The sequence below is a fragment of the Lactuca sativa genome, chromosome 2 (genome assembly GCF_002870075.4).
Source record: "Lactuca sativa cultivar Salinas chromosome 2, Lsat_Salinas_v11, whole genome shotgun sequence".
Classification (NCBI taxonomy): Eukaryota; Viridiplantae; Streptophyta; class Magnoliopsida; order Asterales; family Asteraceae; genus Lactuca; species Lactuca sativa.
Window position 1 is genome coordinate 194,410,323 of NC_056624.2, and position 72,089 is coordinate 194,482,411.

Sequence of the window (72,089 nt, forward strand, 5' to 3'; positions counted from 1 at the left end):
ATGGACGACTGTGATTATTCTTGTATTTATGTATAAGTAACCTCTAAGTCTAAGACGATAGATTGATGAGTTTTACTACAGCCTGTTGCAATCATGACTGCAGTTCAAAGAAGGTGTTCAACAATTTGCCCAAGAGAAGATAGCTCCTCATGCAGACAAAATCGACAAGACGGATTCTTTCCCGGAGGTTCTTAGAAAAAAATGATGCATTTTTCTATATATGTTTCATAAATACTTATAATATGTTGAGTATCAATCAGATCCGTTTGATGGTGCGGAATCCCAATCAAACGGATGATGCTAGATCAAAATAGAAGAGAATGAGAAGAAGAAGATGATGAATCTTGTATGTATTTATATGAATGAAAATCCGGATACAAGATTCACACACATTCTTTTTTTTCTCTCTTTAGAACACCTTCAAATGCACTCACTTAAGCTCCTATATTCTATTCTCACGTTCATCTATCTCTCCTTACCCACCTAACATCTATTTATCTGTAAATGGGGATCATGGGCCGTAATGATTTTACGGTCGTAAATGGGTTTACGGCCATAAACACCCACCTAGCCGTAAACACATAAAATATTACATAAAAATACAATTGCACAGAAAATCAAAGTATAAACCATAGTTTTGACCAAATAATATTTCCCTTGTTGGGTATCTGATTGTTTGATTGTATGATACTTTTATGTGTCATGTCTAGTTGGAGTATTGTTAGTGTTGGTTGATTATTGAAAGAATGTCCTAGGGGCTGTATGTAGTTTAATTTATATAACCTTAGAACTCTTAATCCAACCTTATTGTTTATTCTTGTTTGATAAATGCCTTAGGGAAGGAACACATGTTCGACTGACTATCTTATTTTCTAACTACGCATGACTATACATTGGCGATCCTTCAATATTAACAGTAACTTATGTATAATTGTGGGATGAGTGAGAGTCGGTGGTTGTATGATGGCTGAGAGCTGGTGTCTGAGAGATGGTATGGGGTATGATGGAAGGGTGCCAATGATTATATATGTAATGTTGATATGTACGCTTGATAGGGATGATGGTGGATCGACTATAGTGCTGAGAGCCTTGCTTGTATGCATTATATTTATGATAGAATATGTGGTATACTTGAAAACTCACTAAGCATTATGCTTATGTTGTTAAGTTAAATATTTTTAAGGTTGTTCAAGGGAAGAACGCGATGTGATTGTACATTCGCATCGAAGATTTGTTGTTTTTGACTTCCGCTGGTTTAATAAATAAACTATGTTTAAGCTTATATTTCCAAAATAAAAGGATAATATAATATGTTTTTAGGAATATACTTAAACGTTAATCGGATTTTAAATGAAAATTTTGGTTTAAAATTTGAGACGTTGCACTTCTGCTACAACTACAAGCGTTTTTAAAAACCCAACATAAAATTTAAGAAAAATATGTCGATTCTAATTTTAGTTTAATTTTTATTTTTAAAGTAAGTGTTTCTAATGTAATTTTTTTGAAAGAGGTTTCTAATGTAATTTTGAGTTTTAGAGTAAGGTAGTTTTAATTTTATGTATTTATTTTTATTAAGGTAATGTTTATTTGATTATTTACTGAAAAAATTATTTTGCTTAGAATATATTGTGTTTTTTTAAATGTTGTATTAAAATAAATAAAAGATAAAAATATATAAATATATGGAGTGGTGGACTGGTTGTTATTTCATAATTTAGTAAGTTTAGTAGGGATATAATAATGATGTAACGAAGATGATATTGCAATGATATTTTAGAACTTCTTGTTTTTTGAACAATACTCTATAGCCTTATTTCTACAAACATTTTGAAAACATCTATATTCTACAACCTTTTTTTCAAATGCATCTGTTTTTAAATAAGATAAGGTGATTTTATATTAATAGCAAGGGTACCCTTATACTTAATGGCAACATTGAGCGTTGATAACGATGAACAAAATTTAGGTGATCTTCATGCATTAGGAATTTTACACGTTTATTTAGAAAATCCATTTTTAAATGTCGTTGACTTTTGGAAGTTCACTCATCGTATTTATATGTATGGTATGGAGACACAGAAGGGCATGGGTCATTATAATAGCATTAAATAGATATTTTGGAAATCATTCTTTCTCGGATATAGATTAAATTTATCTGATTCGAGAAGTCAAAGCCGATCGATGCAGAGATCACTGAGAGTACTTAGACCAATTGTGGTGCATGGAACGACAGTATCACGACGGAAAATAGCTGCTGCTTCCTTCTCAACCTCTTTGTTATTCGATGAAACACAAATAAGGGTATATATATTATTCTTTCTTTTGTTTGTGAGTTATAAAATGGACGACTGTGATTATTCTTGTATTTATGTATAAGTAACCTCTAAGTCTAAGACGATAGATTGATGAGTTTTACTACAGCCTGTTGCAATCATGACTGCAGTTCAAAGAAGGTGTTCAACAATTTGCCCAAGAGAAGATAGCTCCTCATGCAGACAAAATCGACAAGACGGATTCTTTCCCGGAGGTTCTTAGAAAAAAATGATGCATTTTTCTATATATGTTTCATAAATACTTATAATATGTTGAGTATCAATCAGATCCGTTTGATGGTGCGGAATCCCAATCAAACGGATGATGCTAGATCAAAATAGAAGAGAATGAGAAGAAGAAGATGATGAATCTTGTATGTATTTATATGAATGAAAATCCGGATACAAGATTCACACACATTCTTTTTTTTCTCTCTTTAGAACACCTTCAAATGCACTCACTTAAGCTCCTATATTCTATTCTCACGTTCATCTATCTCTCCTTACCCACCTAACATCTATTTATCTGTAAATGGGGATCATGGGCCGTAATGATTTTACGGTCGTAAATGGGTTTACGGCCATAAACACCCACCTAGCCGTAAACACATAAAATATTACATAAAAATACAATTGCACAGAAAATCAAAGTATAAACCATAGTTTTGACCAAATAATATTTCCCTTGTTGGGTATCTGATTGTTTGATTGTATGATACTTTTATGTGTCATGTCTAGTTGGAGTATTGTTAGTGTTGGTTGATTATTGAAAGAATGTCCTAGGGGCTGTATGTAGTTTAATTTATATAACCTTAGAACTCTTAATCCAACCTTATTGTTTATTCTTGTTTGATAAATGCCTTAGGGAAGGAACACATGTTCGACTGACTATCTTATTTTCTAACTACGCATGACTATACATTGGCGATCCTTCAATATTAACAGTAACTTATGTATAATAGTGGGATGAGTGAGAGTCGGTGGTTGTATGATGGCTGAGAGCTGGTGTCTGAGAGATGGTATGGGGTATGATGGAAGGGTGCCAATGATTATATATGTAATGTTGATATGTACGCTTGATAGGGATGATGGTGGATCGACTATAGTGCTGAGAGCCTTGCTTGTATGCATTATATTTATGATAGAATATGTGGTATACTTGAAAACTCACTAAGCATTATGCTTATGTTGTTAAGTTAAATATTTTTAAGGTTGTTCAAGGGAAGAACGCGATGTGATTGTACATTCGCATCGAAGATTTGTTGTTTTTGACTTCCGCTGGTTTAATAAATAAACTATGTTTAAGCTTATATTTCCAAAATAAAAGGATAATATAATATGTTTTTAGGAATATACTTAAACGTTAATCGGATTTTAAATGAAAATTTTGGTTTAAAATTTGAGACGTTGCACTTCTGCTACAACTACAAGCGTTTTTAAAAACCCAACATAAAATTTAAGAAAAATATGTCGATTCTAATTTTAGTTTAATTTTTATTTTTAAAGTAAGTGTTTCTAATGTAATTTTTTTGAAAGAGGTTTCTAATGTAATTTTGAGTTTTAGAGTAAGGTAGTTTTAATTTTATGTATTTATTTTTATTAAGGTAATGTTTATTTGATTATTTACTGAAAAAATTATTTTGCTTAGAATATATTGTGTTTTTTTAAATGTTGTATTAAAATAAATAAAAGATAAAAATATATAAATATATGGAGTGGTGGACTGGTTGTTATTTCATAATTTAGTAAGTTTAGTAGGGATATAATAATGATGTAACGAAGATGATATTGCAATGATATTTTAGAACTTCTTTTTTTTGAACAATACTCTATAGCCTTATTTCTACAAACATTTTGAAAACATCTATATTCTACAACCTTTTTTTCAAATGCATCTGTTTTTAAATAAGATAAGGTGATTTTATATTAATAGCAAGGGTACCCTTATACTTAATGGCAACATTGAGCGTTGATAACGATGAACAAAATTTAGGTGATCTTCATGCATTAGGAATTTTACACGTTTATTTAGAAAATCCATTTTTAAATGTCGTTGACTTTTGGAAGTTCACTCATCGTATTTATATGTATGGTATGGAGACACAGAAGGGCATGGGTCATTATAATAGCATTAAATAGATATTTTGGAAATCATTCTTTCTCGGATATAGATTAAATTTATCTGATTCGAGAAGTCAAAGCCGATCGATGCAGAGATCACTGAGAGTACTTAGACCAATTGTGGTGCATGGAACGACAGTATCACGACGGAAAATAGCTGCTGCTTCCTTCTCAACCTCTTTGTTATTCGATGAAACACAAATAAGGGTATATATATTATTCTTTCTTTTGTTTGTGAGTTATAAAATGGACGACTGTGATTATTCTTGTATTTATGTATAAGTAACCTCTAAGTCTAAGACGATAGATTGATGAGTTTTACTACAGCCTGTTGCAATCATGACTGCAGTTCAAAGAAGGTGTTCAACAATTTGCCCAAGAGAAGATAGCTCCTCATGCAGACAAAATCGACAAGACGGATTCTTTCCCGGAGGTTCTTAGAAAAAAATGATGCATTTTTCTATATATGTTTCATAAATACTTATAATATGTTGAGTATCAATCAGATCCGTTTGATGGTGCGGAATCCCAATCAAACGGATGATGCTAGATCAAAATAGAAGAGAATGAGAAGAAGAAGATGATGAATCTTGTATGTATTTATATGAATGAAAATCCGGATACAAGATTCACACACATTCTTTTTTTTCTCTCTTTAGAACACCTTCAAATGCACTCACTTAAGCTCCTATATTCTATTCTCACGTTCATCTATCTCTCCTTACCCACCTAACATCTATTTATCTGTAAATGGGGATCATGGGCCGTAATGATTTTACGGTCGTAAATGGGTTTACGGCCATAAACACCCACCTAGCCGTAAACACATAAAATATTACATAAAAATACAATTGCACAGAAAATCAAAGTATAAACCATAGTTTTGACCAAATAATATTTCCCTTGTTGGGTATCTGATTGTTTGATTGTATGATACTTTTATGTGTCATGTCTAGTTGGAGTATTGTTAGTGTTGGTTGATTATTGAAAGAATGTCCTAGGGGCTGTATGTAGTTTAATTTATATAACCTTAGAACTCTTAATCCAACCTTATTGTTTATTCTTGTTTGATAAATGCCTTAGGGAAGGAACACATGTTCGACTGACTATCTTATTTTCTAACTACGCATGACTATACATTGGCGATCCTTCAATATTAACAGTAACTTATGTATAATAGTGGGATGAGTGAGAGTCGGTGGTTGTATGATGGCTGAGAGCTGGTGTCTGAGAGATGGTATGGGGTATGATGGAAGGGTGCCAATGATTATATATGTAATGTTGATATGTACGCTTGATAGGGATGATGGTGGATCGACTATAGTGCTGAGAGCCTTGCTTGTATGCATTATATTTATGATAGAATATGTGGTATACTTGAAAACTCACTAAGCATTATGCTTATGTTGTTAAGTTAAATATTTTTAAGGTTGTTCAAGGGAAGAACGCGATGTGATTGTACATTCGCATCGAAGATTTGTTGTTTTTGACTTCCGCTGGTTTAATAAATAAACTATGTTTAAGCTTATATTTCCAAAATAAAAGGATAATATAATATGTTTTTAGGAATATACTTAAACGTTAATCGGATTTTAAATGAAAATTTTGGTTTAAAATTTGAGACGTTGCACTTCTGCTACAACTACAAGCGTTTTTAAAAACCCAACATAAAATTTAAGAAAAATATGTCGATTCTAATTTTAGTTTAATTTTTATTTTTAAAGTAAGTGTTTCTAATGTAATTTTTTTGAAAGAGGTTTCTAATGTAATTTTGAGTTTTAGAGTAAGGTAGTTTTAATTTTATGTATTTATTTTTATTAAGGTAATGTTTATTTGATTATTTACTGAAAAAATTATTTTGCTTAGAATATATTGTGTTTTTTTAAATGTTGTATTAAAATAAATAAAAGATAAAAATATATAAATATATGGAGTGGTGGACTGGTTGTTATTTCATAATTTAGTAAGTTTAGTAGGGATATAATAATGATGTAACGAAGATGATATTGCAATGATATTTTAGAACTTCTTTTTTTTGAACAATACTCTATAGCCTTATTTCTACAAACATTTTGAAAACATCTATATTCTACAACCTTTTTTTCAAATGCATCTGTTTTTAAATAAGATAAGGTGATTTTATATTAATAGCAAGGGTACCCTTATACTTAATGGCAACATTGAGCGTTGATAACGATGAACAAAATTTAGGTGATCTTCATGCATTAGGAATTTTACACGTTTATTTAGAAAATCCATTTTTAAATGTCGTTGACTTTTGGAAGTTCACTCATCGTATTTATATGTATGGTATGGAGACACAGAAGGGCATGGGTCATTATAATAGCATTAAATAGATATTTTGGAAATCATTCTTTCTCGGATATAGATTAAATTTATCTGATTCGAGAAGTCAAAGCCGATCGATGCAGAGATCACTGAGAGTACTTAGACCAATTGTGGTGCATGGAACGACAGTATCACGACGGAAAATAGCTGCTGCTTCCTTCTCAACCTCTTTGTTATTCGATGAAACACAAATAAGGGTATATATATTATTCTTTCTTTTGTTTGTGAGTTATAAAATGGACGACTGTGATTATTCTTGTATTTATGTATAAGTAACCTCTAAGTCTAAGACGATAGATTGATGAGTTTTACTACAGCCTGTTGCAATCATGACTGCAGTTCAAAGAAGGTGTTCAACAATTTGCCCAAGAGAAGATAGCTCCTCATGCAGACAAAATCGACAAGACGGATTCTTTCCCGGAGGTTCTTAGAAAAAAATGATGCATTTTTCTATATATGTTTCATAAATACTTATAATATGTTGAGTATCAATCAGATCCGTTTGATGGTGCGGAATCCCAATCAAACGGATGATGCTAGATCAAAATAGAAGAGAATGAGAAGAAGAAGATGATGAATCTTGTATGTATTTATATGAATGAAAATCCGGATACAAGATTCACACACATTCTTTTTTTTCTCTCTTTAGAACACCTTCAAATGCACTCACTTAAGCTCCTATATTCTATTCTCACGTTCATCTATCTCTCCTTACCCACCTAACATCTATTTATCTGTAAATGGGGATCATGGGCCGTAATGATTTTACGGTCGTAAATGGGTTTACGGCCATAAACACCCACCTAGCCGTAAACACATAAAATATTACATAAAAATACAATTGCACAGAAAATCAAAGTATAAACCATAGTTTTGACCAAATAATATTTCCCTTGTTGGGTATCTGATTGTTTGATTGTATGATACTTTTATGTGTCATGTCTAGTTGGAGTATTGTTAGTGTTGGTTGATTATTGAAAGAATGTCCTAGGGGCTGTATGTAGTTTAATTTATATAACCTTAGAACTCTTAATCCAACCTTATTGTTTATTCTTGTTTGATAAATGCCTTAGGGAAGGAACACATGTTCGACTGACTATCTTATTTTCTAACTACGCATGACTATACATTGGCGATCCTTCAATATTAACAGTAACTTATGTATAATAGTGGGATGAGTGAGAGTCGGTGGTTGTATGATGGCTGAGAGCTGGTGTCTGAGAGATGGTATGGGGTATGATGGAAGGGTGCCAATGATTATATATGTAATGTTGATATGTACGCTTGATAGGGATGATGGTGGATCGACTATAGTGCTGAGAGCCTTGCTTGTATGCATTATATTTATGATAGAATATGTGGTATACTTGAAAACTCACTAAGCATTATGCTTATGTTGTTAAGTTAAATATTTTTAAGGTTGTTCAAGGGAAGAACGCGATGTGATTGTACATTCGCATCGAAGATTTGTTGTTTTTGACTTCCGCTGGTTTAATAAATAAACTATGTTTAAGCTTATATTTCCAAAATAAAAGGATAATATAATATGTTTTTAGGAATATACTTAAACGTTAATCGGATTTTAAATGAAAATTTTGGTTTAAAATTTGAGACGTTGCACTTCTGCTACAACTACAAGCGTTTTTAAAAACCCAACATAAAATTTAAGAAAAATATGTCGATTCTAATTTTAGTTTAATTTTTATTTTTAAAGTAAGTGTTTCTAATGTAATTTTTTTGAAAGAGGTTTCTAATGTAATTTTGAGTTTTAGAGTAAGGTAGTTTTAATTTTATGTATTTATTTTTATTAAGGTAATGTTTATTTGATTATTTACTGAAAAAATTATTTTGCTTAGAATATATTGTGTTTTTTTAAATGTTGTATTAAAATAAATAAAAGATAAAAATATATAAATATATGGAGTGGTGGACTGGTTGTTATTTCATAATTTAGTAAGTTTAGTAGGGATATAATAATGATGTAACGAAGATGATATTGCAATGATATTTTAGAACTTCTTTTTTTTGAACAATACTCTATAGCCTTATTTCTACAAACATTTTGAAAACATCTATATTCTACAACCTTTTTTTCAAATGCATCTGTTTTTAAATAAGATAAGGTGATTTTATATTAATAGCAAGGGTACCCTTATACTTAATGGCAACATTGAGCGTTGATAACGATGAACAAAATTTAGGTGATCTTCATGCATTAGGAATTTTACACGTTTATTTAGAAAATCCATTTTTAAATGTCGTTGACTTTTGGAAGTTCACTCATCGTATTTATATGTATGGTATGGAGACACAGAAGGGCATGGGTCATTATAATAGCATTAAATAGATATTTTGGAAATCATTCTTTCTCGGATATAGATTAAATTTATCTGATTCGAGAAGTCAAAGCCGATCGATGCAGAGATCACTGAGAGTACTTAGACCAATTGTGGTGCATGGAACGACAGTATCACGACGGAAAATAGCTGCTGCTTCCTTCTCAACCTCTTTGTTATTCGATGAAACACAAATAAGGGTATATATATTATTCTTTCTTTTGTTTGTGAGTTATAAAATGGACGACTGTGATTATTCTTGTATTTATGTATAAGTAACCTCTAAGTCTAAGACGATAGATTGATGAGTTTTACTACAGCCTGTTGCAATCATGACTGCAGTTCAAAGAAGGTGTTCAACAATTTGCCCAAGAGAAGATAGCTCCTCATGCAGACAAAATCGACAAGACGGATTCTTTCCCGGAGGTTCTTAGAAAAAAATGATGCATTTTTCTATATATGTTTCATAAATACTTATAATATGTTGAGTATCAATCAGATCCGTTTGATGGTGCGGAATCCCAATCAAACGGATGATGCTAGATCAAAATAGAAGAGAATGAGAAGAAGAAGATGATGAATCTTGTATGTATTTATATGAATGAAAATCCGGATACAAGATTCACACACATTCTTTTTTTTCTCTCTTTAGAACACCTTCAAATGCACTCACTTAAGCTCCTATATTCTATTCTCACGTTCATCTATCTCTCCTTACCCACCTAACATCTATTTATCTGTAAATGGGGATCATGGGCCGTAATGATTTTACGGTCGTAAATGGGTTTACGGCCATAAACACCCACCTAGCCGTAAACACATAAAATATTACATAAAAATACAATTGCACAGAAAATCAAAGTATAAACCATAGTTTTGACCAAATAATATTTCCCTTGTTGGGTATCTGATTGTTTGATTGTATGATACTTTTATGTGTCATGTCTAGTTGGAGTATTGTTAGTGTTGGTTGATTATTGAAAGAATGTCCTAGGGGCTGTATGTAGTTTAATTTATATAACCTTAGAACTCTTAATCCAACCTTATTGTTTATTCTTGTTTGATAAATGCCTTAGGGAAGGAACACATGTTCGACTGACTATCTTATTTTCTAACTACGCATGACTATACATTGGCGATCCTTCAATATTAACAGTAACTTATGTATAATAGTGGGATGAGTGAGAGTCGGTGGTTGTATGATGGCTGAGAGCTGGTGTCTGAGAGATGGTATGGGGTATGATGGAAGGGTGCCAATGATTATATATGTAATGTTGATATGTACGCTTGATAGGGATGATGGTGGATCGACTATAGTGCTGAGAGCCTTGCTTGTATGCATTATATTTATGATAGAATATGTGGTATACTTGAAAACTCACTAAGCATTATGCTTATGTTGTTAAGTTAAATATTTTTAAGGTTGTTCAAGGGAAGAACGCGATGTGATTGTACATTCGCATCGAAGATTTGTTGTTTTTGACTTCCGCTGGTTTAATAAATAAACTATGTTTAAGCTTATATTTCCAAAATAAAAGGATAATATAATATGTTTTTAGGAATATACTTAAACGTTAATCGGATTTTAAATGAAAATTTTGGTTTAAAATTTGAGACGTTGCACTTCTGCTACAACTACAAGCGTTTTTAAAAACCCAACATAAAATTTAAGAAAAATATGTCGATTCTAATTTTAGTTTAATTTTTATTTTTAAAGTAAGTGTTTCTAATGTAATTTTTTTGAAAGAGGTTTCTAATGTAATTTTGAGTTTTAGAGTAAGGTAGTTTTAATTTTATGTATTTATTTTTATTAAGGTAATGTTTATTTGATTATTTACTGAAAAAATTATTTTGCTTAGAATATATTGTGTTTTTTTAAATGTTGTATTAAAATAAATAAAAGATAAAAATATATAAATATATGGAGTGGTGGACTGGTTGTTATTTCATAATTTAGTAAGTTTAGTAGGGATATAATAATGATGTAACGAAGATGATATTGCAATGATATTTTAGAACTTCTTTTTTTTGAACAATACTCTATAGCCTTATTTCTACAAACATTTTGAAAACATCTATATTCTACAACCTTTTTTTCAAATGCATCTGTTTTTAAATAAGATAAGGTGATTTTATATTAATAGCAAGGGTACCCTTATACTTAATGGCAACATTGAGCGTTGATAACGATGAACAAAATTTAGGTGATCTTCATGCATTAGGAATTTTACACGTTTATTTAGAAAATCCATTTTTAAATGTCGTTGACTTTTGGAAGTTCACTCATCGTATTTATATGTATGGTATGGAGACACAGAAGGGCATGGGTCATTATAATAGCATTAAATAGATATTTTGGAAATCATTCTTTCTCGGATATAGATTAAATTTATCTGATTCGAGAAGTCAAAGCCGATCGATGCAGAGATCACTGAGAGTACTTAGACCAATTGTGGTGCATGGAACGACAGTATCACGACGGAAAATAGCTGCTGCTTCCTTCTCAACCTCTTTGTTATTCGATGAAACACAAATAAGGGTATATATATTATTCTTTCTTTTGTTTGTGAGTTATAAAATGGACGACTGTGATTATTCTTGTATTTATGTATAAGTAACCTCTAAGTCTAAGACGATAGATTGATGAGTTTTACTACAGCCTGTTGCAATCATGACTGCAGTTCAAAGAAGGTGTTCAACAATTTGCCCAAGAGAAGATAGCTCCTCATGCAGACAAAATCGACAAGACGGATTCTTTCCCGGAGGTTCTTAGAAAAAAATGATGCATTTTTCTATATATGTTTCATAAATACTTATAATATGTTGAGTATCAATCAGATCCGTTTGATGGTGCGGAATCCCAATCAAACGGATGATGCTAGATCAAAATAGAAGAGAATGAGAAGAAGAAGATGATGAATCTTGTATGTATTTATATGAATGAAAATCCGGATACAAGATTCACACACATTCTTTTTTTTCTCTCTTTAGAACACCTTCAAATGCACTCACTTAAGCTCCTATATTCTATTCTCACGTTCATCTATCTCTCCTTACCCACCTAACATCTATTTATCTGTAAATGGGGATCATGGGCCGTAATGATTTTACGGTCGTAAATGGGTTTACGGCCATAAACACCCACCTAGCCGTAAACACATAAAATATTACATAAAAATACAATTGCACAGAAAATCAAAGTATAAACCATAGTTTTGACCAAATAATATTTCCCTTGTTGGGTATCTGATTGTTTGATTGTATGATACTTTTATGTGTCATGTCTAGTTGGAGTATTGTTAGTGTTGGTTGATTATTGAAAGAATGTCCTAGGGGCTGTATGTAGTTTAATTTATATAACCTTAGAACTCTTAATCCAACCTTATTGTTTATTCTTGTTTGATAAATGCCTTAGGGAAGGAACACATGTTCGACTGACTATCTTATTTTCTAACTACGCATGACTATACATTGGCGATCCTTCAATATTAACAGTAACTTATGTATAATAGTGGGATGAGTGAGAGTCGGTGGTTGTATGATGGCTGAGAGCTGGTGTCTGAGAGATGGTATGGGGTATGATGGAAGGGTGCCAATGATTATATATGTAATGTTGATATGTACGCTTGATAGGGATGATGGTGGATCGACTATAGTGCTGAGAGCCTTGCTTGTATGCATTATATTTATGATAGAATATGTGGTATACTTGAAAACTCACTAAGCATTATGCTTATGTTGTTAAGTTAAATATTTTTAAGGTTGTTCAAGGGAAGAACGCGATGTGATTGTACATTCGCATCGAAGATTTGTTGTTTTTGACTTCCGCTGGTTTAATAAATAAACTATGTTTAAGCTTATATTTCCAAAATAAAAGGATAATATAATATGTTTTTAGGAATATACTTAAACGTTAATCGGATTTTAAATGAAAATTTTGGTTTAAAATTTGAGACGTTGCACTTCTGCTACAACTACAAGCGTTTTTAAAAACCCAACATAAAATTTAAGAAAAATATGTCGATTCTAATTTTAGTTTAATTTTTATTTTTAAAGTAAGTGTTTCTAATGTAATTTTTTTGAAAGAGGTTTCTAATGTAATTTTGAGTTTTAGAGTAAGGTAGTTTTAATTTTATGTATTTATTTTTATTAAGGTAATGTTTATTTGATTATTTACTGAAAAAATTATTTTGCTTAGAATATATTGTGTTTTTTTAAATGTTGTATTAAAATAAATAAAAGATAAAAATATATAAATATATGGAGTGGTGGACTGGTTGTTATTTCATAATTTAGTAAGTTTAGTAGGGATATAATAATGATGTAACGAAGATGATATTGCAATGATATTTTAGAACTTCTTTTTTTTGAACAATACTCTATAGCCTTATTTCTACAAACATTTTGAAAACATCTATATTCTACAACCTTTTTTTCAAATGCATCTGTTTTTAAATAAGATAAGGTGATTTTATATTAATAGCAAGGGTACCCTTATACTTAATGGCAACATTGAGCGTTGATAACGATGAACAAAATTTAGGTGATCTTCATGCATTAGGAATTTTACACGTTTATTTAGAAAATCCATTTTTAAATGTCGTTGACTTTTGGAAGTTCACTCATCGTATTTATATGTATGGTATGGAGACACAGAAGGGCATGGGTCATTATAATAGCATTAAATAGATATTTTGGAAATCATTCTTTCTCGGATATAGATTAAATTTATCTGATTCGAGAAGTCAAAGCCGATCGATGCAGAGATCACTGAGAGTACTTAGACCAATTGTGGTGCATGGAACGACAGTATCACGACGGAAAATAGCTGCTGCTTCCTTCTCAACCTCTTTGTTATTCGATGAAACACAAATAAGGGTATATATATTATTCTTTCTTTTGTTTGTGAGTTATAAAATGGACGACTGTGATTATTCTTGTATTTATGTATAAGTAACCTCTAAGTCTAAGACGATAGATTGATGAGTTTTACTACAGCCTGTTGCAATCATGACTGCAGTTCAAAGAAGGTGTTCAACAATTTGCCCAAGAGAAGATAGCTCCTCATGCAGACAAAATCGACAAGACGGATTCTTTCCCGGAGGTTCTTAGAAAAAAATGATGCATTTTTCTATATATGTTTCATAAATACTTATAATATGTTGAGTATCAATCAGATCCGTTTGATGGTGCGGAATCCCAATCAAACGGATGATGCTAGATCAAAATAGAAGAGAATGAGAAGAAGAAGATGATGAATCTTGTATGTATTTATATGAATGAAAATCCGGATACAAGATTCACACACATTCTTTTTTTTCTCTCTTTAGAACACCTTCAAATGCACTCACTTAAGCTCCTATATTCTATTCTCACGTTCATCTATCTCTCCTTACCCACCTAACATCTATTTATCTGTAAATGGGGATCATGGGCCGTAATGATTTTACGGTCGTAAATGGGTTTACGGCCATAAACATCCACCTAGCCGTAAACACATAAAATATTACATAAAAATACAATTGCACAGAAAATCAAAGTATAAACCATAGTTTTGACCAAATAATATTTCCCTTGTTGGGTATCTGATTGTTTGATTGTATGATACTTTTATGTGTCATGTCTAGTTGGAGTATTGTTAGTGTTGGTTGATTATTGAAAGAATGTCCTAGGGGCTGTATGTAGTTTAATTTATATAACCTTAGAACTCTTAATCCAACCTTATTGTTTATTCTTGTTTGATAAATGCCTTAGGGAAGGAACACATGTTCGACTGACTATCTTATTTTCTAACTACGCATGACTATACATTGGCGATCCTTCAATATTAACAGTAACTTATGTATAATTGTGGGATGAGTGAGAGTCGGTGGTTGTATGATGGCTGAGAGCTGGTGTCTGAGAGATGGTATGGGGTATGATGGAAGGGTGCCAATGATTATATATGTAATGTTGATATGTACGCTTGATAGGGATGATGGTGGATCGACTATAGTGCTGAGAGCCTTGCTTGTATGCATTATATTTATGATAGAATATGTGGTATACTTGAAAACTCACTAAGCATTATGCTTATGTTGTTAAGTTAAATATTTTTAAGGTTGTTCAAGGGAAGAACGCGATGTGATTGTACATTCGCATCGAAGATTTGTTGTTTTTGACTTCCGCTGGTTTAATAAATAAACTATGTTTAAGCTTATATTTCCAAAATAAAAGGATAATATAATATGTTTTTAGGAATATACTTAAACGTTAATCGGATTTTAAATGAAAATTTTGGTTTAAAATTTGAGACGTTGCACTTCTGCTACAACTACAAGCGTTTTTAAAAACCCAACATAAAATTTAAGAAAAATATGTCGATTCTAATTTTAGTTTAATTTTTATTTTTAAAGTAAGTGTTTCTAATGTAATTTTTTTGAAAGAGGTTTCTAATGTAATTTTGAGTTTTAGAGTAAGGTAGTTTTAATTTTATGTATTTATTTTTATTAAGGTAATGTTTATTTGATTATTTACTGAAAAAATTATTTTGCTTAGAATATATTGTGTTTTTTTAAATGTTGTATTAAAATAAATAAAAGATAAAAATATATAAATATATGGAGTGGTGGACTGGTTGTTATTTCATAATTTAGTAAGTTTAGTAGGGATATAATAATGATGTAACGAAGATGATATTGCAATGATATTTTAGAACTTCTTTTTTTTGAACAATACTCTATAGCCTTATTTCTACAAACATTTTGAAAACATCTATATTCTACAACCTTTTTTTCAAATGCATCTGTTTTTAAATAAGATAAGGTGATTTTATATTAATAGCAAGGGTACCCTTATACTTAATGGCAACATTGAGCGTTGATAACGATGAACAAAATTTAGGTGATCTTCATGCATTAGGAATTTTACACGTTTATTTAGAAAATCCATTTTTAAATGTCGTTGACTTTTGGAAGTTCACTCATCGTATTTATATGTATGGTATGGAGACACAGAAGGGCATGGGTCATTATAATAGCATTAAATAGATATTTTGGAAATCATTCTTTCTCGGATATAGATTAAATTTATCTGATTCGAGAAGTCAAAGCCGATCGATGCAGAGATCACTGAGAGTACTTAGACCAATTGTGGTGCATGGAACGACAGTATCACGACGGAAAATAGCTGCTGCTTCCTTCTCAACCTCTTTGTTATTCGATGAAACACAAATAAGGGTATATATATTATTCTTTCTTTTGTTTGTGAGTTATAAAATGGACGACTGTGATTATTCTTGTATTTATGTATAAGTAACCTCTAAGTCTAAGACGATAGATTGATGAGTTTTACTACAGCCTGTTGCAATCATGACTGCAGTTCAAAGAAGGTGTTCAACAATTTGCCCAAGAGAAGATAGCTCCTCATGCAGACAAAATCGACAAGACGGATTCTTTCCCGGAGGTTCTTAGAAAAAAATGATGCATTTTTCTATATATGTTTCATAAATACTTATAATATGTTGAGTATCAATCAGATCCGTTTGATGGTGCGGAATCCCAATCAAACGGATGATGCTAGATCAAAATAGAAGAGAATGAGAAGAAGAAGATGATGAATCTTGTATGTATTTATATGAATGAAAATCCGGATACAAGATTCACACACATTCTTTTTTCTCTCTTTAGAACACCTTCAAATGCACTCACTTAAGCTCCTATATTCTATTCTCACGTTCATCTATCTCTCCTTACCCACCTAACATTTATTTATCTGTAAATGGGGATCATGGGCCGTAATGATTTTACGGTCGTAAATGGGTTTACGGCCATAAACACCCACCTAGCCGTAAACACATAAAATATTACATAAAACTACAATTGCACAGAAAATCAAAGTATAAACCATAGTTTTGACCAAATAATATCTCCCTTGGTTTATAGCTTTCTTTTCTTCAATGACCCAACAAGCCCCCCCCCCCCCCCCCCCCCCCCTCAAAAAAAAAAAAGTAGCTGACTTTTCTTGTTAATCTTCAGTTGGAGATTGGCTTCAGCGTTTATCTTCGATGACTTCACAGCTTCAAGATGAACTTGATGAATCTTCAATAAATGACTTCATCTTGAGCAGTTGGGCATTTATTCATAATTTGACATTTAACGCACATTGGGTGAGGAGGCTTCTTGTAGAGATTCTTGAAAATTGGTGCTTTCAACTTGAGAATCTTTAGAGAGAACTTCAGAGAGAAATAATCCTCTGGATCACTTCAGCAGGTTCATAGATAGCAGCAGATTGATTGAAGAGGCTTCAATGCAATCTGTCACATAATCTTCAAGTGCAGTTTCACCTTGCTTCTGGGGTTGGAGGATTGATTGTTGAAAGAATAATCTTCGTTTCTTGCTCATTTGAATAAGAATTCTTCGATGCTCACGGATGAAGCTTTGGCTCAGAAAATCTTCGATACAGTCTCCATGAGTCTCATCTACGCCTGGATTCACTTTTCAAAACAAAACAAAACTAAAGAAAAACTTAGCACACAAAAAAATATTTTTGGATTTTTCATGTTTTCCGGAAAAATAAAACGTAAAAAAATATTTTTGGATTTTTGATCTTTTTGAAAAAGAAATAACACTATTTTTGGATTTTAACTTTCTGATTTTTGTTTGATTTTTGAATTTCTTTTTTTTTTTTAATTCTCCCCCTAAATTTTTGCATAGAGAAAAACTATGAACAAATTTAACAAAAAGAAAAATATTTGGGATCAAAGTTGTGAGACAGCCTGAACTTTGTTTATCAGTACCTTCACCTTCATGAATAGATCTGGTCAATTGCTGGTATTGTGGTCCACTTAAACACGAAGGATATTGACAAAATTTTCCAAATATACCATTTAGCTGACAACGACCACGGGCATTGTTGTCCACTTAAATTAAGCAGCGAGATCTACAGGCAACCTTTTAAATGGTTCAATTTTAGTTGCCCTAGAACGTGTTCCCCACTTCCCGATATACCCTGGTTATCAAGAACTTCCAAAGAACTCCTAAAGTCTTTGGTTTTTGCTTCTAATTCAACCTTTAGGGGTTTTTGTCCTTTCTTGAGTTGATATCCTTCATATCTCAGGTCCTCAACTTCTCTTTTTAATAAATCAATTTGTTCACGAAGAAGTTTAATCGTAGATTCACATGATGGAGAGCATGAAACTTCATTGATCGGGATGTTTGCAGAACTCATTGTATTTCCACACTTCAAAGCGTTAAGTTTTTCAATTACAGCAGCAAGACTAAGATGATTGAGATCTTTTGTCTTCTTGATGACAGCCACGTTCATATCCCACGATTTCGGAAGTGAATTCAGTAGCTTTTTGTTTATCTCAGATTTAGTTAAGAAGATCCCATCTATATTCATCTTAGTAGTAAGTGTAGTAAATTGCTGCAACTGAGCTTCTAGGGTTTCTCCAGGGATATAATTGAACATGTTGAAATTTTGTCTTAACATATCCTGACGATTCTCTTTCATGTCTTTATTTCCCTCGTTGACCTTAAAAGCCATTAAAAGCACAACTAGAAGCCAAAATCAACCTTAAAAGTCAAACACTTTGACTATAAACCAGAAAAGTCAACCTTAAAAGTCAAATTAAAAAATTCAAACTCAAAAGTCAAACTTAAAAAGTCAAACTTAAAAAGTCAATCTTCCCTAGCCGTCAAAGCTGTTGCAAACCGCCGACCGTAAACTCCAGCAACCGTAAACTCTGGCAGTAAACTGTTTCCGGCCGTAAACTCTTCTCAGATTACGTGAAAAACAACATTTTTCACCAATTTTTGTTCCAAAAGTCGATCAAAAACCCGTTTTTTATGAAAAATGCGAAGAACAACCCTCCTTATTTTTCAGAGATCTATCTAAAAACGCAAGAATCCTTCAAAAATAAGATCAAATAAGTTCCAGATCTGATAAAATTGACTGATACAATCCTTGCTCTGATACCAATTGTAAGGACCTGAAAACGGATCTTTACCAATGATCAACCAATCACACAATCAAATAGAATAAGAAAGAATATAGAAACCGAATTGAAACAAGATTGCACACGCTTATATTGCATAAAACGTATGGTACAACTTGTTCTCTATGACCATGAACTATTTTGGCATCAACAACCATTAAAGACCTACACAACCCCTATATATACTAGACTTGGGCCAGATACTGGGTTTACGGCCGTAAACTCACTACTTGGCCGTAAACTAACAAACAACCTACCAAAACTGCATAAAGACTCAAAAGAACTTATTACAATGAAAGCCTAGACCAAACCACTAACTAGACCCTTCACTAGTTAAAGACCTTCCTCTAAATTCGTTCTCTCCTCTTTGTGACATATAATGTACAAACATTCTATTAGGACAATTTCTAGCTATATGACCACCAATACCACAATTGAAACAAATCTGTTTGTTATTATTAAAACATGTACTTCCTTTTTCAGATTTATTTTCCATACCGACACCCTTGCTTTTCTCACATGAACATGAACAAGAAGTAGGTTGTGAGATAGGTGAGGGTGTATTAGATGGAGTGACTTGTGGAAATGGTGAGTTTTTATTAATATCGTTACAAACATCAGAATTATCAAACATCTCATCAACCACTTTAAAACCATTCAAACTAGTAGGTGCAGAAAAATCACAAAAAACATAGTCACTTTCAACATCAGGAAAAATAAAGTCTTTATTTAAAACTAAAACTTCAGCTTTAGACTTGGTTTTATTATCAGAAACAGATCCTTCAACTTCGTGCTTTGACTAATTTAAGGATTGATCTGCAAAGGAAGTAGAAACTCTAGTATTTTCAACATTAATAAATCCTCCTGAAACAAAATATGTTGGTTTGCCATAAACCATGAATGGTTCGTTGCAAATCTCCTCTTTAGTCAAAGGGTGATACTGATATGTGTGATTAAAAGGAGGAGGTACATTATCGTATCTCAAACCCTTTTTTTGGTTTTGTTTAAACTGCAGGAAATGGTCAATCATGTTGGCAACTACCTCGCTTGATACATCATATTTTTTAAAATCAAAGTTTGCAGTATCAAATTTATTCTTTAATGTATCAAGCTTAGCAATTAACTCAACATTTTGTCTCTTGATATAATCATAGTTTTCACATTTATTACTGTAGTCTTCTTGGAGTCTCCTAAAGTCCTTTATTTTTGTCTCTAATTGGGCCTTTAAGGGTTTTTGTCCTTTTCTAAGTTGATAGCCCTCATATCTAAGGTCCTTTACTTCTCTACGTAATGATTTTATTTCCTCACGAAGAATTTTAACATAATCAATACAAGCTTGAGAGCAAGAAGGCAAACTTACCTCATTTTTCTTCGGTTCAGAAGTAGAAGATATCATCAACGCAAACTGAAGCTCCATCATCTTTTCTTCAGCTGCAACACTCTCCACGGAAGCTTCATCCTTAACTTGGGTCAAGTGAGCATTTTCAGGTTTTGAAATGTTCAGGGCCTGAATCTGGTCCTCCCAGTCAAATGACTGAGCAACCATAGCCTGCTCACGTTGACCTAGGCACCTCCCCAATTGTTTCCCACTACAACCATTGTTCGGTCATTGTTTAATCTTCTATCCGGCTTCGGGCACTCACGAGCAAAATGACCCGGCTCGTGACAGTTGAAACAACGCAACTTCCCTTTGCTGAACCCTACCTTTTTATCAGCATTCATGCCCTAATTGTTCTTCCCAGTCTTCTTGGCAAACTGCTTAGCCCTGAATACAACCATGGCTATTTTCCATGTGATGTCCATCTCTTCCACATATTCTGGATGAATCTGATCCAGATTAGCAAATGACAACTGAGGTGGAAGTTCTCTAGCAAGAAAGACATTGTAGTAGTTCAAAAGTCTTGCAACAAAGGCAAGATTTTCATCACACTCCTTTGTGTTTGAGGAAGAGGCCACAACTGGCACACTAGAGGAGGGAGCAGCTTGAGGAGTGGCATGCAGTTGGCTTTGCGAATGAGGCGTGGATGACGCATCAACAATTGTTTGGATCTGAGGCTGCTAAGCAGCAAATGCTTGACCTGAGGAAGGAATAACTGATGAAAGAGCATTGTGAGAGGAAATCCCAAGGTTTTCAGTCGAATACGAATTCACATGATTTATCTCTCGCTGTTTATCATCAATATCACAAGCCTTGATGATCACCATTATTTCAGCAAGAGTGAGACAATTTAGATCTTTGGTCTTCTTAATGACAGCTACATTCATGTCCCATGATTTTGGAAAAGCATTCAGTAGCTTTTTATTTATTTCTGACTTGGTCAATAAGATCCCAACTATAGTCATCTCAGTGGTGAGAGTTGTGAATCGCTGCAGTTGTGCCTCCAGGGTTTCTCCAGGAATGTAGTTGAACATGTTAAACCTTTGACGCAGCATATCCTGGTGGATTTCCTTCATGTCCTCATTACCTTAATGTACCTCAATCAAAGCTTCCCACAAAGATTTTGTTGAAGTATACTCTCTGAAACCTTGAGTTATATCAGGAGATAAAGCCATTGTCAGAGTGGCCAAAGCCCTTTCCTGTTCTTTTACTTTCTCAAAATCTTCATCTGTGTAGTTTTCAACAACTTTGTCAACCACTTGCCCTACAACAGTGGTGGTAATTCTGACAGGTTTCTTGATGATGCTTCTCCAAATCTTGAAGTCCTTCATTTTAATGTACTTTTCAATCCGGTATTTCCATTCTGGAAAACCATCTGCAGACATCAATCTTAGAATGCGTGTAGTGGTGCCCATAACATAATCCAACTCATGATGATGGGTTTGACTTTGAGAATCTATTTATTCTGATTTTAAAACTTAAAAATTAAAAAAATAAAAATTGTCAAAATTGAGTTTACGGTTAGCAGTTTACAGTCAGCAGTTTACGGCCGTAAACTATGTTTACGATCGGGTGTTTACGGTTGGGGTGTTTACGGTTAATTAAGATGCATTGATTACGGTTCAAGAACACAATTTACGGCTCTTTAATATGCTTGAGTTTACGGCCTTAAACAGGGTTTAGGGTCGTAATCTTTTGGCAATAAACTCCCAAAAGTCTCAGTAAACGCAAGTTTGATGCAGATTTGACCCCTTTTATGATGAAAACACCAAACCCTAATGAAGAATATAAGTTTAAACGGCTGAAAACTCGATTGAATGATGCTTTGACACCGGTCTTGGTCTAATACCAATTGTAAGTCCCTAATCTGCTTGTGTATCAATCAGATCCGTTTGTTGGTGCGGAATCCCAATCAAACGGATGATGCCAGATCAAAATAGAAGAGAAGGAGAAGAAGAAGATGATGAATCTTGTATGTATTAATATGAATGAAGATCCGGATACAAGATTCACACACACTAACACACACTCTCTTTTTTCTCTCTCCAGAACACCTTCAAATGCACACACTCAAGCTCATCTATTCTATTCTCACGTTCATCTATCTCTCCTTACCCACCTAACATTTATTTATATGTAAATGGGGAACATGGGTCGTAAATCGGTTTACAATCGTAAATGGGTTTACGGCCGTAAACCCGTTTACGGTCGTAAACACCCACCTAGCCGTAAACACATAAAATATTACATAAAAATACAATTGCCCAGAAAAGCAAAGTATATACCATATTGTTGACCCAACAAAAACTTATGTTGCAGGATGTTGACTTATGGAAAGCTATGGGAGACTTTGATCTTCATGGACTTACTGCTCCAGGTACGTATATCTAGTGGCGTAGTCAGACTTTAAGGTAACATGGTCCATTTTATTAATTAATGTAATAAAAATTAAAAAAATTAAAATTTAACTAACCCTTTAAACTAACCCATTAAACTGTTGATATTCATGGCAAAGAAAGAAGGGTGAAAGAGCTCTAACTAAAAAATATAAAATTTCACAAATGGTCATTTTGCTTTTCAATTTTCTTTAAAATAGTCTTTGTGAAACATTTTTTTCCCTGGATAGTCCCTACAGAACAAACCTTACACATGAAAAGTGTTTATAACTAACTTTGTTAACATATTCTGTTAAATATTTTTAAAATGACAAAAACACATTTTATTTTTTGCACATAAATAGTCTCTCTCACACACATACATATACAAACATCAAACCAAAACCAACATCAAAACTGTATCAAAAGGTTTATGAAACATTCACAAGATGTCAAAATAAAATCCTATTCATAATTGAAACAAACTGAATCTCCATTTTTGTGTTCCCCAACCTTGTGATGCAAATCCTTTCCGGCGGGGATGTCGCTACAGTTGCAAATGAACCCAAACTCCAAAAATCATTAGGCAAATTAGTGATCTGATTATTGCTTAGATCCAAAGATTAAAGCTTTTTTGAGTTTGTCGAATGTGTTATCGGTGATCGAACCAGAATACCCAAATTAGGAGCATCTAGACCTATAGCATGTTCTTGATTGGCATCACAGAAAACAACTTACCATGAAAAAATGGGAGAAGAAAAATTGTAAACATGATAAATCGAAGAATTTAAAATACTAATTTTTTTGAAAGAAACCAGAGATGAAGAACTCATATGTATTGGGAATGGGTGTGGGACTGGGATGTTCTTGTTATTGACCAAAGTTTGACCTGAAGAACAAAGTTAGAGCAAAACCCATGTTTGGAAAATGAGTTTTCAAGACTCCAAGAAAGCGCTTCAATTTATCATCAAGATTGTCTGTGAACTGAAATTTTGGGAGCTATTATCCATTGTAGCACATAAGCAAGAAAACCCCCAGTATTACGTACTAAATCCTTGTTCTGAATACCCCAACAGTTCTGATTAATTTATGGACACAACTAGTGGTTAGATGGTATAGCAGTGGTCGGTGATGGTTGTGAGAGAAGAGGTCTCCCAGTCGCCCTATTTTGGTCCACGTCGCCTTATAACTTTTGACACATCAAGATGATTTGCAAGAAAGTGTTTGAGTAAGAAACTGAGAGATACAGAAGCTGATTTTGATGTTCGATTGACAACTGATCGGGAGGAGACGAAAAAGTGCGCATCTGATTTCCATCTTGCAATTCGTAATTGTGACATCCCCAAAATCACGGCCAGAAAAGACCGATTTTTGTTTATGCTTTATAAAAATCAGAGTACTTCATTTTATAAAAATGTTGCGGAATTTGTTCCCAGAAAAACACGATAAATACGTTATTAAAACATTTTCGAAGAAACGTATTTATTTCATTTTAAAACGTTTGGGATGTCATTGTTAATACAGAAACATAAGCATAAACAGAACTTACAATTATTTACACTAGTGATCTACATCTCTTTTAAATCTCTCAGTGTAATGTCACTTCACTTCGTCACCTGTGATATACATAAACTGAGTGGGTCAGGTTGGGAAACCTGGTGAGTACATAGGGTTTTCAACCCACAATAATATAATTATTATGTTCAAACAATCAAACAATCAACCCAATTACCCATCCCCATTATCTTCTTTTAGTCTTCCCTAAAGATATTATCTCAAGGGTCATCTCCTATATCATATTTACTTCTCATCTCCTTACATCGTATTTCCTTATATGATTGTTCCTACGAACTTTATCTAAGGATCATCGCCTACATTGCATAGACAATACTAATCCGGGGATTACTCCCTCAATATGTGTCTAGCAAGTGTTAGGGTATCATCGCATGATTACGTAGTCACAACATCACCTGGACTTGTAAATCATGATAAGGGTTGGTCTATCATCGCATGAATACGTAGCCGCAACATCGCCTGGACTCGTACATCATAATAAGGGTTAGACTATCATCGCATGAATACGTAGTTGCAACATCGCCTGAACTCGTAATTCATCACCTACAGGTTACTAGCCTGCTGGTGTTTCCACGGGGTTGTCTATAATTGTCCGTGGTCGCCATCTATAGTCTGGTAGATGACTACATCTCCACATTGTCGGACGAGGTCGTAGTATCCTACATCACCGATTCATAATCACCTATCTATCCTCACCTAATTATCATCACCTTCCTATCATCACCTATCTCTCATAATTTTATTTCATCACTCACAAACTACTTCATCTACCCATGTTTTATCCCAACATATTTGTAGATATAAAATAACTATACAGTTTAAATCATTTAAAACATGTATAAATCATTCATCCAGCATAGACAACAAGTATTCAAACAATATGCACACATAGCACGTAATTTATATTAAAATACTTCATATCTATGTGTAAGATGAAAGGGACCATGCACTCACCTGAGTAGGTGGTGACTCAGTACTCGGACAGCGCTTCGATACTCTCAAAACGATATTCCTTCGATAAAACCTAGTATCGATACCACTAGGGTTTAGTTTAACGATAACCGCGACAAATTAATTAGTCCGAGTATTATTAAGTGTTAATAATACTCGATATAACTCATTTTAATAGCCCAAATAATTATTTTAAGGACCTAATAACATTCCTATAATTATATGAAAGCTATATTAAAAATTGCGTAAGCGTAGCACACTTACAACGAATTTTATCGAAAACCGGAACTTAATTGGAGCAGCGTTTCGAAACCGAAAAACTCCTTTTTCTCGGGACTCCGGGAGCCTCGGGGCTTCCCTAGGGTGCTAAGGGTTTAACTAGGGCTTAGGGGATGTTTACAACACTTAGAGAGAGAAAGAAGTTAGAGAGAGAGTGAAGAAAGGTGTGAAAAATGAAGGAAAATCGGGCCCTTTTTATAGCCCTGCGAGGCCTCGGTACGCTGGGCGTACCTCGGACCTACGCGGGGCGTAGTCATCAGATAAGAATGCCAGACCGACTCCAGCTGTTAGCCTCTTCGGATCGGATAAGACCGAGGTTACGCGGGGCGTTCCGGATCTCGTACGCGGGGCGTAGGGCGAGGCTTCGTGGCATGATCCGAAGCGAGATCTGAGACTTCATCGGACGGCCCACAACGCGCCACGTCACCAGTCTCGTATCAGATTTCGCAATTTGCACCCTCAACTCTAAAAATTCGTAACTTTCGCGTACGACCTCCGTTTTTGACGTTCTTTATATCCACGCGAAGGTGGGAACGTACTCTACAACTTTCGTTTAGACTACGTCGGCTAATTTTGGCTCGATTTTAAATTTTATATTATTAACGGGCCGGGACACGATTGGTCCGTTAAATCCTCATAACTTCTTCATCCGACATCCGTTTTCGCCCATCTTTTTCTCGTTACGCTACTTTCAACGAGATCTTCGATTCTCGTTTAGGTCGTGTCGGCTAAAAACCGCTCGATCAAATATTCGAATTTCGGGCTGTACACTGCTAGTCCGAAACTTCGAAAAATCATAACTTCTTCATACGAAGTCAGATTTGGACGTTCTTTTTATCGATGTTCTTAGTTTAACATATTCTACGACTTTCGTTTAGATCGCTAAGGCTAAATCTCGCTCTAACGTAAATTCACTATTTACGCTTCCCGGTGTCGTGCCGGTTTTGCCGTAAAACTTCGACGGGCCATAACTTCTTTGTTATAACTCGGATTTCGGCGTTCTTTATATGTACGGAAACCTCGTGACATATACTACAACTTGGTTAAGATTATTTATTATAAATAATCTTTTGTCGAAAAGTCGTTTTCGACCCCTATTGCCGCTAAATTGACTAGCCCGGATTTGCGGGCGTTACAATTATCTCCCCCTTAGGATGATTACGTCCCGGAATCATCAACGAAACATGGTCGTATAATGACTCCATACGTCATCTCTTCATCCTAGGTAATAATTGTAACTTCTTTATTCCTTCAAGTCTATCTCTTAGACTTATTGATTGTAAGCAGTACTTAATCGTGCACCTGCTCTCTACCTCAGGTTAGACTCCAAATTATGACCTTCAAGTCACAATCTCGATCTTTACTGGATACGAACTTGAGATGACTTCTTTTATTACTACTATGGATCGATGTGTCATATTCTAATGACCTATCATCGTATGTTGCAACACTTAGACTTAGGTCTCTTAGAGTTAAATTCTAAAACAGACTATGCCTTCCTTCATGTTCTAATGTGATATAATCACACTTTAACATTAGGCATTTCTAGCTACCAACTTCTTTAACAACGAGTGCGATACTTCTATTGATCGTTTTAATTTCAACCGTTTGGTTTAATGTCGGACGCTACATCAAAATTGGTTCTCTGAACCACACAACATACTCATCGTAGTCGGACTCGATTTGATATGACCACTAGGGTCGGAATATCAACAATCTTCTTAGTCATTACCGAAACGATGGTAACAACACACTTGAATAAAACGAAATCAATTACTAGCTTCTTGGTAACCTTGTGACTTTCCCTGATCCAAGTGTGAGTCCTGTGCTTCCGGTAGTATAGGCCTCTACTACCATTCACACCTACTCATACTCGTCCCAAGTATTGTCTCGCAGTTTCCCAAGTCACCATGCAGCGAATCAACTTAACACATCAGATAACAAAACAAAGGTTTTATATTATTTCTTGAAACAATTACATAGGTGTTCAAGTTCACCCTAGACTATGCCTCTACTAGGCTACATCATACGAAACTATGGCTACTGCATAATTTGATCTTCGGGTAAGAAGTCCTCATTCTTGATTCCTCTCATGGTTCTCTGCTTCGTCAAGGATCATGTGAAATGCCCTTGGTTTCGGCGGTGCATTTGGTCTTGCAGCTTCGTTTTTCTTTGGACAGTTCTTTGAAATATGCCCATCATTTCCACATTCGTAGCACTTCTTGTTGTCGAATGTACAATCTCTGGAATAGTGACCGGTCCTACCACACTTATAGCACGTCACTTCACCATCGCATCTTCCGAAGTGCTTCTTCTTGCACTTCTCACACCACTTGGCTTCATTCCTTCGGTCGTCCAGGTTAGACTTCGAGAACTTTCCCTTATTATCAGGTCTTGAGGATCCTTCCGACTTCCTCTTCTCACCAACTTCAACTTTCTCCAGACCCTTTTCCCTTATTTGGGTCTCAACATTCTTGGCTGCCCAGATGGCGGCTTTCAAAGTGGTTGCTTGTTTGACCATTGGACCAAAGTCTGCTGGTAATCCATGGGCAAACTTATTGACCTTGGAGAGTTCAGTTGGAACTAGATAAGGAACAAGCTTCATTTTCTCCGTAAAACTTGCAGCATACTCGATGACACTCATCTTTCCCTTCTTTAGATTCTGAAACTCGTTGTTGATTTCCAGAAGATCCTGTTCAGAGCAGTACTGTATTTTTAGCTGCACCAGAAAATCCTCCCATGACATCTTGTTCGCTTCTCCTTTGGGCATCGAATCAGCTAGTAGCTTCCACCAGCTTAGTACTCCAGATTTCAACAGAGGAACCGCGAGAGCGGTCTTTTGCCTGTTGCTACACTCACAACTCTCAAACATCGTCTCCATCTCGGAGATCCAGTTTATGACTTCCACCGGCGTCGGGCTTCCAGATAGACTCGGTGGTTTGGACGCCATGAAATCCTTGTATTTGCATCCACGTCCATCATTTCCTCCATCCTGGTGGTTTTGCTTAACCATTGGTGGGTTGGCTTGACCAACAGTCCCACTGTAGTTTCCCTCCTCAGTCTGCCCCTCGTTCAACTCGGGCCGTTCGATCTGAATGGTCGCTTCCTCTCGATTTTGCTGGAGCAAACGCCTGGTTTCCTCCATTTGACGATCCAACATCGCTTGGATCATCGCTTGCACTCCGGCCATTGTGACTAGCTCAGCAGTGGCTTCCATCACCGGTATTTGCTCAATCACTGGGGGCTGATCTCGGTTCCCATTTGCATTCACGTTTCCGCTACGTGTTCTTACCATCTTGATCTATACACCTAATGAGGTGAATCTAGACCTTTACTTAGGATTGATGTTTAAATCATCCTTATCACTCCGAAACGTTTACATGCTAGTTCTAATATCGTAGTCGTACGTTTAGAATCCTAAACACATAAGGTTTCCAGATCCGGTCGGCAACAGACCATAGATCCGATCAAACTATAGCATAACAAATCATTTAGCACATAAAAGCAATTTAGGCATCATTCCTAAAATAAGCTAGTGCTCACACCTCACAATCATCGCTTAGCATTCTAAGTTTAAGTCTAGAGATAAATCCATATTCCTAGTTCGCTTAAACTAATGCTCTGATACCAACTGTGACATCCCCAAAATCACGGCCAGAAAAGACCGATTTTTGTTTATGCTTTATAAAAATCAGAGTACTTCATTTTATAAAAATGTTGCGGAATTTGTTCCCAGAAAAACACGATAAATACGTTATTAAAACATTTTCGAAGAAACGTATTTATTTCATTTTAAAACGTTTGGGATGTCATTGTTAATACAGAAACATAAGCATAAACAGAACTTACAATTATTTACACTAGTGATCTACATCTCTTTTAAATCTCTCAGTGTAATGTCACTTCACTTCGTCACCTGTGATATACATAAACTGAGTGGGTCAGGTTGGGAAACCTGGTGAGTACATAGGGTTTTCAACCCACAATAATATAATTATTATGTTCAAACAATCAAACAATCAACCCAATTACCCATCCCCATTATCTTCTTTTAGTCTTCCCTAAAGATATTATCTCAAGGGTCATCTCCTATATCATATTTACTTCTCATCTCCTTACATCGTATTTCCTTATATGATTGTTCCTACGAACTTTATCTAAGGATCATCGCCTACATTGCATAGACAATACTAATCCGGGGATTACTCCCTCAATATGTGTCTAGCAAGTGTTAGGGTATCATCGCATGATTACGTAGTCACAACATCACCTGGACTTGTAAATCATGATAAGGGTTGGTCTATCATCGCATGAATACGTAGCCGCAACATCGCCTGGACTCGTACATCATAATAAGGGTTAGACTATCATCGCATGAATACGTAGTTGCAACATCGCCTGAACTCGTAATTCATCACCTACAGGTTACTAGCCTGCTGGTGTTTCCACGGGGTTGTCTATAATAGTCCGTGGTCGCCATCTATAGTCTAGTAGATGACTACATCTCCACATTGTCGGACGAGGTCGTAGTATCCTACATCACCGATTCATAATCACCTATCTATCCTCACCTAATTATCATCACCTTCCTATCATCACCTATCTCTCATAATTTTATTTCATCACTCACAAACTACTTCATCTACCCATGTTTTATCCCAACATATTTGTAGATATAAAATAACTATACAGTTTAAATCATTTAAAACATGTATAAATCATTCATCCAGCATAGACAACAAGTATTCAAACAATATGCACACATAGCACGTAATTTATATTAAAATACTTCATATCTATGTGTAAGATGAAAGGGACCATGCACTCACCTGAGTAGGTGGTGACTCAGTACTCGGACAGCGCTTCGATACTCTCAAAACGATATTCCTTCGATAAAACCTAGTATCGATACCACTAGGGTTTAGTTTAACGATAACCGCGACAAATTAATTAGTCCGAGTATTATTAAGTGTTAATAATACTCGATATAACTCATTTTAATAGCCCAAATAATTATTTTAAGGACCTAATAACATTCCTATAATTATATGAAAGCTATATTAAAAATTACGTAAGCGTAGCACACTTACAGCGAATTTTATCGAAAACCGGAACTTAATTGGAGCAGCGTTTCGAAACCGAAAAACTCCTTTTTCTCGGGACTCCGGGAGCCTCGGGGCTTCCCTAGGGTGCTAAGGGTTTAACTAGGGCTTAGGGGATGTTTACAACACTTAGAGAGAGAAAGAAGTTAGAGAGAGAGTGAAGAAAGGTGTGAAAAATGAAGGAAAATCGGGCCCTTTTTATAGCCCTGCGAGGCCTCGGTACGCTGGGCGTACCTCGGACCTACGCGGGGCGTAGTCATCAGATAAGAATGCCAGACCGACTCCAGCTGTTAGCCTCTTCGGATCGGATAAGACCGAGGTTACGCGGGGCGTTCCGGATCTCGTACGCGGGGCGTAGGGCGAGGCTTCGTGGCATGATCCGAAGCGAGATCTGAGACTTCATCGGACGGCCCACAACGCGCCACGTCACCAGTCTCGTATCAGATTTCGCAATTTGCACCCTCAACTCTAAAAATTCGTAACTTTCGCGTACGACCTCCGTTTTTGACGTTCTTTATATCCACGCGAAGGTGGGAACGTACTCTACAACTTTCGTTTAGACTACGTCGGCTAATTTTGGCTCGATTTTAAATTTTATATTATTAACGGGCCGGGACACGATTGGTCCGTTAAATCCTCATAACTTCTTCATCCGACATCCGTTTTCGCCCATCTTTTTCTCGTTACGCTACTTTCAACGAGATCTTCGATTCTCGTTTAGGTCGTGTCGGCTAAAAACCGCTCGATCAAATATTCGAATTTCGGGCTGTACACTGCTAGTCCGAAACTTCGAAAAATCATAACTTCTTCATACGAAGTCAGATTTGGACGTTCTTTTTATCGATGTTCTTAGTTTAACATATTCTACGACTTTCGTTTAGATCGCTAAGGCTAAATCTCGCTCTAACGTAAATTCACTATTTACGCTTCCCGGTGTCGTGCCGGTTTTGCCGTAAAACTTCGACGGGCCATAACTTCTTTGTTATAACTCGGATTTCGGCGTTCTTTATATGTACGGAAACCTCGTGACATATACTACAACTTGGTTAAGATTATTTATTATAAATAATCTTTTGTCGAAAAGTCGTTTTCGACCCCTATTGCCGCTAAATTGACTAGCCCGGATTTGCGGACGTTACAGTAATTATCGGCCATGTAACTCCTTGTTTCGACATCCCCTTCTCAACTTCTCTCCCCCTACTTTATGTGTTTTACCCTCTTTGAACTTAGATTAATGCCTCTCCTATAAGAAAATGCAATTAGAGATTGGTACCACACTTGAAATTGAACAATGATAGCGATCCTAGGCTTCTTACAGAATCAATAAACCATTCACGATTTCGACGAGCAACGATTATTATTTTACAATCTTCGTCTGTAATTTACAGTCTCCATCTTGTTCTTCAGTGTAAGACCTTGTTCCCAAATAAAGAGAGAGAGAGAGAGAGAGAGAGAGAGAGAGAGAGACTATTTATGTGCAAAAAAACTAAGACATTTTCATCATTTCTCATGCTAACATAATTTGTTAACAAAATTAGTCATAAAAGACCTTCCAATTTGCTCTAAAGGGACTATCCATACAAAAAATATTTCATAAGAAAAAGTTGAAAAGCAAAAAAGCAAAAGAACCATTTGTAAAAAAATAGTGTATGTATCACTCTAAGTATACACTATCTCCGCCATTACGTACATCTGCTACCTTCACAATATATTATTTATTTTTTTTATCTATTGATCAGGGTGTCGGGTCAAATGTAAAACCAATCTTTCTTTTTAATGCATGCAGCGGAATATGGAGGACTCGACGTAGGTTATTTGTATCATTGTTTGGCCACGGAGGAGATTAGCCGTGCATCAGCGTCAGTTGGGTTTTCGTATGTTTGTCATTCTAACGTTTGCATTAATCAATTGGTAATTAAAACTATAACTTGATAGTTATGGAATATTATGGTGCTATATTCGCATACTAGGAGTAAGACCAATGTATTACATGTGTTTATTTTAAAGAAGAAAAATATGCAATTCTAAACATTTGAGAAATTCGAATTTATGAGAAAAAATAAAAAAATATTAAATTATTAAAATTAAATTGTTTGTTTTTCTTTTAAGTTAAACAAATAATTTAGATAAATAAATAAAGGAAACTAATGAAACTTTAATTTATAAATTTGAAAGAAGTCAATTAATGAAAATTGATATACATTTATTATTATATTTATTTAATTATTACATTTAAATATTATGTGAAAATTAATAAAATGAAAAAAAACCATAAAATGTCATGTGAAAAAAAATGTATTTAAAATAATCACAAAATGACATGTGACCAAATCAATAAGAATATGACATGTGGTAAAAAATTCTTTATTTATTAGGGAGGTTATATATATATATATATATATATATATATATATATATATATATATATATATATATATATATATATATATATATATATATATATATATATATATATATATATATATATATATATATATATATGCCCTAATTAAGGTTGCAACTTCCAATAACAATATTCATAAACAAAAAGTCGAAAACTTACTTTATTGCTTCTACAAACACAAGGATTTAAAATGATCCGCTCACTTTTCCTTCTTATTAATCTACATTTAACAAAAGGTCTTCTAGCTGGTATCGGGTGGTTTACTCTTTCCTTAAAGTCGATGGTTCAAGTCTCATAGTGGACATAGATGGAATTAGGTGTGCGTTTAGCAGTAAATTATAATATTTGTATTCGCAGGTTAAATAAAAGTTAACCTACATTTTCCGCATTAAACATTCCAAGTTAATTAATACAATTATTAACATTATTGTTAAGATAGTTACATTTAGAAGATACGAATATTTTCCAACAATTAACGACTTCGTTATTGTGTTCTTGTTCTTGAAGGTGAGGCATGGAAATGTTGCCCAGAAGGAAAGATATTTGCCCAAGGTATATATACTTGGTTTAATTTTGACATCGTACATATTTATAGCTCGCTAGATTCTAATTTTTCAATTAATTTTGTTGTAAAGCTAATTAGCGGGGAGCATGTAGGAGCTCTTTCTATGAGTGAACCAAATGGTACATACATACATATATATGTATTTTGCGGGTCTTAAGATTTCAGATTATGTTAATGCTTCTACAATTAACGATGGATGTGTTTATGCATATATGCATGGTATCAGCTGGCTCAGATCCTGTTGGGATGAAATGTAAAGCTGAACGTGTTGATGGTGGTTATGTTTTAAATGGGAACAAGATGTGGTGCAGCAATGGCGGAATTGCCGACACCCTGGTAAGAGTATATCTTAATACTTTTATATAGTTTCCTACTCCTACTTAATTAATTCGTCAAAGTCCAAAACTGATAGAGTTTATTTGATTAGGTGGTTTACGCAAAAACAGATGTCTCTGCTGGGTCAAAAGGGATAACAGCGTTTATCGTTGAAAAAGGAACGCCTGGGTATGTTGGTTCATGCATGCAGCTCTAAGGGTAGAAAACGTTATATTTTCTTGATCTCTCACTAATCTTCTGCTTGTTGTGTAATTTACATTCGATATACAGATTCATTGCTGCCCAAAAATTAGATAAACTTGGAATGCGTGGAAGTCCTACGTATGTATTCATTATTTCCGGCTACTTTCAATGTCTCTCTTCTAAGATAAATTTAACAATCTTTATCTCATCTTCCGGATCTCAGATACGAGCTTGTTTTTGAAAATTGCTTTGTTCCTACAGAGAATATACTTGGTGAAATAGGAAAAGGTATCATTGCATGCATGCAAAGATAATTTCATCATCTTGCATGTTTTTCTGATTTTCTCTCATGAAGCAAAAATCAATAAAAAGAAACATCTCGTTGATTCTCTTTTGGTTTTCAATTATGCATTCCAGGAGTTTACATCATGATGTCCGGATTAGATTTAGAGAGAATCGTATTCGCAGCTGGACCTATCGGGATCATGCAAGCATGTCTTGATATTGTTCTTCCATATGTCCGCCAACGTGAACAATTCGGACGCCCCATTGGGCAGTTTCAACTTATGGAGGTTCATTAATTCCTGCATTTTCAGTCGCATTTTTATTATTTAAAAAAACAACACCAAAAGTTGTTGTTTTAATTTTTGTTTTTTTTTAATCTTGTGCTAAAACAGGGGAAGATTGCGGACATGTATGTTGCTTTGCAGTCTTCAAGGTAAAAATGAACAGTTTTTCAACTTCAGAGGTCTTATAGCCTCATGGTCATTGTTATTGATATATAGTTTCAATCGTGTTATAGATCATATGTATATTCTGTTGCAACGGATTGTGACAATGGAAAAATCATTACAAAGGTGAAATTTGTAGCTAGCTATGATTAAAATGCATAAATTCAAGCAAAATCATTGTCCATCGATGCATGGGTTTGTAATTAATTCTTGTAGGATTGTGCTGGGGCGATACTTGTTGCTGCTGAAAGAGCCACGCAAGTTGCTTTACAGGTTTGAAATTAAATTTCCGATTTGTGAATTCAATGAATCCCGATCTCCAATGAATGAATATTTTGGTTATAAAATTGAAATATATATATATATATATATATATATATATATATATATATATATATATATATATATATATATATATATATATATATATATATATATATATATATATATATATATATATATATATATATATATATATATATATATATATATTGTCAGGCGATTCAATGTCTGGGTGGGAATGGGTATATGAATGAGTACCCTACCGGCCGATTTCTTCGTGATGCCAAATTATATGAGATTGCTGCCGGAACTAGTGAGATCAGAAGAATGCTTATAGGCCGCCAACTCTTTAGAGAACAATGATATTTTCATAAATATCATCACTGAATATTAAATTCAAACACTTTACATTTTAATAAAAACTATTTGGGTTTTACAAGTTTTGTAATTTCATAATTTGGTTGATATAAACATGGCCGAATTCCATTATAATTTTTACGATATACACTGTTGGGTGTGGTCAACAGGGTTATGTTGCCAAATATTGCAACCTCACATTTTCTTACAGTTTGAAGTCGGGGGTGTTGTTCCTATGTTATAACATGATGTTAATAGGAGAGAGAAATAATGAAAAAGAGAAGGAAATAATGTGATTGGGTGTTGCCTCTCTTGCTTGTTACAACATTACTAGAGGTGGGGGCGGTGTTCCTTCCGTGGTAACGTCGTTAAGTTTGTGCCACGTAGACAATAACGAGCCTTAACGGCCACGTACCGAACAGTCTTAATAAATCACCGAAAGAATATATTTCTAGATTAAATTTTAAAAGACTTTTTTTTTTCTTTAAAAAAGAACGATTGTAACTACTAAGTTATATATAAGGGTTTTTGGGTAACTATAATATTGTACGAAACCATTTTGAAAAAGAAATCAATCTAACCATTGGGAGATCTTTTCTTATAATTTTACTTAGAAAAAACTTTTACATCCTCTCTAATAAATAAATGTTTTTTTATCACTTGTTACACTCATCCAATTTGTCAAATGTCATCTTTTAGTTATTTAATTTTTTTTCCACATGTCATTCTATGAGTTTTTTCTATTTTATTAAATCTCACATAATATCATCTCTAATAAATAAATGTTTTTTTGCCACTTGTCACACTCTCATTCAATTTGTCAAATGTCATTTTGTAGCTATTTTGACTTCATTTTTTTTCTACATGTCATTTTGTGAGTTTTTTCTATTTTATTAAATTCTACATAATATTTTAATATAATAATTGCAATGATAGCCAGGGTGGAGAGAGAGAGAGAGAGAGAGAGAGAGATTGATATAGAGTACATCCGGAAGAGGAAGGCGGAGACTGGGCAGGTAACCACGGTTTCGGGGAAGAAGCCCAAGGGATCCGACTCTAGGTCGAAGGGCCAGCAGGGCTGGAGCCGCTGTGGGAAATGCGACAAGACACATTAGGGAGTTTGTAGATTAGGGTCATCGGTCTGCTATAAGTGCGGCAAGCTTGGGCATTTTGGCAGGGATTGTACTGCCCCTACCCTTACCCTTCATACATCAGACCTGATTTGTTTTTACTGCAATCCGAAGGGCCATAAAAGGCTAACTGCCCGAGATTGACATCAGGAGCGCCAGCTCCAACGACCCTGCAGATCACGGATGGCCGACAGGGCAAGATAGATGATCCAGTGGTGAGGAGCCGACAGCTGACTGCCGAAGAGGCGCGTGCCGCACTGGATGTGGTGACGGGTATGTTTTCTTCTCCCTAACTCTTATTACATGTCGGTTATGATATTTATGTTATGTGTTTTGTTTAGGATCGTTCCATGTGAACGTTATCCTAGTATAGGTGTTATTCGAATCGGTGGCTACCCGACCATTCATCTGTCTTGCTCTTAGCAAGAGGTTTTCTGAGTCTTCGGGCATGTTGGATTGTCCTTTAGAGGTCGAGATTGCTGACAACCGATATGTACGGGCATTGGAGGTCGACAGAGATTGTGTTTTAAGGATGTATGACGAGTGTTACCTCGTGGATTTGGTTCTCATTTCTTTGCGTGGAAACAAGGTCATCATAGGCATGGATTGGTTGAGCCCTAATGGGGGCGGTTATCGACTGTATGCAGTAGTTGGTACGTGTTAGGACCCCAAGTGGGGAAGATTTGATGATTCAGGGCGAGAGGCTGCAGCGTGGACCAGCGTTGTGCTCAGCAGCGAGGGCTAGGCGCTACCTTCAACAAGGTTGCGCAGGATATGTCACCTACGTCATGGATACCCTAGAGGCGGGTAAGGCGACCGTGAGTGATGTGCCAATGGTGTGAGAGTACCCGGATGTATTTCTAGAGGAGTTGCCTGGGATACCTCCGGAGAGACAAGTAGAGTTCAAGATCGACCTAGTCCCGGGTGCGGCTCCAATAACCAAGGCACCATATCGGTTGGCTCTTCCTGAGATGCAAGAGTTGTCTACCCAGCTGCAGGAGATGTTAGACAAGAGATTCATTAGGCCGAGCAGTTCGCCTCAAGGATCCCCGATCCTGTTTGTGAAGAAGAAAGATGGGTCACATCATATGTATATAGACTAACTGGAGCTGAACAAGGTAACGACGAAGAACCGTTACCCACTCCCGAGGATTGATGATCTCTTCAACCAGCTATAGGGGGCATCTTGGTTTCCAAGATAGATTTGCATTTGGGCTACCACCAGATGTGATTCAGAGATGAGGATGTATAGAAGACAGCTTTCTGGACTCGCTATGGCCACTACAAGTTTGTGGTGATGCCCTTGCCGCGTTCATGGACCTCATGAACCGTGTATGTAGACCGATGTTGGATCGGTCTGTGATAGTCTTTATTGATGACATCTTGGTTTACTCCAAGACGCAGGAGCAGCACGACGAGCACTTTCGGGAGGTGTTGGATACCCTAAGGAGGGAGAGCTTGTACACCAAGTTCTCCAAGTGTAAGTTCTAGTTGCACGGGGTGCAGTTTCTGGGGCACCTTGTCAACCAGAACGGTGTTTTGGTTGGCCCAGCCAAAGTGGATGCCGTGATGAGATGGGAGGTTCCAAAGTCTCCATCTTAGATTTAAAGTTTCCTCGGGTTAGTAGGCTTTTACCGGAGATTCATACAGGAGTTCTCCAAGATAGCAGTACCCTTGACCCGACTGACGAAGAAGGTCGTTGTATTTCGCTGGGGGCTTAAGCAGCAAGCAACGTCTGAGAATTTGATGCAGAGGTTGTGTGAGGTGCCGATTTTAGCCCTGCCAGAGGGCATTTAGGATTTTGTAGTATACTGCAATGCATCCATTTCGGGTTTGGGCGCAGTGTTAATGCAGAGAGGGCACGTCATCGCCTACGCCTCGAGGCATCTGAAGCCTCACGAGGCGAACTACCTGACGCACAACTTGGAGTTGGGGGCGGTTGTTTTCGCCCTCAAGATTTGACAACACTACCTCTATGGGGTCCATTGTACCATTTACACGGACCACAAGTGCTTGGGGTACCTCATGGATCAACTGAATCTGAACATGAGGCAGCACGGATGGTTAGATGTGGTAAAGGATTATGACTGTGAGATCCTTTACCACCCGAGGAAGGCAAATATAGTGGCCGATGCACTTAGCCGCAAGGTATTCATAGCCTTGATCAGAGACATCTGTCTGAGGATGACAGTAGTGACTCCGCTTCTGGAGAAGAGCTGGGAGGCCCAATAGGAGGCTATGAAGGAGGAACACTGGAAGAGTGAGCGTATCTTGGGCCAAATTTCCTCCTTCAACTATGATATCCACAAGTTGTTGATACTTCACCGTAGAGTGTGGGTTCCGTACGCAAGAGGTGTGTGCCAAATCCTGGTGGACGAGGCGCACAAGTGCATATTTTCTATCCATCTCGGGGTGACGAAGATATATAGAGATATTCGTCCTGATTACTGGTGGCCCTGCATGAAGTGGGATGTAGCCTGGTACGTTGAGAGGTGCTTGACCTATAGGAAGGTCAAGGCCGAACACTAGAGGCTTCACGACAAGACGTAGCCGTTGGACATCCCTGTGTGGAAATGGGAGGATATTACTATGGATTTCATCACAAAACTTCCAAGGACCGTACGGGGAGTGGATTCGATTTGGGTCATCGTGGATCGGTTGACCAAGAGCGCCCATTTCATCCCGATCCAGGAGAGCATTTCGGCAGAAAAGCTTGCCGACATCTACATCAGAGAGGTAGTAGCTCGACACGGAGTGCCAGTTTCCGTGATTTCTGACCGAGATGTACGGTTTACTTCCAAATTTTGGAAGAAATTTCATGAAGAGTTGGGTACTCGTCTGCATTTTAGCACGAGTACATTCTTGTAACAGGGTTCAACCCTAATAGCCACTTTGTGTACCTCGTTCTCTTAGTGAAAACCATCTCTGTAATAATCGTATTGTTCATACTTGTTTGTATCCTATCATTGAACCTACTGATCAGATGCGTTTTCTCACTATATTGCATATGACACTGCATATCCTTTGTATCAGGGAACAAGTATGCTATTTAAATAAGATAGTATTTGTTGGGTATGTGATTGTTTGATTGTATGATACTTTTATGAGTAATGTCTAGTTGGAGTATTGTTAGTGTTGGTTGATTAGTGAATGAATGTCCTAAGGGTTGTATGTAGTTTAATTCAGATAGCCTTAGAACTCTTGATCCGACCTTATTGTTTGTTCTTGTCTAATAAATGCCTTAGGGAAGGAACACATGTTCGACTGACTATCTTATTTTCTGACTACGCATGACTATACATTGGTGATCCTCCAATATTAATAGTAGCTTATGTATGATTGTCGGACGACTGAGAGTCGGTGGTTGTATGATGGCTGAGAGCTGGTGTCTGAGAGCTGGTAGGGGTATGATGACAGGGTGCTAATGATTGTATATGTAATGTTAATATGTACGCTTGATAGGGATGACGGTGGATCGACTATAGTGCTGAGAGCCTTGCTTGTATGCATTATACTTATGATATAATATGTGGTATACTTGAGAACTCACTAAGCTTTATGCTTATGTTGTTAAGTTAAATGTTTTTAAGGTTGTTCGAGGGAAGGACGCGACGTGACTGTACATTCGTATCGAAGATTTATAGTTTGTGACTTCCGCTGGTTTAATAAATATACTATGTTTAAGCTTACGTTTCCAAAACGAAAGGATAATATAATATGTTTTTAGGAATATACTTAAACGTTAATCAGATTTTAAATGAAATTTTAGTTTAAAATTTGAGACGTTGCACTTCTGCTACAGCTATAAGCATTTTTAAAAACCCAACAGAACATTCAAGAAAAATATGACGATTTCTAATTTTAGTTTAATTTTTATTTGTAAAGTAAGCGTTTCTAATGTAATTTTTTTAAAGAGGTTTCTACTGTAATTTTGATTTTTAGAGTAAGGTAGCTTTAATTTTATGTATTTATTTTTATTTTTATTAAGGTAATGTTTATTTGATAATTTACTGAAAAATTTATTTTGCTTAGAATATATTGTGTTTTTTTTAATGTTGTATTAAAATAAATAAAAGATAAAAAGATATAAATATATGGAGTGGTGGACTGGTTGTTATTTCATAGTTTAGTTAGTTTAGTAGGGATATAATAACGATGTAATGAAGATGATGTAGCAAGGATATTTCAGAACTTTTGTTTTTAAACAATACTCTATAGCGTTATTTCTACAAACATTTTCAAAACATCTATATTCTACAACCTTTTTTTCAAACGCATCTGTTTTTAAATAAGATAATATTTTATATTAATAGCAACATTGAGTGTTGATAACGATGAACAAAATTTAGGTGATCTTCATGCATTAGGAATTTTACACGTGTATTTAGAAAATCCATTTTTAAATGTCGTTGACTTTTGGAAGTTTACTCATCGTATTTATATGTATGGTATGGAGACACAGAAGGGCATGGGTCATTATAATAGCATTAAATAGATATTTTGGAAATCATTCTTTCTCGGATATATATTAAATTTATCTGATTCGAGAAGTCAAAGCCGATCGATGCAGAGATTACTAAGAGTACTTAGACCAATTGTGGTGCATGGAACGATAGTATCACGACGGAAAATAGTTGTTGCTTCCTTCTCAACCTCTTTGTTATTCGATGAAACACAAATAAGGGTATATATATTATTCTTTCTTTTGTTCGTGAGTTATAAAATGGACGACTGTGATTATTCTTTTATTTATGTATAAGTAACCTCTAAGTCTAAGACGACAGATTGATGAGTTTTACTACAGCCTGTTGCAATCATGATTGCAGTTCAAAGAAGGTGTTCAACAATTTGCCCAAGAGAAGATAGCTCCTCATGCAGACAAAATCGACAAGACGGATTCTTTCCCGGAGGTTCTAAGAAAAAAAATGATGCATTTTTCTATATATGTTTCATAAATACTTATAATATGTTGAATAACTAACCGCTGAATTAAAACTATAAGTTCTCAATCTGCTTGTGTATCAATTGTATCAATCGGATTCGTTTGATGGTGCGGAATCCCAATCAAACGGATGATGTCAGATCAAAATAGAAGAGAAAGAGAATAAGAAGATGATGAATCTTGTATGTATTGATATAAATGAAGATCCGGATATAAGATTCACACACACTAACACACACTCTCTTTTTTCTCTCTCTAGAACACCTTCAAATGCACACACTTAAGCTCTTCTATTCTATTCTCACGTTCATCTATCTCTCCTTACCCAAGTAACATCTATTTATATGTAAATGGGGAACATGGGCCGTAAATGGGTTTATTGCCGTAAACCCGTTTACGGCCGTAAACACCCACCTAGCCATAAACACATAAAATATTACATAAAAATACAATTGTCCAGAAAAACAAAGAATAAACCATATTTTTGACACAACAATCTCCCCATTGGTTTATAGTTTTCTTTTCTTAATTGACCCAACAAACTCCCCCTAAAAAGTAGTTGACTTTTCTTGTTAATCTTCAGTTGGAGATTGACTTCAACGTTTATCTTCGATGACTTCACAGCTTCAAGATGAACTTGATGAATCTTCAATAAATGACTTCATCTTGAGCAGTTGGGCATTTCTTCAGAATGTGAGATTTAACGCACATTGGGTGAGGAGGCTTCTTGTAGAGATTTTTGAAAATTGGTGCTTTCAGCTTGAGAATCTTCAGAGAGAACTTCAAAGAGAAATAATCATTTGGATCACTTCAGCAGGTTCATAGATAACAACATATTGATTGAGGAGGCTTCAATGCAATTCGTCACATAATCTTCAAGTGCAGCTTCACCTTGCTTCTAGGGTTGAAGGATTGAATGTTGAAAGAATAATCTTCATTTCTCCCTCCTTTGAATGAGAATTCTTCGATGCTCATGGATGAAGCCTTGGCTCAGAAAATCTTCGATACAGTCTTCATGAGTCTCATCTACACCTGGATTCACTTTTCAAGACAAAACAAAACTAAAGAAAAACTTAGCACACAAAAAAAATATTTTTGGATTTTTCATATTTTCTGGAAAAATAAAATGTAAAAAAATATTTTTGTATTTTTGATTTTTCTGAAAAAGAAATAAAACAGAAATAACACTATTTTTGGATTTTAACTTTCTGATTTTTGTTTGATTTTTGAATTTTCTGATTTTTGTTTGATTTTTGAATTTTTTTTTTTTTTTTTTAATTCACCCCTAAATTGGTGCATAGAGGAAAACTATGAACAAATTTAACAAAAAGAAAAATATTTGGGATCAAAGTTGTGAGACAGCCTGAACTTGTTTATCAGTACATTCATCTTCATGAATAGATCTGGTCAATTGTCAGTATTGTGGTCCACTTAAACACGAAGGATATTGACAAAATTTTCCAAATATACCATTTAGCTGACAACGACCACGGGTATTGCTGTCCACTTAAATTAAGTAGCGAGATCTACAAGCAACCTCTTAAATGGTTCAATTTTAGTTACACTAGAACGTGTTCCCCACTTCCCGATATACCCTGGTTATCAAGAACTTCCAAAGAACTCCTAAAGTCTTTGGTTTTTGCTTCTAATTTAGCCTTTAGGGGTTTCTGTCCTTTCCTGAGTTGATATCCTTCATATCTTATGTCCTCAACTTCTCTTTTTAATAAATCAATTTGTTCACGAAGAAGTTTAATCGTAGATTCACATGATGGAGAGCATGAAACTTCATTCATCGGGATGTTTGCAGAACTCATTGTATTTCCACACTTCAAAGCGTCAAGTTCTTCAATTACAGCAGCAAGACTAAGATGATTGAGATCTTTTGTCTTCTTGATGACAGCCACATTCATATCCCACGATTTCAGAAGTGAATTCAGTAGCTTTTTGTTTATCGCAGATTTAGTTATATTCATCTCAATAGTAAGTGTAGTAAATCGTTGCAACTGAGCTTCCAGGGTTTCTCCATTGATATAATTGAACATGTTGAAATTTTGTCTTAACATATCCTGACGATTCTCTTTCATGTCTTTATTTCCCTCGTTGACCTTAAAAGCCATTAAAAGCACAACTAGAAGCCAAAATCAAACTTAAAAGTCAAACCCTTTGACTATAAACCAGAAAAGTCAAATTTAAAAAGTCAAACCAAAAAGCTAAATTTGAAAATTTAAAAGTTAATCGAGAAAGTCAAAGTTTAAGGTCAAACTTTAAAAGTCAATGTCAAAATTATAAGTAAAAAGTCAAAAATAAAAGTCAAAATTTAAAAACTATTTTTTTTGGGTGAAAAAGGAATTTAAAACTAAAAGAAATTGAATTTTGGGCTGAAAGTGACAATTGTGTGAAACTGGGTTCGAAAATGAGAGTTTTTCAATTAAGAACGGAAGGAATGAAACAAGGTGCTTGGTAGATCAACTGGTAAGTCGTGTGTTGGTTTGGGAGGAGACCCGGGTTCGATCCCCGGCACCCCTAAAATTGATCCCCCTTTTTTTAATGAAGCGTGGCTACTGAGCTGTAAGCCACCAAGGAATCTTCCCTAGCCGTCCAAGCCGTATACGGCGACCGTAAACTCCGGCCGTAAACTTTTCGCAGATTACGTGAAAACAACGTTTTTCACCCCCTTTTGCTCCAAAACTCGATCAAAAACCTGTTTTTCACCCCACCTAGCCGTAAACACATAAAATATTACATAAAAATACACTTGCCCAGAAAAGCAAAGTATAAACCATATTTTTGACCCAATAAAAACTTATGTTGCAGGATGTTGACTTATGGAAATCTATGGGAGACTTTGATCTTCATGGACTTACCGCTCCAGGTACGTATATCTAGTGGCGTAGTCAGACTTTAAGGTAACATGGTCCATTTTATTAATTAATATAATAAAAATTAAAAAAATTAAAATTTAACTAACCCTTTAAACTAACCCATTAAACTGTTGATATTCATGGCAAAGAAAGAAGGGTGAAAGAGCAATGCCAAATGAAGAACTCTAACTAAAAAAATACAAAATTTTACAAATGGTCATTTTGCTTTTTAATTTCCTTTAAAATAGTCTTTGTGAAACATTTTTTCCATAGATAGTCCTTGCAGAACAAACCTTACACATACATAGTGTTTATAACTAACTTTGTTAACATATTCTGTTAAATGTATTTAAAATGACGAAAACACATTTTGTTTTTTGCACATAAATAGTCTCTCTCACACACATACATATACAAACATCAAACCAAAACCAACATCAAAACTGTATCAAAAGGTTTATGAAACGTTCACCAGATGTCAAAATAAAATCTTATTCACAATTGAAACAAACTGAATCTCCATTTTTGTGTTCCCCAACCTTGTGATGCAAACCCTTTCCGGCGGGGATGTCGCTACAGTTGCAAGTGAACCCAAACTCCAAAGATCGTTAGGCAAATTAGTGATCTGAGTATTGCTTAGATCCAAAGATTAAAGCTTTTTTGAGTTTGTCGATTGTGTTATCGGTGATCGAACCAGAAACACCCAAATTAGGAGCATCTAGACCTATGGCATGTTCTTGATTGGCATCACAAAAAACAACTTACCATGAACAAATGGGTGAAGAAAAATTGTAAACATGAGAAATCGAAGAATTTAAAATACTAATTTTTTTGAAAGAAATCAGAGATGAAGAACTCATATGTATTGGGAATGGGTGTGGGACTGGGATGCTCTTTTTATTGACCAAAGTTTGACCTGAAGAACAAAGTTAGAGCAAAACTCATGTTTGGAAAATGAGTTTTCAAGACTCCATGAAAGCGCTTCAATTTATCATCAAGATTGTCTGTGAACTGAAATTTTGGGAGTTATTATCCATTGTAGCACATAAGCAAGAAAACCCCCAATATTACGTACTAAATACTTGTTGTGAATACCCCAACAAATCTAATTAATTTATGGACACAACTAGTGGTTAGATGGTATAGCGTCGGTGATGGTTGGTAGAGAAGAGGTCTCCCAGTCGCCCTATTTTGGTCCAAGTCGCCTTATAACTTTTGACACATCAGGTGATTTGCAAGAAAATGTTTGAGTAAGAAACTGAGAGATACAGAAGGTGATTTTGATGTTCGATTGACAACTGATCGGGAGGAGACGAAAGAGTGTGCATCTGATTTCCATCTTGCAAGTCGTAATTATCGGCCATGTAACTCCTTGTTTCGACATCCCCTTCTCAGTTTCTCTCCCCCTACTTTATGTGTTTTACCGCCTTTGAACTTATATTAACGCCTCTCCTATAAGAATTGCAATTAGAGATTGGTACCGCACTTGAAATTGAACAATGATAACGATCCTAGGCTTCTTACAGAATCGATAAACCATTCACGATTTCGACGAGCAACGATTATTATTTTACAATCTTCGTCTGTAATTTACAGTCTCCATCTTGTTCTTCAGTGTAAGACCTTGTTCCCAAATAAAGAGAGAGAGAGAGAGAGAGAGAGAGAGAGAGACTATTTATGTGCAAAAAAACAAACACATTTTCATCATTTCTCATGCTTAACATAATCTGTTAACAAAATTAGTCATAAAAACCATCCAATTTGCTCCAAAGGAACTATCCATACAAAAAATATTTCATAAGAAAAAGTTGAAAAGCAAAAAAGCAAAAGAACCATTTGTAAAAAAAAAAATAGTGTACGTATCCCTCTAAGTATACACTATCTCTGCCATTGCGTACATCTGCTACCTTCACTATATATTATTTATTTATTTTTATCTGTTGATCAGGGTGTCGGGTCAAATGTAAAACCAATCTTTCTTTTTAATGCATGCAGCGGAATATGGAGGACTCGACGTAGGTTATTTGTATCATTGTTTGGCCACGGAGGAGATTAGCCGTGCATCAGCGTCAGTTGGGTTTTCGTATGTTTGTCATTCTAACGTCTGCATTAATCAATTGGTAATTAAAACTATAACTTGATAGTTATGGAATATTCTGGTTCTATATTCGCATACTAGGTGTAAGACCCATGTATTACATGCGTTCATTTTAAAGAAAAAAAATATGCAATTCTAAACATTTGAGAAGTTCAAATTTATAAGAAAAAATAGAAAAATATTGAATTATTAAAATTAAATTGTTTTTTTTTCTTTTAAGTTAAACAAATAATTTAGATAAATAAATAAAGGAAACTAATGAAACTTTAATTTAGAAATTTTGAAATTTGAAAGAAGTCAATTAATGAAAATTGATATGCATTTATTATTACATTTATTGTAATTATCACATTTAAATATTATATGGAAATTAATAAAATGAAAAAAACCATAAAATGTCATGTGGAAAAAAATGAATTAAAAATAATCACAAAATGACATGTGGCTAAATCAATAATAATATAACATGTGGTACAAGTTATTTATTTATTAGGGAGGTTTTATATATATATATATATATATATATATATATATATATATATATATATATATATATATATATATATATATATATATATATATAGATAGATAGATAGATAGATAGATAAAGAGAGAGAGAGAGAGAGATAGGTTAAAGTGTTTTTCATATTTATTGTGTGCTAGAATGCACCAATACGAATTTAGTAAAATTATATTATTATTTAATTAAATAATGATAGATATTAAATGGTTTCCATAATTGTATGTATATTAAATTATATCCATAATTATAATTTACTCTTTATGAAAATTAATTAAATTCGTCATTAATGTCAGCAATAACATTCTTTCATAATGAATTCGTATCTAGGTTTTTATGTTAACAATAACATTATTTCAACACTCACTCACTTAAAATACAATAAAGTTGTATGGAATATGAAGAATAAGGGTGTATTCTAGTAGAATATACTATCTTTCTCCTAGAATACGCTCTTATTATTTTATATATGAATTCATTCTGAAAAAATATTATTATTGACATTAATTACGAATTAAATTAGTTTCCATAAAAAAGAATTATAAATATGGAGATTATTTAATATACATTTAATGTTTACTCAATTCTTATTGGTGTATTTTAACACACAATAGATATGAGAAAACATTTGAAGATACTTTTCTCTCTCTCTCTCTCTCTCTCTCTCTCTCTCTCTCTCTATATATATATATATATATATATATATATATATATATATATATATATATATATATATATATATATATATATATATATATATATATATATATATATATATATATATATATATGCTCTAATTAAGGTTGCAACTTCCAATAACAATATTCATAAACAAAAAGTCGAAAAATTACTTTATTGCTTGTACAAACACAAGGATTTAAAATAATCCACTCACTTTTCCTTCTTATTTACCTACATTTAACAAAGGGCTTCTAGCCTTCAGCGGTATCAGATGGTGCCCTCCTTCCTTGAGGTCGATGGTTCAAGTCTCGTAGTGGACATATACATTTTTCCGCACTAAACATTCCAAGTTAATTAATACAATTATTAACATTATTGTTAAGATAGTTACATTTAGAAGATACGAATATTTTCCAACAATTAACGGCTTCGTTATTGTGTTCTTGTTCTTGAAGGTGAGGCATGGAAATGTTGCCCAGAAGGAAAGATATTTGCCCAAGGTATATATACTTGGTTTAATTTTGACATCGTACATATTTTTAGCTCGCTAGATTCTAATTTGTCGATTAATTTTGTTGTAAAGCTAGGTATATATACTTGGTTTAATTTTGACATCGTACATATTTTTAGCTCGCTAGATTCTAATTTGTCGATTAATTTTGTTGTAAAGCTAATTAGCGGGGAGCATGTAGGAGCTCTTTCTATGAGTGAACCAAATGGTACATACATACATATATATGTATTTTGCGGGTCTTAAGATTTCAGATTATGTTAATGCTTCTACAATTAACGATGGATGTGTTTATGCATATATGCATGGTATCAGCTGGCTCAGATCCTGTTGGGATGAAATGTAAAGCTGAACGTGTTGATGGTGGTTATGTTTTAAATGGGAACAAGATGTGGTGCAGCAATGGCGGAATTGCCGACACCCTGGTAAGAGTATATCTTAATACTTTTATATAGTTTCCTACTCCTACTTAATTAATTCGTCAAAGTCCAAAACTGATAGAGTTTATTTGATTAGGTGGTTTACGCAAAAACAGATGTCTCTGCTGGGTCAAAAGGGATAACAGCGTTTATCGTTGAAAAAGGAACGCCTGGGTATGTTGGTTCATGCATGCAGCTCTAAGGGTAGAAAACGTTATATTTTCTTGATCTCTCACTAATCTTCTGCTTGTTGTGTAATTTACATTCGATATACAGATTCATTGCTGCCCAAAAATTAGATAAACTTGGAATGCGTGGAAGTCCTACGTATGTATTCATTATTTCCGGCTACTTTCAATGTCTCTCTTCTAAGATAAATTTAACAATCTTTATCTCATCTTCCGGATCTCAGATACGAGCTTGTTTTTGAAAATTGCTTTGTTCCTACAGAGAATATACTTGGTGAAATAGGAAAAGGTATCATTGCATGCATGCAAAGATAATTTCATCATCTTGCATGTTTTTCTGATTTTCTCTCATGAAGCAAAAATCAATAAAAAGAAACATCTCGTTGATTCTCTTTTGGTTTTCAATTATGCATTCCAGGAGTTTACATCATGATGTCCGGATTAGATTTAGAGAGAATCGTATTCGCAGCTGGACCTATCGGGATCATGCAAGCATGTCTTGATATTGTTCTTCCATATGTCCGCCAACGTGAACAATTCGGACGCCCCATTGGGCAGTTTCAACTTATGGAGGTTCATTAATTCCTGCATTTTCAGTCGCATTTTTATTATTTAAAAAAACAACACCAAAAGTTGTTGTTTTAATTTTTGTTTTTTTTTAATCTTGTGCTAAAACAGGGGAAGATTGCGGACATGTATGTTGCTTTGCAGTCTTCAAGGTAAAAATGAACAGTTTTTCAACTTCAGAGGTCTTATAGCCTCATGGTCATTGTTATTGATATATAGTTTCAATCGTGTTATAGATCATATGTATATTCTGTTGCAACGGATTGTGACAATGGAAAAATCATTACAAAGGTGAAATTTGTAGCTAGCTATGATTAAAATGCATAAATTCAAGCAAAATCATTGTCCATCGATGCATGGGTTTGTAATTAATTCTTGTAGGATTGTGCTGGGGCGATACTTGTTGCTGCTGAAAGAGCCACGCAAGTTGCTTTACAGGTTTGAAATTAAATTTCCGATTTGTGAATTCAATGAATCCCGATCTCCAATGAATGAATATTTTGGTTATAAAATTGAAATATATATATATATATATATATATATATATATATATATATATATATATATATATATATATATATATATATATATATATATATATATATATATATATATATATATATATTGTCAGGCGATTCAATGTCTGGGTGGGAATGGGTATATGAATGAGTACCCTACCGGCCGATTTCTTCGTGATGCCAAATTATATGAGATTGCTGCCGGAACAAGTGAGATCAGAAGAATGCTTATAGGCCGCCAACTCTTTAGAGAACAATGATATTTTCATAAATATCATCACTGAATATTAAATTCAAACACTTTACATTTTAATAAAAACTATTTGGGTTTTACAAGTATTGTAATTTCATAATTTGGTTGATATAAACATGGCCGAATTCCATTGTAATTTTTACGATTTAATAAATCACCGAAAGAATATGTTTCTAGATTTAACTTTAAAATTAATACGTTTTTTTTCTTTTAAAAAGAACGATTGTAACTACTAAGTTACATATAAAGGTTTTCGGGTAACTATATAATATTGTATGAAACCTGTTTGAAAAAAAAAAAAAATCAATCTTACCATTGGTAGATCTTTTCTTATAATTCTACTTGAAAAAACTTTTACATCCTTTCTAATACACTAGTACATAAATGATTTGTTGATGCGGTTAAAATAGTTATTTGATGCGGTTATTGAACCGCACTAACAAATATCGCATCAAAAAATACCCTCATTTAATAGTGCGGTTAAAACCGTCTCAAAAAATAGTCAAAACCACATCAAAAAATAGTAGAGGAAAAATACAAACTGCACCATAAAATGATGAAAACCGCCCCAAAAAATGCTAACAGCACAAAAAAAAAAAAAAAAAAAAAAAAAAACGATCCCACCGGAAACCACCGTCATCTCTACCGCGTGTTTGTTGCCGAGAAGACAAGATTCACCAAGCCACACCATTTTTATCGTCATTAACCACCGTCGAGCATCTCAACATCGACCTCCTTTACAACCGAGGATAAACCACCACCAGTTGACACCATCGCCATCTGCCCCACCTTTGCCGGAAACCATCATTACAGCCATGAAGAACACCCAACATCCTCGTTACCATCGTTTTTTCCACCTTAAACAAACCAAACGTAAATCAATAAAATAAAAGGAAGAAGAACAAACATTAGTTTATCTGCATACCTGTCATCTTCACCACTAACCACCATCAACACCAACCACAAATGTCATGCCTTTACTAAGAACCATCGAAGCACCACCATCTCCTACATATTTTCGATCAACCAACTTATTTCACCTTAAACAAACCAAACGTTAATCAGAAAAATAAAATAAGGAAGGAAAAAAGAGATATGTTTCTTGTGTTGTCTGTAAAAGGGGAAAAGCACACGCAAGGCACACATACTTTTAGAGGGAAATGAAAATATAGAAGGAAAAACGAAAATATAAGAGGGAAATAAAAATTGGAATGATCAACCAACTTGTAGCTTGGTTGAACATGAAAATTTTAAACGAAATTTGGAGGGATCTCGTAAAGAATGAAATTTTTAGAGAAAAGATTAATGGTGCGGTTGAATGTTTTTTAATGCGAATTATTTTTTGGTGTGGTTCAATGTTTTTTAGTGCAAATTATTTTTTGAGGCGGTTTTCGAATATATTTTTTTGGTGCGCTTTTGGAAAACCGCACTAATAAAGCTATTTTATGGTGCGGTTCTCTTTTTTTTGATGTTGTAGATATTTAATAAGTCAGTTTTTAGAAAGGACCGCATCAAAAAATAAAAACCACTCGCACTATTAAATGACTTGTGTAGTAGTGATAAATAAAAGTTTTTTTTTATCACTTGTCACACTCATTCAATTTGTCAAATGTCATTTTGTAGTTATTTTAAATTATTTTTTTCCACATGCTATTTTATGAGTTTTTTCTATTTTATTAAATCTCACATAATATCCTCTCATATTCTATGTGGATTGTGAGCAGTATGCGTACGCGGGGTGTACCTGCCAGTACGCGACACATACTGGGTCAACTCGATGTACGTTGTGCGTACCAACTAAGTACGCAGGGCGTACTCAGTCTGTTTGGGCCTTCTTGATTTGTTGACCTTTTGACCATTGACCATTGACCATAAGTTTGACCAGACTTGACCAATGGATATTTTGGGCCTGCTAGGATTAGGCCCATGATGGGTTTTAGGCCTAATTTGGATATTAGGCCTTATTGGGCCTTATAGTGCCATTTAAGGGATTTGGGCTTATGATGTTTGGATTGGGCTATGGATATTGGCAAAGTAAGAAATGGGGTAAAATGGACTTTTACCCTGAAAGTTTTGGTCATCAGACTAAAATTCTTGATTGAGTCGAGGATCAATTATTGATGGAATGTTATTTAATGATGTTAGTGCAAGGATTCCAGTAGCAGCGGCTCGAGTGTTCGGTTCTCTTGGATTGAGGTGAGTCCCCTCACTAGGTCGAAGGCACCAATGTCGGGCCATTGGCTTATGTATTATTGGAAGACCAAGGTGTGGCCCTTGGCGTTGTATATAAGACCCGAAGGTGGCTCCTGGAAAATTTGTATGCAAGACCAGGGTTCAGACCCTGGCAGTTAAGTAGATTGTTAGTTCTAGATTGTATGCTTGTTGTCTTTGTGATGCTTGCATGGAAGAACAGGAGGTGGCTCTTGGCACTTTTACGTAAGACCTAGGGTATTGGCCCCCGGCTTGGCAAAGAAAGACCATCATATGGCTCATGGCATAATGACAAGACTATGGCTGGCACATAGCATTCTCTATTGTATGTATGGTATGTGGTATTTTGGGGAACTCACTAAGCTTTGTGCTTATAGTTTATTGTTTATGGTTTTTGGTCCTTCCAGTTCGAAAGGGAAGAGCTCGGGTTGATCGCAACGCATACACCCATGTTTTTTCGCAACTTGTGATTTTGGGGTTGTACTCTGATAACTGTTTTATTATGAAATACTTCGAAATGTTTGAATAAAAGATAAATGGGTGTTTTTATTATATTAAAAATGAAATTTTTACTTTATGATTTCCGGGAAGTTACAGGTTAGACTCAAACGATAGTTGCGCAATATGATCAAATCTGTCACTCTGAGATTATCCATCCTTTGTCATAGGTGACTTGACATATCCACTTAATAACTAACTCACATCACTTAAGAGTTCCACAAAGCACAAAGCAAGCAGCATTTATGGAGTAGCACTCCAATCCATAGAATAACCGAAGAACATTCAAACTTCCATACTACAACTCATGCTAGGAACTTCCATTCTCGCTTCCGGTTGCCTTATGCATGTAAATTATACACAATACAGGATCAAATAGATTGCCGAATAAATGAGTTTATCCTAGGACCACAACCAAATGAGGAATAGGAAATAAGGCCAAATCATTCATTCTAGGGCTATATGATCCTAAACGTATACAATTCTTAAAGCATACACTTAGCAATCCACGATACCAATACATATTTCCCAATCTAGCATCCCATGCTTCCTAGGCTACAAGGTATCACATATCAGGCCAATCTATCATCGAGTTACTGAAAGTATCCATAGCCTTATCCTAGCATGCAAACATTCAAACCATATAACATATCAACATGTATGGGTATTCTGGGAATCACTTACTTGAGCTCGACCAATTACACGCATACCACCCCTTTCTTTTATTAGAAAATCCTTTGATAAAACATTTATGTTATGAAAATTTCACCAAACCCTCAAGTTGAGTTCAGACACACCTGAGAGTATGTTTGAATCCCGCAAACCAAGGCTCTAATACCAACTTGTAACATCCCTAAATTATGAGGTAAAAAATTCATTTTTAATTCCACCAAAACATTAATTATATTTTAAATCGACATTCCACATCCTTTTTCTAAATATTCGAAAGTACTTTATAAGAAAACGATTATCAGAGTAGAATCCCAAAATCATCATAATGCGGAAACATGGGTGGATGCGCTACGATCAAGCCGAGTTCGTTCCTTTCAAACAGGAAGTACCTGAAACATAAACTGAAAACCGTAAGCATGAAACTTAATGAGTTCCCTAAAATACCACATACCAATCAAACATACCATACAAACATAAATAACCTAGTGCCAAGCATATCTGGGTGTTGGCCTGCCCCTTTGGTCTATTCCAATCGGATACTGCCAAACATATATAGGTGCTAGCCTACCCCTTCTATCTATTTCAACCGGATACTGCCAAGCATATATGGGTGTTGACCTACCCCTTCAATCTATTTCAATCGGACACTGCCAAGCATTTATGGGTGCTGGCCTACCTCTTCGGTCTATTTCAACCGTATATTGGGTCTATTTCACCCCTTACTACTACCACATAAAATCATAACAGTAATCACCGAGTTATCATACAAATACTAACATGACTGAAAATTATCACAAAGACAATCATCATGCTATAACGTAACTAGTTGTCCGACCTTGGTGCCTTTGACCCATGGTTATTGTGAAAGAAGACTCACCCCGAACTGTCGAATATCTCAGTTAAAAGCTCAGACTACTGATCCGAAAAATCCCCGCGTGCTAGCACCAACAAATAATACCAAATTAATAATTGGTCCACAACCCATAGTTAGGATCCAAGTCCGATTGTTCAACCCTCAGGGTAAAAGTCCATTTTACCCTTTCCTCACTTGGTATAAAATCTGAGGCCCACCTATAGCGTCAAGAGCCCATTATGGCCCAACTTTTGAATTGGCCCAAAACCCATCTTGGGCCTAATCGAAGAAGGTCCAAACTCCTAAAAGATACCCACAACTCCAAATGGGCCCAAGCACCAACCCATCCTGGACACTTACATTGATCCAAAATGTGCACAAGATAATGATGATGAAGCCTCCTTGTTGAACCAACACTCTATAACCTCTTATTCTTCTTCTTCTTCTTCTTCTAGCCACCAAAACACTAAAATGGATCCAAAATCACCAAGATATATTAGGTTTGGGTTTTTCTGAGTTAGGGGAAGGTGGAGGCTAAGAAATGAACCAAAAAAACGAGTTAAGGGGGATTAAATACGTGGGAAACCCTAAAACTTTGTGGGCTTGGATTGCAATGACCCTCACGTCATGAGTTCTTATTGCTCATGTTATGAGCTTAGTCTCAGATGGAATCTTCATGCGGCCCTCCTAACGTCGTGAGCCTCCATGCCTCACGTCGTGAGGACCCCTTTTCCTCCAAAATCCAACATTTTGACCCTCTGAAACCCTAATACGAAGCATCGAGGAAAACGGATGTTACACATTAATTTGAGCTAAATATAACATAATCGAGATTCTTTTGTTCAAAAAATAAAAGTTGAGATTAAACCGTAAACTGACCCAAAATATTGGGGTTTTATCGGAGTTTTTCCTTAATTTAAGTATCATAAAACACAAATATAAATTTTAGTTCCTTTTCTTTTTTTTTTTTTTTGTTTCGAAATCTCTTGTAGATGGTATATAATTTTTTTATCCATAAAACCTACTTTTTAGCAACATCACACAAATTGTTCAGGGGCACCTTCGAACCCACTGGTTCTGATTTCAGACTAATTCAGCGGTGTACGTATAATGCAAATCAATATTACTTATTAATTTAACAATATTAGAAACAATACAAGTTCTGTAAAAAGAACATGATTCCCATTTCGGAGTTGTTCTTCGTATTCCGGATGTACCGGAGTAGTTCTTCGTATTCCACACTCGTAAAGCACATTTCAAATTTAGATTGAATATGTAACCTACATTTCTTCACTCTCTATGTACTATTACTACTGGATTTTATGCTACTTATATGGTAACAATGTCTAGAAGCAACAATAACACTACATGCAATATGGTATTCTGAAGATGTTCCTCTAATTTCAAACTAGTTCTATACATTATGGACTACATTAAATCATTTGTATGCTAAAGTGCAAGTACATTAATCAATAAAACTAACATGGTTTTTTGAAACCATGCTAGAAAACACCCAAAATCTTTGATATTTAGGTTACAAGAATTTTGAAATCATCTCTGTCCGAAATGTTTTGTCTGGTATGTCTATGTACGGGCCCTATTTATACATTGAGGGTTTTGGCCCATTTTTCTTACTCGGAAATAGCATTATGGAATGAGTGATTATTATCCACAAAAGAAATGGTTGTTTTTTACAAAATATCTTCAAGAGTCGGTTAGATTCCAAATCAAAATCAATTTGGTTTCACTTGATTGGATCGAATCAAATCGATATATTCAAACGAACACTTCTAAACTTCAACGCCATTAAGTAATTATTCTCAATTTAGGTTTCATTTTTATCACCACTAAGTTCCTTTATTTGTATGGATATTATTTGTCTAAACCAAAGTAATATAAAAACTGATATATTTTTAAAGTGATATAAAAACAGATATATTTTCATAAGTCGTACCATATCAAATTGACCGGAGATGTAGGAGACATCAATTCAATGTGTTAATAAAGTCATTGAGAATTTTCCCTTTTTAACTCTTATATGTTATTGAGATCGGGGACAAGTACAACGTGTTTGAATAAAATATCAACGAAAAAGTCAAATTTGTATCATTGTTCTCTAAAGAGTTGACGACCGATAAGCATTCTTCTAATCTCACTTGTTCCGGCACCGATCTCATATAATTTGGCATCACGAAGAAATCGACCAGTCGGATACTCATTCACATACCCATTCCCACCCAGACATTGAATCGCCTGAACAAATTAAAAATATCACAAATTAATTTATAACCAAAACATTCAGTCATTCAGATCGATAGTTACAAGTAAGACGAATTAATTGTCGAACCTGAAGAGCAACTTGTGTAGCTTTCTCAGCAGCAACAAGTATCGCTCCAGCACAATCCTATAATTAAAGAAACAACGATCAGAGATCATACTTCTTAAATCTCAACACCTGTTGATAGCTGGAAATCTAATTACCTTTGTGACGATGTTTCCATTGTCACAATCCCTTGCAACAGAATATACATATGATCTGTAACAAGATAAACCATGATCAGTTATAAATATGGCGAAGAGGATAACACTTGAGAGTTATGGAGTAATGGAGTCGAGAAACTGTTTGTTTTTGTTTTTACCTTGAAGACTGCAAAGCAACATACATGTCTGCAAGCTTTCCCTATTTTTCGGCAAGGTAAATAAAGAATTTATAAAAAAATAATGAAGGATTCGGTGTTGATTTTAACAAAAAGTTGAGTGCAAATAAAATGACGAACCTCCATTAATTGAAACTCTCCAATGGGGCGTCCGAATTGTTCTCTTTGGCGAACATATGGAAGAACAACATCAAGACATGCCTGCATAATCCCGATAGGTGCAGCTGCAAATACGATTCTTTCTAGATCTAATCCGGACATCATGATATAAACTCCTGGAAATGCATAATCAAAATTAACGAGTTGCTAGTTTTTGCTTCATTAATAAAGGATCATGATATATTTTTGTTATTAATGTTACCTTTTCCTACTTCACCAAGTATATTCTCTGTAGGAACGAAACAATTCTCAAAAACAAGCTCATACGTACCACTTCCACGCATTCCAAGTTTATCTAGTTTCTGGGCAGCGATGAATCTGTATCCAATATTATACAACAGCAAGAAAATTAATAAAGGATCAAGAAAATATAATATAAAACAAAAAACAAGTTTACTTATTTTTATTTCTACCATTAAAGACATACCCAGGTGATCCTTTTTCAACGATAAACGCTGTTATCCCTTTTGACCCAGCTGAAACATCTGTTTTAGCGTAAACTACCTAATCAAGTGGAAATTTCAGCTTTGGACTTTGACCAATTAATTAAGTAGGAGTTGGAAGAAATTAAGATATATATTACCAGGGTGTCGGCAATTCCGCCATTGGTGCACCACATCTTGTTCCCATTAATAACATATCCACCATCAACACGATCGGCTTTACATTTGATGCCAACAGCATCTGACCCAGCTGATCATAACATGAAAAAGAAGATGAAACTCATAGCTGTAGTAGCAATATTTAATCTAAAGATATTAAGATTTAAGAGAGGAACAAAATTAATTCGTACCATTTGGCTCACTGATAGAAAGAGCTCCTACATGATCCCCACTGATTAGCTTTACAACAAATTCGACAGAGATTAGAACTTAATTCCTAATAAGCTATATATGGTTGAAATAAAAATATAAAACCAAGTATTTATGCAAGCAAAATTACCTTTGGCAAATATTTTTCTTTCTGGGCAGCATTTCCATGTCTCACCTTCAAGAAAGAAGAACACATATGCAACAAGGAAAGTGTTAATTGCTTTAACCTTAAGTTTTAAGACATATAATTAATCAGAATCCATAACAATCTTATGTTTTACCAATTGATTAAGGCAGACGTTAGAATGGACGCCATAAGATAACCCAACCGACGCTGATGCACGGCTAATTTCCTCCATGGCCATGCAATGATATAGATAACCAACATCGAGTCCTCCATATTCCGCTGTGTTTCAAAAAATATGATTTCACGTTTGACCAAATCAACGATAAGAATAGTGAAGATTGAAGATGCAAACCTGGAGCAGTAAGTCCATGAAGATCAAAGTCACCCATTGCTTTCCATAAGTTAACATCCTGCAACGTGAGTTCAGCAGTTAGTTTAGTTACGTAGAATTACTCTTAAAGTATTAAAGTGATTAATGAAACATAGAGAGTTAATTAATGAAAGAATTTGTCTAAGAACCTCTGGAAATGAATCCATCTTGTCGATTTTGTGTGCATGAGGAGCTATCTTCTCTTGGACGAATTGCTGAAGACCTTCTTTGAACTGCAGTCATGATCATTGCAACAGATTTAGAAATCACTCAATCTATCATCATAGACGTTCATTAATAATATATTTAAATCTAACTCGTACTTTCTTTAATCCATTATTAATTAAGAAATAAGAATTAAGTAATAATTAATACCCTTATTTGAGTTTCATCGAATAGCAAAGAGGTTGAGAAGGAAGCAGCAGCTGTTGTTCGTTGTGAAGCAACCGCAATTGGTCTCAGTGCTCTCACCAATCTCTGCATCGTCGCCGGCCGGCTGCTTGATCGAAGTCAAAGAAATTTGAGAAATGAGCGGGAGGTAGCTAGCATTCATTAAATAGAATTCGTTGAAAGAATTTTCAAACTTAATAGTGTAATTAATATGCTATTATCCGGTTCAAAAATAATATGCTATTATGGTGACCCATGCATGTTGCATGAGCTTTATATATAGTTAATTAAATATATATAATTAAACATTTAAATTAGCGTTTAATGAACCCTAATGTTTTATGTTTATTCTATAGAAATCAGTAATATGGTATAGCTATGTTTCGTGTAAATTATAAAATGATTATATAGGTTATGCAAATAAAATTTGTATAACTTTGTCAATTAATTGTTTTTTTAATAATATGATCGTTTACTCGAGTTATATATATATATATATATATATATATATATATATATATATATATATATATATATATATATATATATATATATATAAAATATTTGAATAGTCAAATTCATAGTCTCATATTCCAATCTGGTGTGCTAGCAATGGTTTAAGAAATATAACAAAGGTTTCCTATTTTTTTTATGTAAGTCAATCAACTACTCATCCAAACTTTTAATTCAGCCGATGAACTTTTCCATACCAAACCTTTCATTAAGGGCGTGTTCGGCACAGAGCGTTTGGGAACTTCTAGCTTATCAGCGTTTGATAAAACACTCCATTTTGAACAGAAATCCTTGTTCGGAACTACAAGCTTCTAGTGTTTAGTTTAAACAAAATGCTTCAAATCCAAATCCAAACCCAAACGTCCTAAAAACTTAATAATAAATAATAATATATAATTGCCATTCTTTAGAAAGTATAACATGGAAGAGTAAATTGCATGAATGGTCCTTATGGTTTGGGTAATTTGTGCGTTTGGTCCCTAATTTATTTTTTTAACTCGGAAGGTCCCTACTATTTGTTTTTGTTACACACTTGGTCCATACTGTTTGTTTTTGTTACGCGTTTGTTTCTGTCTTACCTAAAAAGTCTATTATTTAAATAAAGAAAAATGGTGGGGTAGGTAAGGTGAGGCGAGGGGTGGGGTTGGGAGTGTGTTTATTTAAATAAATTAAAAAATCAAGGGCAAAATAGTCTTTTTAAGTAACATAGAGACCAAACGCGTAACAAAAACAAACAGTAAGGACTTTCCGAATAAAAAAATATGTTAGGGACCAAACACGTAAATTACCCTAAACCATAGGGATCATTCGTATAATTTACTAACATGGAAAGTGGATATAGAATAACAAAGTAAACAACTAACAAACCTCGCTAGAAGATCTAATAATAATGACCATATGTAAGGCACGCGATTTCAAAACAAATCTTACTAGATAATAATAATAATAATAATAATAATAATAATAATAATAATAATAATAATGAGATTTTCTAATATGTGTCCTAAGGACACATATAACAAGTACTAATTAATGACAAATATTATCATAATTAAATGTAAAATACATTAATTATAAAAAAATATTACTATAATTAAATGTAAAATGCATTAATAATTTTCATAATAAATGTATTTTGAATTTAATTATGGTAATATTTTCATAATTAATACTTCTTATATAAGGGCACATATTAGAAAATCTCATAATAATAATAGCCTTGTAGTAACTAAGGATTTAGAATCTATTAAATTATTTTAAATATTAATTTATTTAATTATAACAATTAGACGAATATAATGGAAATAATATGATTACAGATATTTAGAAAGTAAAAGTACGAGGAAAAAACACAATTGATATTAATGAACTAGGTGTGAGACTCATGTATTACATGGGTTTATTTAAAAAAAATTAAATATAAAATTTTAACAATTTGAAAACTTTAAATTTATAAGAAAAATAAGAAATTTTTTGAATTATTAAAATTAATGAGACTTTAATGCATTAGATACATTACATATATAAACCATTTTCTAATAAATACCTTACATATATATTACCTTATATATTAAATGTGGATTTTAATTTAATAAAATCAAAAATACAATAAAATGACAAGTGGAAAATAGAAAATTTTAAAATTTCTAGAAAATGTCATGTGTCCAAATGAATAAGAAGAAGACATGTGGCAAAGTCATTTTTATTTATTAGGGTAGACTTGGTTATCGACTTTCTCTATCATGGTGTAACACTTACCGTGCCACTCACATCTTTATCATTCATTAACCTTTTTACTTCCATTAATAGGTATGTGCAACTACTATCATGTGAACTACTTATCATATTCAAAAAATGTGTTATCTTTTAGTGTTATAAGTAATCTCATAGTTCATGACATCATTTTTTTTTTTTTGCTTTTTTTTTTCTTTTTTCAATTATTTATTTTTGATTTTTTGTTTCAATTAATTTTTTTAATCATGTTGGAATATTTTGAAAAAAAAAACAAAACATGCAATTTAATTAAATACTAGATTAACCATAACATTAAAAACTTAAAATAACATTACACAAACATTGAACGTAAAAATTAAAAAATAAAAATAAAAATAAATATAAATAAATATAAAAAATCATTGTCCTAAAAATTTTAAAACAATCAACTAGTCATCTGAATATTGTATTTCGATTTTCTCATTCATCTTCCGGAACACTTGTACTTCTCGTGGTCCCATATTTTCTTTGCTAGTCTAGAGAATTGATAAATCCTTCGCCATTTGATCTTTCTCCGCTTGCTTACAAAAAAACTCTAAGTGCTCACATCGTACATCAACCTTTTGTTGGATGATCTGGTTGTGTTGGTCAAACTTTGCTTTCATTTCCGCCAACTCTTGTGCCCTTCTATCAGTTTCGTCTGCGTAAGCTTGAGCACATTTCGCTTTGTTGCGTCCAATCGGTCAGCGTGGGGGGAGATCTCTTCGATGTCGTCAGGGATATCATATGTGTTAGCATTGAGGTTAATGTTAGTTTGTGCGTCGGAAACATAAAATGAACTAGAATTGTGAGAGCTCTTTGATTGTGCCTCCGACGATGTTAGCGCCTTAATCAATTTTGGATCTTGCATAACAATCTCCCATATTTTTTTCAAACTCGAAAATATGCCCCATTTCGACTTGATATTGTTCTCGTGCAGCTTTGTACACATCAAAATCATTTGCACCACTTTGCTTTTGTGATTCTAGTCTCATGAAAATCTCATTAAACTTGGTGCACAGACGACTGATTGGAGTCCACTTGCTACTAAGCATATCGATATTGCGATATGACTGTTTCTTCATAAGCGTGTGGAATTTTCCGAGCACGACTTCCCAAAACCCATCTCTTCACATATCATTTCCTACGGTTGAATTCTTTAAAGTCTCGTACCACGTCACCGCCAACGCGTACTCCTCATTCGGTGTCCACCATAGTTGAGGTTCTTCTTCACACGTCGTGACTGCCTTCGATTTCCTTGTCCCTTTCCCATTCCCTCTCCCTTTCCGACAGCTTTCCGCTTATGTTTCAGGGACAGTTTCTGGTGTTGGTTGTGTGGGTGGTGGTTGTGTGGTTATTTGTTGCAGGGAAGTGAAAGTACTGAAAATGTTTTGTTGAAAATTTAGGTTTTATTGCATGTAAGGGGATGTGGGAAATTGTAGTGGAGGTGAGTTGGGATTAAAAAAGTTCTCTTGAAAGTGGTGAGTTTGTGTTGAGTTGGTTCAAATAACTCCCATATTAAGAGAATCTCATCGGAGCAGATGTGTCTGTGTTTGGAGGCGAGGTGTTTTGGTTTTGCTCCATATTTGATTAAATGATAAAAAATGGCTGATTTTTGGTTATATATTTAGTTGAACAAAATGAGAGAAAGAGAGACAAAATTGGGTAAAGTGTGTGAATTTATATGGAAAATCGAAAGAAACTTTTTTTTTTTACCGTTTCAAACGGCCTTATGAACGTTACACTCGAGAAAAGAGGTGTTGCCTCTCATTATCATTGCAACCGGAGACCACATAACACGCTTTAACGTCGTAGCCGCGGCGGTGTTCCGGCATTACAACGGCGTTGAGCGCCTTCCACGGCACCTCAACGGCTTCAATCGGTGCTCATACCGTGTTGTCTTCAAGAAAAAAAAGTTTGATTGTTATGCTCGGTAATATTACTGGCCCATTCGACTTCAAATAAACGTTATTATTTTAGGCTTTTAGTTCAATATTCATTAAATAGCAGTTAAGTCTATATGTGTTTTATCTAAGTATTTGTAAAAGATTGTTTTAAAAGTTTTTCAACCATTTAAGTTTAATTTTATTATATTCTTTCATAAATTTATGTTTTCTATTTCGCTTCTATGGATATTGAAATAAGTAATTGGCATGAAATATAATTGAATTAAGTAATTGGCATGAAATATAATTCAATATCCATAGAAGCGAAATAGAAAAAAAAAACATAAATATAAGTTAGAATCTAATAAAACTAAATTTAAATGGTCAAAAATTTTCAATATCCATAGATACGAAATTAAAAATAATAATAATAATAAAATGGGGAAATGACGTATAGGCCCTATAATGTATCTAGGGTTGACCCATTTAGCCAGTTAACTTATTTTGTGGCTTAATAAGGGATCGAATTATTTGTTACCTAACAATATAGTCCATTTTACCTATTGTAGCCGGTTAACGTTGCCACATAAACCTAGCCTAACACGTAAGCGATGACATGGCAAGAAGTTAAATCGTCCAACAACCACAACGACGTCATATTGAAGGCGAATCGTAAGGAGCAACAATCGACAGTTCTAGCGCCTCCATATAAAATGAAGACTTCCTTGACCTAAAAGGGCACATCTGCAAACTTCATTACCCCAATCTCGTCTCTAAGTTTACTCCAAAATGGCTTCGAGCGGACGTGCAGAACACAGTTGGTCTCCAAATTACGCCCGTCACATGGATGAGAATCATTCGAATGGTGTAACGAACGAAGACATAGCCATCAGTCTACTGCAAACCCAGACGGAACTGTCTCTTATACGGGAGGACTTCCAAGACCAGTTGCGTGAGCTCCGTCTTGCAGTTAATCGACACTTAGATGCCATGAACCTTGAGGTCGATGACGTTCGCGCTGGTCAGATGGATATCTCACATATGGTTGCTGATCTTAAAAATCATTTCGTTTCTCTGCAAGGAGCATATGCGAAGATGGTCTTCAAGGACAATAAACGTAAGAAGCTGATGTCTTGTGTTGGGATTTTTGGTGTTGTTTGTGCATCTGTGGTGACGTATTTGGTGTTTAAGTAAAAAAATGTTGTGTAGGTTGAAGCATTTCACTCCTGGGTTTGTGTTTTGGTGTGTTGCCTATGTTGTTTAGTGTCAATATTAGTAGTAGATTTTGTGTGGGTTGCTAGTATTAGTTTGTGATGTTGGTCTGTAGATTTGGTGGTGGTGTTGTTGGGCTGCTGATTGTCATCGTTTTTTGATGAAGTTTTTTGTCGATGATCTCTGTAATAGGTTATTGAATAGCAGTAAGCGATGTAAACAAACCCATGGGTGAATTGTGTTTTAATATGATATTATTAAAAAAAATTGTCTTTCACCTGTATCTGTATGTGTGCATGAAAGAAAGAAACATTTGGGTATTATATATGTTTCATCGACTGGGACAGCACCACAAGACAAAGCAAAATGAATTTACCTTCTTTATGCGCATAGACAGGGACCACAAATGGTGCAGTTTAGGAAAAGGGACAAAAAAAACCTTTGCACACGATTGAACCATATATGCTTGTCTGCAAACCTTTTTTGGAAAAAAAAAGGGAATAAAGTTTTCTAAAGATAGCCTTTTCATGTTGAATGGATTAAGTCACAAGTCCCGTGTTTTTTACAATGACTAAATTACCCCTGCATGAAAAATGGTCAATTTACTTTGTAATGACTAAATTACCCCTGCATCCAAAATGGCCAATTTACTTTGTAATGAGTTAATTACCCCTGCATCCAAAAATGGTTTTAATTTATAATGACTAAAATGCCCGCACATCGAAAATGTTAAACTTAATTTGTAATGACTAAAATGCCCCCACAACCAAAATGCCCAATTTACTTTGTAATGAGTTAATTACCCCTGCATCCAAAAATGGTTATAGTTTCTAATGACTAAAATGCCCTCACATCGAAAATGTTAAACTTAATTTGTAATGACTAAAATGCCCCCACAACCAAAATGGCCAATTTACTTTGTAATGAGTTAATTACCCCTGCATCCAAAAATGGTTTTAATTTCTAATGACTAAAATGCCCTCACATCCAAAATGTTAAATTTAATTTATAATGACTAAAATGCCCCCACAACCAAAATGGTCAATTTAAATAGTAATAACTCAAATACCCCCACATCATAAATGGTCAGTTTACTTTGTTTTGGCTAAAATGCCCATAATACCCCTTAAAATTCGTAGTACACCATAAAAGAACATACAAAGATCATTTGTTTACTGCAACACACATTCACTACAAATAACAAACAACTACTTAATCCAATTCCATGGCCGTTGCAACACTGCTACCTTCACCCCCCCCCCCCCCCCCACATTTTTTGCAAGCTTCAGTTTAATGATTCGTTCTGACTTCTTTTGCATTTTAGGTGGTTTAACATGCTTAACTCGAGCATTGACATTTACCCCTTCATCCTGTCCATTGACTCCCACCATTCGCTCTTCATCTCTAGGCCTATCCAAAGCATCAGTAGCATCTACGATTACCTCATCCTCCCCTACTCTTATGGTAACGTTTACAGACTCCTGCGTAGGTATCATTTTTTGTTTCTTTGTTCCATTTTGTTTGGATGTTCCTACACCTTTACTACAAGTAGCCTTGTTGTGTCCTTTCTCCTTGCATATGCTGCAAGAAACTTTCTTCCCTGCCTTGCAGACGGTATGTTTTCCCATCCGTTCAGAAGCATCTCTTCTTCTCTTTATGGTTGGCCTTCCTGGCATACGCCTTTTCAATGGAGGCGAAGGGGGTATCAAGTCAGTAGAAGGCCACATATTTTGTCCATTCATCCCATGTATTGGCTGTTTGTAAGTATTATGGTATAATGCAGCCAAGTACATTGAATCTACATATGGACCGTCAGGTGTCAAATTTAAGTAGGCTAAGGTGGCAACTGAGTGTACGCAGCCATATCCATTAAGTTGCCATAGCCTGCAGCTGCATTCCTTTTTTTCAACATCCACAGTAAACGCCTCGTCCATCTTCCTTGCCTCAAACTTCATCCCACCACAAGAAATGACATGCCAATGCCTACATATATAGATGAAAACCGCAAATATCATGAGATGTGAAGAGTAAAGTAGTAATGTAATTGGATAAATGTACAAACCTTTGCTCAGTTTGGAGCATATTCAACCATATTCTGATATTTGGACAAACAGAATAAGCATTCCATCCTTGTCCGGTTAGTTTCATAGTCACCATCCTTTGCATCACATATATACGAATGTCCTCTAACATGCTTATTATTGGTTTCTTCCGGGCATCCAAAATCACACTATTAAAACTCTCTGAAAAACCATTCTCTACTGACTCACAAGAATTATGAACTCTGAAAAAAGCCAAAGACCAAGTCTTTGGATCTCTAGCCATAAGATGCACAACTGCTTCCGGATTTAATTTTCCAATCTCTTTCATGACTACATTAAATTGTGCTTCAGTTGTTGCCTTGCTCGCTTTCCAAAACAGATTTTCAAACTTGGATCCACTAAATGTCTTTCTAAAATTCGCATAGATATGTCTAGCACATTGCCTATGTTCAGCTGCTGGAAATACTTCCTTCACTGCCTCAATCAAACCCTACATAAGTCACATTAATGTTTGAAATTCGAATAGCAATAACTAAATTTAAAACATGCAATAGTTTTGAACCATACCTTGTGTTGATCCGAAATTAGAACCAAACCGTTACCATCATTCCAACATTGCAAATCTTCTGAAAGACTTTCTAAGAACCATTTCCAATTCTCTTTGTTTTCCACAGAAACAACTGCCCAAGCAATTGGGAATATTCCATTGTTAGCATCTCTACCCACAACACAAACCAACTCCCCTTGACAAAAAGTTTTCAGAAAACAACCATCCAGGTTAATGATCCTCCTACATCCTCCCCTCCATCCCTCTTTTACTGAAGCAAAACATATGTATATTTTGCTGAAATAATTCTTACCATCAGGCATTGAATCAACACAAATTTTAACTGTGGATCCAGGATTTGATCTTCTAATCTCCTCACCATATGACCATAATCTTGCATAATTCTCAGCTATTGTCCCTTCAACTAGACTCAATGCATACTTCTTGGCTCTCCTACACTGACTCATACTCACGTTAATCCCAAAATCTGTTTTTACCTCCTCTCTAAGCATTCGGACGCTCATCTTTTGATTGTTGTAAAATTGGTGCTTAAAGTGGGTCCCTATCCATTTGTAAATCACAATTGATCTGAATTTGAAATTCTTTGCACAATTATGCTCACTGATAAGAGATTTTATCTGGAAAGACTTATCTTCACTCATCCAAGAACCCCAAAGCCTAAAAGTACATTTGCCACCACAGCATTTGACAAGTAATCATCTAGTATCATTCTTAACAAAACATAATTGATAACCATTCGCGACAGCATAGTTACAAAGCATGTGTTTCAATTGCTTAGGACTCTCAAACCTCATACCTAAAACAGGTTCCTCCTCCTTGCAATTGAGCTTATCATTGAAAATGTTTGGCAATTCGGGATAAACATCTTCATTGTCACCCATGTCTTCATCGAAAAACTCACCTGCACCTGCTTTCTCACCCATCTCTTCCTGAATCTCATTACCCTTTATAAAAAAATGAGGCTTTTGATGGTCATCCTCATCGCCATCGACATCCTCATCCTCGTCATCATCATCATCGCCATTCTCTACCTCATCGTTCGTGTCACTATCACCCACATCCCGATACCCTGGTGCAACTTCCTTAACCAGTCCTGCACCATCAAGTACTTCTTCCTCAATGTTACCAACAAACTCGTCTTTGTGTTCATCCAACCATTCCTGTATGTTACTATCCCCAAAATGGTCTACATACATAGGGAGTATAACACCACATTCATATGCAATTTCAATGAAGTTGTAATAATCGGGGTCATTGCAAATTAGAGTCAAACCTTTTGGAAAATCAATATCAGGTTGGCAGTAATAGAGCTTCTGACACTTTTCCCCAGTGAACCTTTCGATGAAGGCAACACACCCATCCTTGTCCATTCCTGCAAAATCGATGTCCGAAAACCTCTGTGTAATTCCACCGGTGTAGCGTATGGGGTTTCTGGCGAACATTCCTTGGAAGTGGACATCTACTTGTAAGAATACGGGTTTCATGCTTGAGGATTCAGAAGCAGCTCACAAAAAAGGGTTTACCGATGAAGTGTTGAACAGTGGATGTAAACAGGCTTTTTTATAAAGCATATACCGACATTACGAAGGAGGTGACTAATTAATGACATGGCATTAGACGAAAGTCACATTCAGCATCCGATGTGGTGTTAGTAGAAGGAGGTGGACTTAAAATGACCGGCTAACCCCTTCAAAATTGAAATAAGGACTTAATCGACCCGACAAAGACTAATTCGATCCCTTATTAAGCCACAAAATAAGTTAACTGGCTAAATGGGTCAACCCTAGAAACATTATAGGGCCTATACGTCATTTTCCCAAAATAATAAAAAAAATTATATACAGATATACCATAGCATAATCTTCTTCAAAATACTAGGTGATAAGTTAACATGCCTCTAGCACTCAATCTTGGACTAGGATGCTTCATTCTAGATGATCACCATTAGACCACTTCTTGCTATAACTTTGACATCCAATAAATATTAAATTGACAAAATACATAAACAAAACAACTAAAAACTACTTTGGTCAGCTTGAGAGTTCAACATACAGCTTGACAACACTTATACTGCAAGCCAGTTTGTTTTTACTTCTTCAAACACTAACCAAGTTGCATAGGAGTTGAATAAGTAGTGATTATGATTGAATATGTGTTTAATGGAATGTGTGTATGATGACATGGAGTGAAGTTGAATGAAAAAATTAAATTAATGATCATTCAAAGTTTAATAGGGAGAATATATGAGAAATCAAATATCCGCCTAGTTTTTTCTCCTACCATATATCTTCTTAAACATTTAAAATTGTGACACTTGTCGTTCATAAATGGAAACCAAAACTCATAGAAAAATTTTCATTTTTAAATAACTAAAATCTTTCATTCCATTTCATAAAATATCATCATAGTACCAAGGTAGTTCCAAAATAACATCAAAGTATCATAAAACAAAAGTCTTGAATCTCCATTTGATGCGTTGTAATCATGTTGGGCTCTTCCTTTTACTACAAAAAGTACATGAAACATTTAAACTTAAAACCGTAATTACAAAGCTTAGTGAGCTTTCCAAAATTTCACATATCATACATATCCACATACATAACAATATGTCATATTTCAGCCAATAGGTCTGTTTCAACCCAAGTGATTGCTATAGGCCAAATCATAGTCTTATAATCACCCATGCAACAGTCTACTTCAGCCAACGGGTTTTGTTATTACAACGAACTCCAGGCGCATGTTTAGCTACCCCGGAAGGATCTTGGTCTAATAATCTTCCGGGAATCCACTTTGCATGATAAAGATAGATGCTAGGTCAGATAGCCATACCGAGGGTTAGACCCCCGACATTACTCTCTGATGCCTAAATTAGATTGCGAAATAGAATTCTATGATGCAGTGCTTGAAGGCTCCTGTTCTCCTCCTTTTTCCATATCTATTTATCGTATTTTCTAATGTATTTATAGTCTATTTGTGGTTCCACATGTTTATGGTTATGATTGGTTCTTTTCCCATTTCCTAATTTATTAGCGCTCTCACTTTATGTCCTTTTTATTATTTTATTGCTCCGTATCTTCTCTTTTACGGGTTTCATGGGATATGGTTCTAAGATTCATGCATAGTTAGTTGAGCTTAGATTCGTTTGTGACAAGCTATAATTTCTTCTTTCTCGGCCTTGTAAGTACCAGGCCAGTTTTGGGCTCCTACAGATTACCGGTCCGGGTAAACCATTAAGCCCCCACCCCCTCCCCCCCCCCCCCCCCAGTCTAAAGGGTAAAAGAATATTTGACAAAATATTTTTTTCGTTTAGACTTAAAGATCTGCCATGGGTACTGGGACGCCATTCGCATAGGGCGCATTAAATGCTTGCATCGTCGGACATCATCTCTTTTGTGTCAACTAGATTGCCCATAATAAATGCTTTAACCGATTATTCCTATTATTTAATGGGTAACCTTGGATTATTGAGTATCCATTTTAAAGAATAATATTGTGGAATTTGTTCCCAAAAAACATGATAAATATATTATCAAAGCATTTCCGAAGAAATGTATTTTGTTTATATTAAAACATTGGTATGTCATTGTCAATACAGAAACATAAGCATAAACAGACCTTACATTCATTTACACTAACGATTTACATCTCCTTTAATCTCTCAGTGTAATGTATATTCATATCGACACCTATGATACAAATAAACTGAGTGGGTCAGGTTGGGAAACATGGGGAGTACACAGGGTTTTCAACCCACAATAATATAATTATTATGTTTAATCATCAAACAATTAACCCAACTTCCTATCCCCGTTAATTATCTTCTTTATTCTTAAGGATCTACCCTAAGAATCATATTCATTCCTTCATTCCTAAGGATTGTCCTAAGGAATAGGAACGAAGTCCATCGCTGCCATGGTTTATCCAACAGGCACTAATTCCATAGCTACCGATGTTATCTATTAGGCACTAAGTACATAACTGCTAATGTTCATTTGTAGGGCACCAAATCCATAACTGCCAACGTTCATCTATAGGGCACTAAATCCATAACTGTCAACGTTCACTTATAAGGAACTAAGTCCATAGCTGCCAGGTTTTTTAGAGTACATCTGGTGAACACGTAGTTCAAAAACACCTACATGTTATGAGCATGCTAGCGTTCCACTAGACTGTCTAGAATAGTTTGTGGTTGTCATCTATACTCTACTAGAAGATTGGATTATCGTTTAAGTCAAGGCTTCTCATTGTCTTTCATCTCTCATCGTCTATATCATCTTTTATCTCTCATCATTCATCTATCCATCTTTACTCAATATATTTATAGGTATAAAAATACATATACAATTTAACTCACGTAAAACATGTATAAATCATTCATCCAACATAGATATCAAGAACACAGATAATAGGCACATATAGCACGTAATTTGTATTTAAATACTTCATATCAAGAACACAGATAATAGGCACATATAGCACGTAATTTGTATTTAAATACTTCATATCAATGTGTAAGATGAAAGTAACTATGCACTCACTTGTTAAAGTGACGAATCAAAATTTAGGCAGCGCTTCGCTTCTAACAATTTTATTTTCCTTCGATGAAGCCTAGTATCATTATTACTAGATTTTACTCTAAAATTTATTGCGACTAACTATTAGTCTAGATTTATCATTAACTCAAGGTGTATGAACACTATTGTTTTTTTTGTATTATATAAGCGTTAAACAATACTTTTCAACTACTATGTACAGACAGGGGCCAGACATGAAACACCGAAAGGCAAGACCATTTTGGCATTTAAGTTGTTCTGAAATCCAACAACTCTATGTGGCCCTTCAAACCAGATTCCCTATACCGTGACCAGTTAAAAGTGTAGGGTTTTGAGCACTATAACATTCATATGGTTCACATACAACCCTAGATGCTTTGGATCTATGTTTTATCTAATTATACATGCATTTTTTAGTTTTCCAAAGCATACACCCTAACTAGCATACAATTGAAGCTATATAACATAAAAACTAGTTTAAATGATTACCTCTTATATGTAGGGTGTAGTTCTT

At 34.8% G+C, this 72,089-nt stretch overlaps 4 protein-coding genes across 19 annotated transcripts; 2 read left to right on the forward strand and 2 right to left on the reverse strand.

Annotated features, from left to right (window-relative positions):
- The first annotated feature begins 1,787 nt into the window (after positions 1–1,787).
- LOC111899866 (isovaleryl-CoA dehydrogenase, mitochondrial) lies at positions 1,788–35,745 on the forward strand. 14 transcript variants are annotated; one of them, XM_052768607.1, is made up of 16 exons: positions 1,788–13,996; positions 14,117–16,335; positions 16,478–16,561; positions 22,792–22,849; positions 32,541–32,665; positions 33,666–33,710; positions 33,794–33,842; positions 33,950–34,059; positions 34,151–34,227; positions 34,330–34,380; positions 34,466–34,530; positions 34,660–34,814; positions 34,920–34,960; positions 35,045–35,099; positions 35,190–35,246; positions 35,472–35,745. In XM_052768607.1, exons 2-16 carry the CDS (start codon positions 16,216–16,218, stop codon positions 35,616–35,618), a joined length of 1,239 nt encoding a protein of 412 aa, XP_052624567.1. In that variant the 5' UTR covers positions 1,788–13,996; positions 14,117–16,215; the 3' UTR covers positions 35,619–35,745. The 14 variants fall into 14 exon arrangements, with proteins under 14 accessions (XP_052624567.1, XP_052624561.1, XP_052624573.1 ...); XM_052768601.1 differs by having other exon boundaries at positions 14,139–16,335; XM_052768613.1 differs by having other exon boundaries at positions 1,788–11,657; positions 11,778–16,335.
- A 5,478-nt stretch (positions 35,746–41,223) lies between these two features.
- Positions 41,224–50,478, forward strand: LOC111899865 (isovaleryl-CoA dehydrogenase, mitochondrial-like). Of its 3 annotated transcripts, none has more exons than XM_052768615.1 (15): positions 41,224–41,426; positions 41,569–41,652; positions 44,499–44,556; positions 46,541–46,665; positions 48,300–48,344; positions 48,515–48,563; positions 48,671–48,780; positions 48,872–48,948; positions 49,051–49,101; positions 49,187–49,251; positions 49,381–49,535; positions 49,641–49,681; positions 49,766–49,820; positions 49,911–49,967; positions 50,161–50,478. In XM_052768615.1, exons 1-15 carry the CDS (start codon positions 41,307–41,309, stop codon positions 50,305–50,307), a joined length of 1,239 nt encoding a protein of 412 aa, XP_052624575.1. In that variant the 5' UTR covers positions 41,224–41,306; the 3' UTR covers positions 50,308–50,478. The 3 variants fall into 3 exon arrangements, with proteins under 3 accessions (XP_052624575.1, XP_052624576.1, XP_052624577.1); XM_052768617.1 differs by having other exon boundaries at positions 41,301–41,426; positions 41,547–41,652; XM_052768616.1 differs by lacking the exons at positions 44,499–44,556; positions 46,541–46,665.
- Positions 50,479–56,528: 6,050 nt separating this feature from the next.
- On the reverse strand, positions 56,529–59,197 carry LOC111899864 (isovaleryl-CoA dehydrogenase, mitochondrial). The gene is made up of 14 exons (XM_023895737.3): positions 59,035–59,197; positions 58,809–58,892; positions 58,642–58,699; positions 58,444–58,568; positions 58,293–58,337; positions 58,144–58,192; positions 57,934–58,043; positions 57,778–57,854; positions 57,553–57,668; positions 57,312–57,466; positions 57,174–57,214; positions 57,016–57,070; positions 56,882–56,938; positions 56,529–56,787 (listed from the first exon to the last, which is right to left on the reverse strand). Exons 1-14 carry the CDS (start codon positions 59,140–59,142, stop codon positions 56,641–56,643), a joined length of 1,227 nt encoding a protein of 408 aa, XP_023751505.1. The 5' UTR covers positions 59,143–59,197; the 3' UTR covers positions 56,529–56,640.
- A 6,423-nt stretch (positions 59,198–65,620) lies between these two features.
- On the reverse strand, positions 65,621–68,506 carry LOC128132446 (uncharacterized). The gene is made up of 5 exons (XM_052769023.1): positions 67,812–68,506; positions 67,315–67,679; positions 67,022–67,197; positions 66,475–66,944; positions 65,621–66,395 (listed from the first exon to the last, which is right to left on the reverse strand). Exons 1-5 carry the CDS (start codon positions 68,504–68,506, stop codon positions 65,621–65,623), a joined length of 2,481 nt encoding a protein of 826 aa, XP_052624983.1.
- Positions 68,507–72,089: the final 3,583 nt, after the last annotated feature.

Excerpts from the sequence above, each read along its gene's own strand:
- LOC111899866 (XM_052768600.1), top strand. The coding sequence starts at position 16,216 with ATGCAGAGATCACTGAGAGTACTTAGACCAATTGTGGTGCATGGAACG. Across the intron at positions 16,336-16,477 it reads TCGATGAAACACAAATAAGG|TTCAAAGAAGGTGTTCAACA; the intron begins GTATATATATTA and ends TCATGACTGCAG. Across the intron at positions 33,711-33,793 it reads AGGAAAGATATTTGCCCAAG|CTAATTAGCGGGGAGCATGT; the intron begins GTATATATACTT and ends TTTGTTGTAAAG.
- LOC111899865 (XM_052768615.1), top strand. The coding sequence starts at position 41,307 with ATGCAGAGATTACTAAGAGTACTTAGACCAATTGTGGTGCATGGAACG. Across the intron at positions 48,781-48,871 it reads GCGGAATTGCCGACACCCTG|GTGGTTTACGCAAAAACAGA; the intron begins GTAAGAGTATAT and ends TTATTTGATTAG. Across the intron at positions 49,821-49,910 it reads ATGGAAAAATCATTACAAAG|GATTGTGCTGGGGCGATACT; the intron begins GTGAAATTTGTA and ends TAATTCTTGTAG.
- LOC111899864 (XM_023895737.3), bottom strand. The coding sequence starts at position 59,142 with ATGCAGAGATTGGTGAGAGCACTGAGACCAATTGCGGTTGCTTCACAA. Across the intron at positions 57,855-57,933 it reads GCGGAATTGCCGACACCCTG|GTAGTTTACGCTAAAACAGA; the intron begins GTAATATATATC and ends CCACTTGATTAG. Across the intron at positions 56,939-57,015 it reads ATGGAAACATCGTCACAAAG|GATTGTGCTGGAGCGATACT; the intron begins GTAATTAGATTT and ends CTTTAATTATAG.
- LOC128132446 (XM_052769023.1), bottom strand. The coding sequence starts at position 68,506 with ATGAAACCCGTATTCTTACAAGTAGATGTCCACTTCCAAGGAATGTTC. Across the intron at positions 67,198-67,314 it reads TGTTGATTCAATGCCTGATG|GGGAGTTGGTTTGTGTTGTG; the intron begins GTAAGAATTATT and ends CTTTTTGTCAAG. Across the intron at positions 66,945-67,021 it reads TAATTTCGGATCAACACAAG|GGTTTGATTGAGGCAGTGAA; the intron begins GTATGGTTCAAA and ends TGACTTATGTAG.